Source organism: Pempheris klunzingeri, chromosome 23 (assembly GCF_042242105.1).
Source record: "Pempheris klunzingeri isolate RE-2024b chromosome 23, fPemKlu1.hap1, whole genome shotgun sequence".
Lineage (NCBI taxonomy): Eukaryota > Metazoa > Chordata > Actinopteri > Acropomatiformes > Pempheridae > Pempheris > Pempheris klunzingeri.
Genome location: NC_092034.1, coordinates 1,036,264 through 1,095,058, shown reverse-complemented (window position 1 = coordinate 1,095,058; position 58,795 = coordinate 1,036,264). Strand labels below are relative to the sequence as shown.

Below are 58,795 nucleotides of genomic sequence, written 5' to 3'. Positions count from 1 at the left end.
AGACTTAACAAAAAAAAATACAATTATTATATTTTTCTACAGTTTAATTAAGTTTTCATCCTTTAAATGTTTATCATTTAAATTGCATTATTATTATTATAAATCTATAATTATTTATTATAGATTTAATGTTTCTTGGAGCTAAAAATGAACGAGATGCTGCTAGAAAATGTTTATTTACTGTTTTATTATTGATTATCTATCAGTGGCATAGTTCATTTAAGGTTTAACTGTGTGAATCACTGATTTTTCAGATACTGTTGGTTTCTTAGTATTTTAGACTTACATAAACATATTGATGCATGTCAAGGGAAAAAATAGATGGCTGAATAAATGACAATTTAGTTTCTCAGTGAAAATATTTCTCTTTTTTCATACATCTATATCTATTTCTTATTCTCTTACTCTCCTCCATATAAAGTCAATCGTTTGATTTAACATTTGAGTAAAAACCAGATTTTCACTTTTCAACCCAAACGCTTGTAATCATTTCAAAATAAAGGTACAGTTTAACTGAATTAATTGCCAAAGAAAATGTGGAATTTTAACATGAGGTCCAAAATGTATTAAAACTGAATTAATGCTGATGCTTTTATTCACTGATGAAACCTTATTTAATTGATATATTGACCCCCAAATCACCGGAAACTTGTAAAAATCACAAAACTCAAAGAGTCCTCATTATTTCCACCTCCTTTATTTACATTAAAAAACACAGTATAAAGTGTTACAGCGTCATAAAAAATAGATTCTGTACAAAAGTTTGACTGTTAGAGAACAATCAGGTCGTGACGGATATTTACAGACATTTACAGAAGAGCTGCAGTGCGAGGGGGGGGGGGCTTGAACACCTTCCGGACGGAGACGTCCTGTGATTCAGCCAAGATGGCCGCCAAAGTCTGAAAACAGTTGTGTGTTCGCTCTCGACCTCCGAAACAGTAATATGACATAAAATCAAACAAACAAAGCTTTTTCCAGACCGTGAGATGCAGTTAAAAGCTCTGGAAGAGGCTCTGGAGCAGTTGGGGAAAAGGTTATGAGTGACTCGCCGCCATATTGGAAGACCAAAAAAACAAAAAACAACACATTATTTCCTAAAAACGTTCCTTCAAACCTGCAGCTTCAGTAAAACGCAGTGATTGTTAAATGATCTTTGGTCTCTTCAACACAAGCCTTTAATGGTTTTAAAGTTGTCTCTGTCTCACCTGTACGACAGTCATTATAAACACCTTTACGGACGACTGCCTCCTATTCCTACCACATACTTCAAAGCTCTGAAGCTTCCTTTGTGACGTTGAAGTTTTCTTTCCATAAGTGGGGACGTTTGCATGGGTACGGCAAGCAGAAAGGGACAAAATCCTTTTTTTTTTTTACAGCACATAACGTTAAACGCCACATTTTACAGCCATAAAAAGATTAAATGCTGCTTTATAGGACGTTTTATGTCGTAAAAAGCTGTAAAACCTCTAGTGCTCTAGTGATTAATATTATATACTTTATGTTTTGTTTGCTCTAAAACCCTGTGTTTCTTTCAATGATATCTAAAATATTGTTTTTAATAATCATGAGAGCGCCATTAAGTGCGGCAGGTTTTATGGCTTTTTACAACGTAAAAAGAAGCTTTTAACGTTATAAGTTTTAAGGAAAAAGGTATCCTGACAGTTTGAATGTGACTTTCTACAGTTTTGTGGGCTCTTTTAAGGCCAACAGGTTATGAAACCTGACGATCTTGGGCACCTCCCACTTGCCGTACCTGTGCGTTTGGGAAACACCGTCAATGCAACAGATTCCGTCGTGGGACATCTGAGGCAGACGAAGGGTCTCGGTGTCATTACAACAAAAAACAAAACAAAAAGTTCTTGGTGCTCCAAGACGAAGAAGAAAATCTTCAGTTTGGAAAAGTTTTAACTTGATTTAAATTGAAGATTTTGTTTTTTTTTCATGATAACTGACGGCAGACAAAACTCAATAGAAGTTTTAAATATGAACCAGCCCGACTCTCTGTGTTACATGTTTTGGACGTCTTTTGACCTCCGTACAGTGGATGATTTTCTGTGCTTCGTACCGTTAACCTTTGCACATTCTCTGCTCAACATTTTGCACATTTCTGCACAAACTGCACAAACTGCACAGCTTTTCACTTTAAAAACAGATATATTGCACATTTGTTTCACTATATTTTCTGATATTTTTCTTAGCTGTCTTGATTTGTTGTGTTTTTCCGTGTGTTTATTGGACCAACATACCAGGGCAAACCTCCATAAACCTCTTTCTGATTTCTGATTGTCTTCCAACATGGCGGCTCAGTGTGCACAGACGGGAGCTTCTAGCTGGCCATCCACAGGGTGAAGGGGATGAGGAGGGTGGGGAGGGCCGTGCTGGAGGATATCCCCAAACACACCATGGACAGGAGGCCCAGCAGCGCCGTCAGGACCACGTTACGCTGGTCCCGGATCAGCGACTTCAGCCACTCGCAGAACTGGAAGAAGAGAAATCACATTAACACGCCTGGCAAGAAGCTTTAAACATGATTTAAACGTGATTTAATGGAATAAAGGTTCGATTTTTGATGTTGAACAGCAGCAAATCACACATTTAGTTTAAGGAGCGACTTAAACATCTGAACGCTGCTGTTTCTTCTTATTGTGACGTCATTTCTTAGAGGATCTTCAGATGCTTCATGTCCCTAAAACTAGCAAACACACACTATAGACCTCCACTACACACTAACACACTGACTAACTAGCACACACACACTATAGACCTCCACTACACACTGACACACTGACTAACTAGCACACACACACACTATAGACCTCCACTACACACTGACACACTGACTAACTAGCACACACACACACACACTATAGACCTCCACTACACACTAACACACTGACTAACTAGCACACACACACACTATAGACCTCCACTACACACTAACACACTGACTAACTAGCACACACACACACTATAGACCTCCACTACACACTAACACACTGACTAACTAGCACACACACACACTATAGACCTCCACTACACACTGACACACTGACTAACTAGCACACACACACACACACTATAGACCTCCACTACACACTAACACACTGACTAACTAGCACACACACACACTATAGACCTCCACTACACACTAACACACTGACTAACTAGCACACACACACACACTATAGACCTCCACTACACACTAACACACTGACTAACTAGCACACACACACTATAGACCTCCACTACACACTGACTAACTAGCACACACACACACACACACTATAGACCTCCACTACACACTGACACACTGACTAACTAACACACACACACTATAGACCTCCACTACACACTAACACACTGACTAACTAGCACACACACACTATAGACCTCCACTACACACTGACACACTGACTAACTAGCACACACACACTATAGACCTCCACTACACACTGACTAACTAGCACACACACACTATAGACCTCCACTACACACTGACTAACTAGCACACACACACACACTATAGACCTCCACTACACACTGACACACTGACTAACTAACACACACACACTATAGACCTCCACTATACACTAACACACTGACTAACTAGCACACACACACTATAGACCTCCGCTACACACTGACACACTGACTAACTAACACACACACACACACACTATAGACCTCCACTACACACTGACACACTGACTAACTAACACACACACACACACACTATAGACCTCCACTACACACTGACACACTGACTAACTAACACACACACACACACACTATAGACCTCCACTACACACTGACACACTGACTAACTAACACACACACACTATAGACCTCCACTACACACTGACACACTGACTAACTAGCACACACACACTATAGACCTCCACTACACACTGACACACTGACTAACTAACACACACACACTATAGACCTCCACTACACACTGACACACTGACTAACTAACACACACACACTATAGACCTCCACTACACACTGACACACTGACTAACTAGCACACACACACACTATAGACCTCCACTACACACTGACACACTGACTAACTAGCACACACACACACTATAGACCTCCACTACACACTAACACACTGACTAACTAGCACACACACACACTATAGACCTCCACTAACTTTTTTGGAATAAACCCCGCCTCCTCCCTGATTTGATTGGCTGAGCTCAGCTCCTTTAAGTTGAGGACATTTAAAATCGATGACTTTGTCGTCTGCTGACCTCCACCTGCTGATGAAGACCATGAGATGAGGCTGAATGCTCCGGGAGAAGACAGTAAGTGGTCCTTACTGCTGACGGGGGAGGCACTCCTCTGAGCCAACAGAAGAGCTCCTGTTGCCCCCCCCTTAACAAAGGAGCTCCTGTTGCCCCCCCTTTAATGAGGCAGACTCGGCTCCCAGACTGCAGGTCAAATGTTTACCCTAGCAATTACAGGAAGTGAAACTCGACCTGCAGCAGGAGGGTGAACCAGTCAAACAGGCCACGCCCCCTCCTCCCCCCACACACACACCTTTAAACACTTAAAAAATGAAAGTCTGCACACTAAACCAGGCGGTGACTCTCTAGCATCCAGCCGCTGGACTTCTTCGTCGTGTTCTGCTCTTTATAAGATCCCAGTTAATAACAGAAACACATTGGGAGCTTTAAATCCGTCGACCTTTGACCCTGAGCTGTAACTAAACAACCAGTGGGATAAAAGATGGACGACAAATAAATATAATAGCTATAATACTGCAGCTGCTGCTAATGCTAACGCTAACACAACACTTCCTGCCGCTGCTAACGCTAAGACTACACTTCCTGCTGATGCTAATGCTAACACAACACTTCCTGCCGCTGCTAACGCTAACACAACACTTCCTGCTGATGCTAACGCTAACACAACACTTCCTGCTGATGCTAACGCTAACACAACACTTTCTGCCGCTGCTAACGCTAAGACTACACTTCCTGCTGATGCTAACGCTAACACAACACTTCCTGCCGCTGCCAATGCTAACACAACACTTCCTGCTGATGCTAACGCTAACACAACACTTCCTGCCGCTGCCAATGCTAACACAGCCCTTCCAGCTGCTGCTAATGCTAATGCTACCAGAACACTTCCTGCTGCTGCTCTACATTAAAGGTGCTGGACAGATTTGGGGTTGAAAACAGCAGCAGTGCTCCTGTCGGTGTCTCCAGGATCCCCAGAGCCTCCTCTAACCACCAGGAGGAACAAACATTCAGACGTCTGGAGGATTTAAAAAAAACTTTTCCAAAGTTCTGCCTCAGTTTCCAGACCAAAACAAAGATGGCCGCCTGAGAAAACGGGTTAAACTGTTCTGTGTGTCTCTGTTTTGTGTTTTTAAACCAGCGTCTGGCTCTGCCCTCTGTGACCTGAATGTATCGGGGGGGCTCAGAAGCCCTCCTTCACCACCACCTTCATCATCATCATCATCATCATCATCATCATCTTCATCATGGGTCTGGGCTGCTGGCTGCTCTCTGGCAGGCGGCTCCGCTCTGAATGCCGCTCTTGTTCTCTGGTCTTTTCCAGAGCAGCGACCCAGATTTTCCCCTCTGCTTTAAAAACAGAGTGAAACAGTCGCACCTTCAGGCCGAGGAAGAGGAGGGGAGGCGAGGAAGAGGAGGAGGGGGTCTGTCTGACATACTGACATCTGGGTCCTTCCTGTGCTTTCTTAACATGAGCGGCATCAGAAACTTTAAAGCATCTGTCAGATAAGTGAAGGAAAAGTAAGAGCTGGAGCACTTTTTCCTGCTTTGAGCTCATTTTCAGCTTCTTTTTAGGGAAACAGACACTTTTTAAACATGCAAAAGTCTCATTTCACCTGTTTTTAGTCTTTTTTCAGCCCTTTATCACCTATAAAGTCTCTGTTATCTCCTTCTTTGTTGAGCTTTCTTCCCAGTTTTTCATCCTACCTGCACAAACCCCCTCATAACGAAACGTTTTAACTCTGCAGCAGCAAATAAAGGCTTGATTACAGCACCATGAGAAGTTCTGCAGACTTTTAAGGCTAAAACAGCATGAAGCTCTAATCTCTAATCTCTAATCTCTCCATGTGCACGTCAAAGCCTCCGTGCGTAAAAGGCAGCTCACCCTGTCGGTCTGCAGGCTCTGCGCGGACCCGTAGCGGCAGTAGGTGACGAAGTGCTCGCAGTTGTTCCACAGCAGGCTGTAGGACACGCTGCCGACCAGCCGCTCCGCCCGCCGGGCCACCTCCTCCCCGGACAGCGGGCTCCGGCGCGCCGCCCGGTCCATGGCGTTCAGCAGGATCCCCGCTCCGTACGCGAAGTCCTCCACCGAGTCCACCCGGATGCTGGCGCGCTTGGAGAGCACCCCCAGCAGCAGCCGCGTGTTGGTCACCATCTCCTGGATCTGCCGGGCGTCGGTGGTCAGCGCCGGCAGGATGTCCGGGATGAGGTGCGCCACCCGGTTGTCGCCCAGGTAGATGCCGAAGTGGGTGAAGAGAGTCCGCGGCACCTCCAGCAGGTCCCCCCGCTGGAACCGGCGCGGAGCTCCGGCGGGCGGCGCGGGAGCCTCATCCCGCTCACAGCGCCTGCTGAGCGGCGGCTCTCCGCGCTCTGCGCCCGGGGGGGGCAGCAGGCTGGACAGCTTGATGTGGGCGAGGAGGAAGAGCCTCTCCAGGAGGAAGGTGAGCGTGTCCAGCATGGCTGAGCGGAGGAGAGAGAACCACAGAGGAAGAGGAGGAAGAGGAGGGAGAGGAAAGTGTGCCTGGCTGCTGGACTCCTGCTCCTCTCTGGCCTCCCTCTCTCCTCTCGGGAGGTTTCTCCTCCTTCAGGGGCATTTGTAGAGAGAGAGGGGGGGGGGAACACGTGACCTGAAGACTTTAATAAAGAGACTGAAAGTGAAAGGATTGATCACTGATCAGGTTCCTCAGACTGACTGTAATAAAACCTTCAGTCTACCTGTTGTGCAATGCATTGTGGGAGTAAAATGGCTGCTTTAATATCATTATGTAGAGTTTCTGCTGCTGTTTTCTAGTTTTGTCTGTTCTTCTCAGATAAACATGGTTATACTCTTAATATTCTGTCTCCCTGTTGCTGCTGTGCAGATTTCAGCCTTTTAATGCAACGACTCTGCTCCAATCTGCAGCAGAAAGACGCCACAGAAGCTCCTGGAGGTTTATTAAAAGTCAGCACACGTGGAGATCTGTGGTTCTGTGCAGGTCTGGTCCTCACAAAGACTGTAGAACTACACACACACACGGTTTCCACCACAGAGCAAACCAGACACACTCAAACTTTCCACCACAGCAAATGTCACACACACACACACACACACACACACACACACACACACACACACACACACACACACACACACACACACACACACACACACACACACACACACACACACACACACACACACACACACACACACACAGTGAGTGTGGAGCATCATGGGAACTCTGCACTAAGCGGTCGACACTCAAACGGAGCAATGCTGAGGTCACAGTGGTTCAGCTTCCCAAAACCACCAAATGGTTTCTCTCTCACACACACACACACACACACATACTCACACACACACTAACACACACACACACACACACACACAGCCGTGTGTGAACTGCAGGCTCAGCTCTTCTGGTTAAACGGTGGTGAGAGACTCCGTACGAACATGACGGCGTTCACGGAGACGTCAGACAGGGCACTCATGATGCATTGTGGGTAAGAGCCTCCACCGTGCGGCTGCTCGTTTAAAGGATCAGTCCGCTGATGATTCATGTTCTGTCACTGAGTTCATCCACTGACTTTTAAACGCTGCTCTGACCGACACACACACACACACACACACACTCCGTCCTGCTGTAGATTCATCCGCTGCTTAAAGTAGTCCCCAACAAAAGAACCATGTCCTCCTGTTTGAGTAAAAACTACAGCGAGCAGCCGCTCCAACATGAATCTTTATGTTTATATGAGTTTTTAAAGTTCTTAAAGGGCCCCTGAATCAGCTCCCAGAATGCAACACACACTACGTCACCACGTAAACTACAACATCCACAGAGCCTCTGATATATAGTTTATCTTAAACCTACTAAATTATCTATATATTGATCAGCATATTGGCATTAAACACACGTTTATCTGACTATATCTTATGTATTTGTATCGGTTTGTTTGGATTGGACTGGAATAAAGTTATTATTGTACAGGTACTTCACTAATTATCCACTTACTGACATCAATAATCTTTAAGTCATTAAAATGAGAAACTTTCTCTAAATAAATGACTTTGTCTTTAACCCTCTGATACGTCGTTTCCTGGAGGACCTTCTTCTTCTTCACGTCCCTAAAATGTGTCCAACCTCAGCTAGAAGGTTCCAGAAGTCAGTGAAGCAGAATGAGTGAGAAAAGACTTCAGACATGTTGTTCATCAGAGGAGACTAAAGAAAGACAGAGAACATGTTGATCCAGAACAACAGTGGATCTAAAGATCTGAACTGAAACTAAACATCATCTGAAGCTTTGACGCTCATTCAAGCGTCTCTGAATGCTGCCGGAGGGGCGCCACACCCCGAGCATGATGGGTAATTCAAGCGGGGACTGAAGCTGCCTCTCATATCTGTCACTCACTCATTCAGCCTCTTTGCTTCTGCTTCCTTTTCTCCTTGAAAGAGGAGAAGAGGATTTTGGGGGGGATTAAGGGTAGATTACAGAAACACACTCTCTCTGAGCCCCCCCCCCCCTGCTGACTGGAGTTGAATGACTGTCGAAGGATGAGATTTGGCTGCTGAATGTGTGTTGATGTGACCCCGACTGAGCCGCAGTAAAAAGGTGAATGGAGCTGAGTGACGGGATCAGTGTGTGTGTGTGTGTGTGTGTGTGTGTGTGTGTGTGTGTGTGTGTGTGTGTGTGTGTGTGTGTGTGTGTGTGTGTGTCTCTTTACAGCTTAAAACCTTAAAAAGCTCATTACAAACAAAACCTAAATTAGCATCTCTGTCACAGGTGATGCTGCAGCTTTTTGTCTCCTCTTTAAAAACCCAAATTGTGCCTCTAATCCGTCCTCATCTGGATTAAAAACACACATTTACAGCATTTCAAAGCCTTTTCAAAAGTTGTAAATGTGCTCCAGACACGATGCAGGAAGTTTTCAGGCAAAAAAAAAAAAGCTGTTTCCTGTTTTTATGGTGTAAAAACTAACTGGATCAGTTGGTTTTTAGGTGTTTTTGCTCCAAAGTTATCAGCAGAGTGTCTGACATGAGGGGAAATTAGAGTTTTGTATTTTATTGTTTTGCATTTTGAAAATAAAGAAATGTGGAGAATAAAGTCGAAATGTCGAGTAACGTTTCTCCTCTGCTGTTTGTTCCACTAATATAATCTAATATAATATAAATGGTGTTTACTCTCTGTTGGATTTAAACATCAGGATTTATTTTGGGATTAATTTACAACAAACTCTGCCAGGAGAACACCAATGGCAACTTTATTTTGAAAGTCTAATCGGACGCTGTTTGTCGGGAAGCTTTATTTTGAAAGTGCAATGGATGTTGTTTATCGGGAAGCTTTATTTTGAAAGTCTAATCGGATGTTTGTCGGGAAACGACTCGTTTCACCATCAGAGTTTTTCCCATTCAGTCTGAAAACATTTGGAAAGTCTGGAGGAGCCGCACGATTAAATCAAAGTTAGCGGAAAGCTAACAGGAAGTTAGCGGGGGGCTACCAGGAAGTTCTCAGACCTGCGTGGACTTGTGACAGCCACGTGTCCCAGAAAGTTTAAATTCTAAATGTAGCTTTAAGACTTTTATGTGAGTTTGAGTTTCTCCTGTCAAGAAGGAACATTTTAAATGTTAGTGTGGTTTTTACAACGGAAACAAATATAAATAATTATATTTAGTTTAACTGTAAATGTTTATTCTAATGTTGTAGTCTGGACGTAGAAAGGCCTCTGGGTGTGTGAGCTAATCTGGACAAATGTGAGGATGAGATGATGGAGGAGGTTTAAAGGTCCAAACTCCAGGAGGCGTCGACAAAGAGAGAGAGAGAGAGAGAGACAGACAGACAGACAGACAGACAGAGAGACAGGGAGGAGAGAGAGAGACACAAAGGGAAGAAGAAGGATGACGGATGAGAAGTCATTTATCTCCCTGACGGAGACGCAGAGCGGCACAAAGGCAACAAACGGCGAGACGAACGATTCAGAGGACGACCTGCAGCTCACACACACACACACACACACACACACACACACTGATTAATGAACACACACACACTAATGAACACACACACACTCTCTCGTTCCCATGCTGTCAGCGCTGTGATGAATGCTGATCGCAGTCTTTCATCGTCCTGAAACATCAAAACAACAACTAGATTTTTGTTATCTTTGCTGAGAAAAACGGACGGAAGACGAAGCAGAAACCCTCTCAGGTTCTGGTTTTGGTTTTTAACGTTAAAGCCACAACCTGGAAGACTTTCAGTGAAGTGAAAGTCGTTCTCGTCTCGTGTTTGCTGTGAGTTAACGGTCAAACAAATAAAAGTTTGACGACTGGAGACGATGAAACGTAAAAAAAAAAAAAAATCCAAGCCAAAATGAAATAAAATCAACGTGCAGTGTTGAAACGATACAAATTGAGAGTAATGTCTCTTTTTTCAGGAACTCGACTTGTAAAAGTTTGTAAATTATTAAGAGAAAATCTGAAATTCTGAGATTCAGGCGTTAAAATTTACAAGAATAAAATGAGTTGTAGACTTATGAGGAAAAAATAAAAAGCTCATCACACCACAGACATCATCCAATTTATAATCAGATTCAGCAGGAAGGAAACACTAATGATTTCAAAAACACTTTTTAAGAGATTTTTACTCATAAATTAGAGTTTTTTCTCTTAAATTTAACTCTCTAATGTCAGAAGCATTAACAGAAAACATTTTAATCATCTTCTAGTGTTTTATATATTCAGAGAGAAATAAATAATAATTTAATGTAAAGCTAAACATTTATATAAATGTAGGATTGCAAAAACAATGGAGAACAATGGAAAGTATATATAAAAAAGACGACTGTTTGGCTCACATGTTTTTTAAAAAAGCAGTATTTGCAGTAAAAACACAAAAAAACTTTCGTCTTCAACAGCAGATTTGTTCATCAAAATATCTTTAATCTCTTCAGTTTAGTATCTACAAAATCATACAGAAATCAGTTTAAATACATTCAGTGATTTTCTATGTGCAGAAGGCAGAAGAATCAAACTTTGAGAATATAAAAGTAGTAAAAGGAGTCGAATCACAACAGATTTTCTGATTTAAATTCTGAGTTTTAAGTTTAGGGAAATAATCCCTTTAATAAAACACAGAGATTAAAGAACAGGGAATTTAAAGAGTAAAATGCAGTTTTGACATTTTTGGTTCAGTCACAAACAGAAAAACGGCAATAAAAAGTGTTATTTGTTCCAAGTCTCCGTTGGTTGATTGGATTAAAAGAAATTATCCCTGGTGTTCCACATGGCACACTGCTGAGGCCTTTGTTTTTTTGTCCTACCAAAAGCGTTTGTGGTCTTTTGTGACTGAGAATAAAGGAAGAAAAGCTGAAATGTTGTTTTGTTGTTATTGGTTGTTTAGAAACTGTTGAAATAACAAAAATCTCTGGTGCTCCACAAGGCTCAATTCTTGGACATTTGCTTTTTATTCAAAGTGAAATGTTTCTGCAACTACTGGACGGATCACCAAGAAATTTGGGACGGACCACTTCTGGTCTTCAGTGTTTTAAAACATATTGATATTGATTGTTAGCCAAAGAAGAAGAACTGCTTAAACGTCAAATCAAGAGTTTAAGTTTCTGTTGTTTGTTTTAAATCTACTAAACTGAAGAAAAATGCTCTGGTGTTCCTCAAGGCTCAATTCTTGGGCCTTTGTTGTTGTTTTTTTGCCAGAAAATAAATACATCTCTTCTCTATTTGTATTTTTTCTAGCTTTTTAATTATAGAAATCTAATTTTATGATTTATTTTCCTTTTGTCTAATTGTATACTGCTTTTTCCAGGTTTAACTGCATTTATTTATATTCTCCCTCTGCTCGAGTGAACACTGTTTATATAAAGCTGTTGAGAATCAGGTCGACTTTATCTTTTCAAATGAAATACCTAAACAACTAGAGGATGGATTACCATGAAATTAGGCACAGGCATTCATGGTCCTCAGTGTTTACAACAAACGGATTAAGGCAGTAGGCGGATGAAGAATGCACGGATAAAATTAAACAAATTTTTCTGATTCTCAAAAGAGTTTTATTACTTTATTACTTTAATTTCCTCTTTGCGCAAAGACACGAAGAAAAGAATAGAAACCACATAGGAAAGTCAAGAAACTTTAAAGATTTTAGTTCTAATTTCAGAGTAAACTGTTAGTAAAGAACCTGCATTTTTCTCATAATTGGACGAAAAGTGATTCTGGCACTAGATGATGAATATAATTAGAAATATAAACCAACTTATTTGGACTAAAAACAGTTAGTAGCAAACTAAGTTGTCTGTTAGACAACATATAACATTACACAGCATAAACTCGATCATATGTGAGTTAAAGAGGCACACTGGTTTCTTCCACTAATCAAAAAGGAAAGAAATAATGCTCGATGATCAGGATGTCCCACAAGAGGTCAGGAGGTTGGGACGGACGTTAGATGAAGGGCTGCACAACAATCCCTGTTGATCCTTAATTACAAACACCTGTTTGGACTCAAATTTTGCCTGAAGGAGGATCTGATGTGTCTCAGAAGAAAGAGAGAGCACTGAAAACGCCTCAAACATGCTGAAAAACAACAACAATGAGAGTTGCTTTTGGTAAACATCAACCAGTTCATGTTATTTTTGGGGTTGCATGAAGAATTAGCTGGAAAATGTTGTTCCACAACGATGAAGTGATGAAATAACTAACGGCCTTGAAAATATTTCTCGGCAAGCACAGCATCGAGGCTGCAAATGCAGGACAGATGTGAATCCAGAGTTTCTTCATTAAGATGTAAAGGCATTTCCACATTTCCATGTAAGGTGGTGACTCCGCGGCTTGTGTCTGCTTTTCAATTTGGACTTTTATGAAAACGGGAAATTAGACGGAATTTATAGCCTCGGTTTTAACACCTCGCTCTGCAACTCTGACCACTTCAGTGTCGTCTTTTAAACCCCAAAGACAGGCTCATAGATGTTTATGTTTCCCATATGATCCCTGCTTTTATTGGTCTGATTTACATTCATGTCTGGAAGGATTTGTGTCATTTATTGTCGTTTTATTGCGTGTAAAGCTCTTGTAGAAGACCATTGTTTAGTTATTGTTCTGGACAGACTGTCTAATGTGGTGCTTCTCTGTGTTTGGGCTCACCCACTCGAGGAAATATTTTTTTGTTTCACATTTTAGGAATTTGGCAGACGATCACAAATCCAACAGCGAAAAAAGAAAAAAAATTAAATTAACTACAGACATCATCGGTTTCCTTGAGACCCAAAGAGGTCAAAGTCCAGGGTCGAGGCAACAGTGGCTGAGCAATTTTCCTGGAACCAAAGAAGCGCCAGGAGAGAGACGGAAATCCAAAGAGGAAAAGAGTCCGGTGGTATTTTTCCTCTTAACTGATGAGGACAAACTGCAGGAGCGTGAGGTGGAAGGTTTGGGAAAATGGGATATGATTCAGAGGAGGTGGGTGAGATGAGTTTTCAGCCACGACGGAAGCTGTGGAGTGACTCCGACTGCGGCTTCAGTCTGTTTGCAATTATGGATAAACAGACTGGAAGCCAGAGAGCTGGTTTGGTGGAAGGAGACACACATTCCTGCGGGGCGGCGAACATCGGAGCCGGGTCGCGCCGAGGTGAACGAGCCGAGGGAAACCAGGCGTCGCGCCCGTTCGACCTGAGGCCTGCGAGCGAGCGTCTCCTCTGATGTTCGACCGGGGAGGATTCTTTGTTTACCCTCCGAGGGAAAACCAAACCACTGCTCCCCTTTTCAAGGAAGTCACAGGTCAGAGTTCAACTCCATACTGTTCCCTTTAGCCACAACTGGTCTGGGCTCGAAGGGCAGAACACCCTCTCTAATCATGGAGGGAGTTTGGTTGGAAGAATCGAACTCGATTCTTTATGAGAGCCGAAAGAACTCAGCAGCCATGTTGGAGACCGTGGATCGTACGAAGAAGTGGACGTAGCTTCTGGGTTGGAGGAGCCGATGCTTCGCCGGCCTAAATTTGACTCAATACAACTCATCGTTTTTCAGACAGAGACGGAGCCACAAGTGCAAAAATGCTAATTCATTTCTGCAGCGCTCTATTTTAGGAATCAAACCCAGAGCGAAGCCCACTTTTGGGACCCAACCGTAATATTTTAACCAACCTCCTGGTGATTAAAATACTTTGTGGAGATTTATTGGACAGTTTCCTGGATGCTCTGTTTTGGTTTTCAGTGTGGATTAAATCCTGTGAGTTAAATCTCATCATAACTTGTGTTTCTGTGATCTGACGTTCTTCAGGACAAAAAAATACTGTTTCACATGATCCATAAGTGACGTGTCTGTGTTTCTGTGGAGGTGAAAGTCTCACTGGGAGCTTCTGCTGTGTTCTTATGTCCTCTTTACTCTTTCAGTCCACCAGCGACTTGAGGTCGGGCAGTCCTGTCAGCTTCAGGTCCAGCAGCATCTGACCGTAGGCTTTACCCTGGGAGGAGGAAGGGAAACCACAGTGTGTCTGAATTTACACGTCGTGGGTGTTCAGGAGTGGAGTGTGTGAGTGTGTGTGTGTCTCTTTGATGTGCTGCGAGGCGGTAAAACAACTTTACGGGAGCGTCTGAACGAGGGATGCAGAGGAGGAGGAGGAGGAGGAGGAGGAGGAAGGTGGAGAAAGGCGAGTGTTAAAGAGGACAAAGGCCGACATGCCAACGAGAGGCTTTGAAAGCGTTCTCTGTTGATTTGAATGTTTTGTTGGCGTGTTTGGTTTATTTTATTGGCTAAATACGGGCTGACATGCAGGGAATGTGGCTCTGGTTTTATGTTGCTCAGGAACAGACGGATAAAAACACGTGTGATGGACAAACACGGTGTAAAAACAGATCAATAAAGTCAGAGGGTTCTGTAGACTGTCAATAAAGAAATAAAAATAGTAGAGCAAAGGAATAAATACTGAGTAAAGCAATAGGTGGACTACATGTCTGTCTGTTTATATATAATAAAGTTTATGTCCACTAGACTTACAGACTCACTTTAGGTTGTAATTTTGGTTTTAACTGCTTTTTAGAGCTGCTTTCTGTTTCCATTTCTAGTCTTATTCTTTATGTCTTCTTAGGGCTGTAATGGGGTTTTGTTTATTTACTTATTTATTTCTATTTTATCCATTAGGGACGATGTGATTCAGCGTAGTTCCAATACAAAGCCTGTTTGAGTTTATAGCTAATGTTAATTGTCAACTCTAAACATACAGTTTAACCCTGGATGGGTAATGTTACCGTATTACTGCACAGTTAGCATCGAGGCTAGCTTGCTAATTTGATGCTACATGAAGATAATCCAACTAAACGGCTAAACGACATAAAAACAAACTTTTAATAATGTGATTTTATTCCACACTCCCTTTTAACTACATTTCCCATCTTTATTCTTACCTTTTTACTTGCTGGGGTTTTGTGACATGCTATTTCGTTTTTGCATTGCACATAAAAATCACAACAAACTGATTGATTGGCACAACAAGCAGCTCTGTACCATCGCTGCCAGGTTATGACTTTAAGGATACTCAAACAGAGAAGCTTTACCTGCGCTAGCGTAACCAGCTAGCAACAACAACGTTAAGCTTTAAACAGGAGGACAGAACAGGAGGAAAACTACAAACCCCACGGCTCCTCTGGTTATCTGGTAACTTTCACAGATACTCTGAGCTCAGGTCACTTTTGTTTTATCTCATTTTCTTGATCTTTATTGTGTCTGGAAGATAAAAACTCACAAAACAAGAAATCTACAGAAACTCTAAGAAATTTTAATCCAATTGAGGATTTTTATACGAAGACGTTGCAGGCAGACGATGAAACTCCTCCATCAGAAGCTTCCAGTGTACAAAGATGCCCTTTATTCATCTGTGTTTATCTTTGTCCCTGTGATGCTGCAATAACCAAATTTCCCTGCATGTCTGAGCTGGTAGCGCCGTCGTTCATCTGAACTGGACAAAAGTGCACGTCTGAGCAGATTTTCTGAGGTTGAACTCGTCAACTTCCCCACAGCGAGCAAACGTTTGGGTGACCGAGCACAAGGCCAGAAAGAGGAAGACCAGGAGTGGAAAGAAGCTCCAGAGTTAACAAAGAGAGTGTGTGTGTGTGTGTGTGTGTGTGTGTGTGTGTGTGTGTGTGTGTGTGTGTGTGTTACCTGGGGGTCGCTGCGTAGAGACGCCACCCCTCCCCCGCCCAGCGAACTCTGCAGGACGAAGTTGAGGCCGTTGATCCCCGGCAGAGTGTACCTACAAACCACAAAAACACACCCGTAACCCATGGCAACGCCAACCTTCACACTTTTACAGCACACACACACACACACACACACACACACACACACACACACACACCTACACAGCCAAATAAATGTGGTTAACACACACACACACACTCAGAGGCCTGCCAGCACAGCCTGGCACCATGTGTTAGGATGGTGGTTTATTGCACACGTTAATGTGTGTGTTTTTGATGTTTCAGAGTGTGTGTGTGTGTGTGTGTGTGTGTGAGATGGTTTACCACACTTGGTCAGCATGTGTGTGTGTGTGTGTATGTTTGCAGTTGCACGGGGAGGGTCAAATGTGATCACATGCAAAACTTGTGTGTGTCTGTAAGTAGTTAACTGAGTGTGTGTGTGTGTGTGTGTGTGTGCGGGCCTCCTGCAGCTTTAACGAGCGGTGGAGGTGCACTAATGAAGCGTCTGCGGCGGCGGGGAGGCGTTTCGGGGTGCGAGAGGAGACACAGGTCAGCGAGCTTTTACAGCCTCCACCTCTTCATTACGCTAATCGCTAACACGCCGCGTGCTGAGTCATCGCTCAAACATGTCCGCCGGTCGCACGCGTGTTCAACCGTTTCCCAAAAATCCTCCATCATACCTGCACATTAACACCTACGTTAATCTCCGCTGGTTCTGGTTCTGAAAGTTTGTGTAACTTTAGTCCGACAGCGGCCGCTGGTGGCCACATGTGGTATTACACTTCATCTACACTGATCTTTGGTGACCACTTGGGTTCAGACTGAAATATCTCATCAACTATTTAACGGATTGTCGTCAAACTTCATACAAACATTCATGGTGCCCAGATGGTGTTTCTTAATGACTTTGGTGACTTTGGTGACGTCTCTGCTGTGCAAAATGTCCCCACTTCCTGTTTGGTGCTAACGAATCACAAACTGTCTATAAGAAGTGGATGTAGCCACTGTGACGTCACCAGTTGGTTTGCGGCCTGACGTTTTGGCATTTTGAGCGTCGCCATCTTAGTTTGAGCAGGAGCCCTCCTCTGATTGGTCAGTGAGCAGGAACCCCCGCCCTAAAGCCCCCCCCCCCTTCCTGGTGTATCTTCCTCTAAATGGACCATCACTGACTAAATGAACTGAAGAAGACTTAAACTAGAGACTGAGAGCAGAAACTGTTCACTGAGCTGATAAATCATTTCCTCATTGACTTCCATCCAATCAGACTTCTGCTGGGATCTGAAGGGTTAACTAGAGCTGAACTAGATGATTTTAGTTTACTTGCAATAGAAACAGATGCAAACCTACTCATGCTGACACATTTCTCCCCCTTTAAAAAGGCCTAGAATTGATTTGAAGCGCCTTTAATAAAACCCATGTGTACTTTTAGGATATTTGTTCTTAGATCTGAGAGGCTTTGCTCCATATTTTAACAGTAATTAGCATCTGCAACTGTACTGGGCCACTCCAGCTCTTCTGCCAGCTGCCTCGAAGTGTTTGTGATCGTGCAGAGAGGTCGTCTTTGTCTGCGAGGGAGTTAAGAGAATCAATACTTTTGTTTGGAGACAAACTGAACATCCAGAGCCTGCGGATGTTCTATTGTGTCCTCACAGGGTGAAAACCTTGGAGGAGGGTTATGACCGTCGGTAATGTTTACGGTGTTGTGTCTTGGTTTCAGTGGAAGTTGTGTTCCTGGTTCCTCTCAGTCACTTGTGGTTTTCCTCCCGACATCAGTGTGACGGTCTGAACCACAGCCGCCCTTCAGTGTCTTCAGCACTCTGTTAAATCTTTGTCAGTGTGGTATTTGTGGGGTTGCAGAGCAGAGCCAGTAACATGGTTAAGATGTTTTAAATGGGATTTTAGATCTGGACACAATATAACAAACAGCTGCGAAACATCAGGCAATCAAAAGGGTAAGAGCCCTGCAACGAATAACACCTTTAGGACAAGAACTGACAATGATTTTCAGTATTTGTGAATGTTTTTCAATTAATTTAAGTCTGTAGAATGTCAAACATAATGACTTTTAGATTTAGGTGATGTTTTTTGGATCAACAGTCCAAAAACCCAAATGTCTGGTGTCTTGCGTATGGATTAGCCAAATGAGATCTGTAGCAAATGTTGGTTGGTGTGTTTTCGAAGCACTTAACCCAAGTTTCCATGGGCTTTATGCTAAGCTAGGCTAATCAGTCAATCACATAGACGTGAGACTGACATCAATCTTACTGTCTAACAAAAAAAAGTGGCTTTCCCACAATGTCCAAATATTCATTTTATAATTTTACAATATCAAATGAAGAAAATGGTAAATATCTGTGGGCCAGATTAGAGCAGCCGACACGAATCTATAACGAGACCTGGATACAGTGTTGGAGGCTTCGTTCAGAACCCTGATGACCCTGCTGAGCCAGCTAACTTCCTGTTAGCCCTCCGCTAACTTCCTGTTAGCCCTCCGCTAGCTTCCTATTAGCCCTCTGCTAACTTCCTATTAGCCCTCTGCTAGCTTCCTGTTAGCCCTCCGCTAGCTTGAATGGGAATAAAATGATTTAATCGTGCGGACTGAATGTGAAATATGAAAAATATGGAGGAATTTAAGTTGTTGTGACCTCTTGTGAGAAAGTTCAGACTTTTACCGTCTGCAGCATGAAGGGAGATAAATACTGAGAGGAGAAGAAGAAGGAGAAAACAAACATGGAGGTGGCTGGTCGTGGTTTTCCTACAGTTTGAATATCGTGCTAGCTGTGTGTGTGTGTGTGTGTGTGTGTGTGTGTGTGTGTCTCCAGCCCGATCGTGACTAATATCTGCTCATCAGATTGTGCGTCGTTGGCTCGTCATGTTCCTGCTGTGTTGTGTCTTGTTGTGAAGGCCTGACAGCGATTACATAAACCACAGCCGCTAATCACTGCTGCTGCATCGTGTGTGTGTGTGTGTGTGTGTGTGTGTGTGTGTGTGTGTGTGTGTGTGTGTGTGTGTGTGTGTGTGTGTGTGTGTGTGTGTGTGTGTGGAGGAGTTGATGTGCTGATCATTTTCCTGCTGTGAGACGTCAACGACATAAATTATTCGTCCCTGTAGGCATCTAAAAGAGCATCCTAGTTAAATGGTGTCTTTTATGTGTTTTTATGTTCCTTTTTTTTGTCAGTATGAAGAGAAATGAAACCACTAATTCAGCGTTCACACCAAACAGGAAGCAAATGTCCACCTAATGTCACGTCAGTAAACATGTAAACATGAATCCTATGAAAACGGACAGAGGTCATGTTAGCGTGTTAGCATGTTAGCTTGTTTCTGTGTAAATGGATCTGAAACAGACAGAAGATTCGTTCTCTCGGCAGCAGGAAGCTCAGACTTCATTCTTGACGTTGTTTGCCGTGCTGCAAGTTTATGATGTCATTGAATTACGGTACTAAACGCCATGACAACGCACGGTGCAGGTGTTAATAAATCAATTAATCGCCAACATTTATTTTTCATTTTTCATTATTTTTTCTCTCTCTCTCTCTCTCTCTCTTTATTTGCTCGCTCACCGTGTGACGGCGTCTTTCACCCCCGGCTGGATGAGGTGGGAGAAGTAGTCCTCCACCACAGAAGAAGTCAGGTGTTTCTTCAGGTAGGGGAAGAAGAGGGGATGACGAGCGACCACTCCTGAAGGAAAACAGAGAAAACTTTTTTTTATTCAAGTGTTTGTTCATGAATAAAACCTAGTCACTACGCTTTAAGTTATTACAAATAAAAGAAAGAGATTATTTATAATAACTTCAGACTGGAATAGTTCACATTTTTGGGGAATAAAATATTTAGTTTTCTTGCAGAGAGCCGGATGAGAGAATTGATACCGCTACTATGAAGCTAGTAGCGAGCTAGTTTAGCTTAGCTTAGCTTAGCACAAAGACTGAAAGTAGAGGGAAGCAGCTAGCAACATCCAACCAGCAGAGTCTGTGGTCCCTGCAAACAAAATCGAGGCACCGCGTGTTAATTAATGAGCTTTACAGGTGCTGTTTCCAGCCTTTATGCTAAGCTAATGAGTGGTAGCTTCATTTTACCTGAAGGACATGAGTGTATCGACTCAACTCTCTACAAGAAAGCGAATAAGCTTGAAGGATAACATCTGTATTTTTAAACCAGGGTCCTATTTTTACATAAATTGGTGTGACTATGACACTTTAGAGCAACTGTGCATGTAAAGCATGTCCACAGCATCATGGAAAGGATCCCTACAGAGAGAGACCTGGAAGATCCTTTTGGTTTAACCACAAACAGCACACACACCAGACTACATTCACTAAAACAGGGATTTTAGAGAACAGGACACAGGAGCTGCTGCCTCAGTTGGTGAGTTAGTTTGAGTTATTGTGTGAATTTGGTGTTTTAAAGTGTTAGCTCAGATCTGGACTAACATGTTAAAACACCAACGCCACAGCAATTAGACTAGACCCCCCAGGAGGTAAAAATCCCTGTTTTAGTGAATGTAGTCTGGTGTGTGTGCTGTTTGTGGTTAAACCAAAAGGATCTTCCAGGTCTCTCTCTGTAGGGATCCTTTCCATGATGCTGTCACACACTTAGAATAACACTCTGAGCCTGTCAGTGGATCAAACAAGCTCTTTTAGTGGACCTACTGTGATCAGGTGCAGTTGTCCCAAAGGATCACGTTGCAGCCATTGCAGCCCGTTTGGTGGCTGCTGGCTGAGGTGATCTACTGGACCAGTTCCAACACTTTTACTACCTACCAGTCACTCAGACACCAGGATGTGTATAAAAACAGGACCCAGATTTAAAAAATACCAAACTTTACCCTTTAAACTAATTCATGTGTTGTATCCAGTCAGCAGCTGCTCTTCCTTTCGGCTCGGTGGCGTTTTCTCACCGATGTTGGCTGAGTCTCCTTTGTCTCCGCTCCTGGTGTAGGCCAGCTCCTCCAGTCTGTAGCTGTGTGGTCCGCTGGGCAGCCCTGGACCGACACCAGAAAACCAAAACTGCCTTCAAACGTGTTTGTTTGGCTCAGCCGACGGCGATAAAACACAGAAGCAAACACTGAATCAGGCTTTTAAAGCCGTTTCTTTCCTCTTCCCAGCGGCCTCGTTCATTCTCATGCAACCCTGCTTCTAATTCTGGAAGCATTTCACTGTGGATCTGATTGATGTTTAATTTCTTATGGTTTTAATGTGTGAAAAAAGTGTTTCTGCGTCTGTGTAGAAGCGTGTTTATTTGTAGTCCAGGCAGGGAGATTTAGCACAAAAGGAAACTGTAGAAGACACCTGGACAAACTCAAGCTGTCCAGCCAAACTTCATTCAATCTTTTGGCTATTTAAAGTCACAACCTCACAGATTCATTTAAATAAAAATCTCTGTCAAAAATCTATCACTGAGTAAATTAACACAAAGTTCGTACAGCTTTCAGTCACATTTAAGCACTTTTAATGTACTAAACCAAGCATCTCTATACTCCTGAAGCCTCAACAGTACTGGCATCAAAATCTAGATGTTTAAGCAGAATATTAATATATATATGATTTATTAGATTTAAATTATTGACCATTAATGTGGTCATCACTTTAATGTTGCAGCTGATAAAGGTGAAGCTCATTTTAGAATATTTTATGGACTGGAGGGTGAATGTGCAGCTAAAGTCTGGAGTCTAAGTACATGGCAACAGAAAATGGAAACACAGTAAGTACAAATACCTCAAAGCGGAACTTAAGTGCAGTACTTATATGTAAATGCACCTGGTTACTCTTCACTTGTGCTACAATTCAACTTCTGTTCTTTTACTTCGTAATTTGCGTCAGAAAAACGTCATTAACGTGGTGAGAGTCTCTTGACCACATTCAAGGCTGTGTGTGTGTGTGTGTGTGTGTGTGTGTGTGTGTGTGTGTGTGTCTTGTGCGGGGCATGTGAATGCAGTGTTGCAGTGAAAGGGTAAGAGAATAAAAAGTGGGTCAGCTTGTACTTTTCAAAAGAGTCAACAGAGTCTGAATCAAATGTGTCCTAAAATCATGCAAAAAATGACTGAAGTTCAATATGAGGGCCGCGTTCCAAACTGATACGTTTATGCCAGAAGAACATCTTTAACGTTGTGTTGACAGTCTGTGAACCACATTCAAGGCTTGTGTGTGTGTGTGTGTGTGTGTGTGTGTGTGTGTGTGTGTGTGTCTCGTGCAGGCCATGTGAATGCAGTGTTGATGAAAGGATGAGAGAATAAAAGCTCGTACTTTTCAAAAGAGTCTAAAGCAAATGTGTCCTAAAATCAAGCAAAAAATGAATGAAGTTCAATAGGAGTGCTTAACGTTGTGTTGACAGTCCTGTTACTCACATTCAAGGCTTGTGTGTGTGTGTGTGTGTGTGTGTGTGTGTGTGTGTGTCATCTCCTTTTCCTGAAAGGCACAAACTGGGCCTTTCACTGTGTCAAACTGGAAGTGGAGTTCGTGTTAACTGTTATAATGGAGGTAAATGGGACGTGAGAAGCTGTCCCCCCCTGCAGGCAGACCTCAGTAACTGCACACAACACGTCCGCAGTCTGTCGTCTGTTGGTAAACATGAATATTTCATTCAGTTTTCTTTCCTGAACAATCAAAATATAACTCACTGAGTAAAAACCAACCTTCTTATGTAAAGACCTTCACTTACGGTTTGCTGAAAGCTCTTCAAAGACCCCTGGAACACACTCAAGGACTCTTTCAGCCCCCTGTGAAGAGTACATCCCCTTAAAGACCAAAAGTCTCCTCAAGGATCTCCTAAAAGATCATTCAAGCCCCCTCAAGGACCCTGCGACTTCCTCATGGACCATCTGAGCTGGCTTGAGAACACCTGGAACCTCTTCAAGGACAACTTGAACCCACTCAAGGACTCCTGGACCTCCCCAAAGGACAGTTTAAGCTCCGCTTGAGGACCCCTGAACCCTCCTGAGCACCCCCTTATGGATTCCAAGGGCATCCTCAAGGACACCTGGAACCTCTACAAGGACCCAGGAACTACTCAAGGACCATCTAGGGCCCCTTGAAGACTCCTGCAACCCCTTACACAATTTGAGCATCATTTGCACCCCATAAAGAACCTCTGTCACCCCTAGAAAAATATTTTTAGTCTCATCAAGGACCCGGGGAACCCTCTCGAGAACAAAAAGAATCTCTTCAAGGACCTCTAGAACCCCTCAGAGGCTATTTAAGACCTCCAAGGACCCCTGGAATCTCCTCAAGGACTCCAATAACCTCTTCATGGAGCCATGGAAGTTCCACAAAGATCTTTTGAAGCACCCTCAATGACCTCTTTAACCCCTTAAAGATCAATTTAGGCTCGTCAACGACAACTGGAAAATCCTCAAGGACCCCTGGAACCCACTCAAGTACAATTAAAGCACAGGTAACCATAGCAACAGCGGCTTAATCACCAGGTAAGCGACCATTTGGTTAAACTGTCCCTCTGCTTGGACACTAACTCAAGATAAACTCAGGTATAACGTCCAGAGCGTAACGCCGATGTGTGTTTGTTTTGTTCACCTGCGTCAGGTGCGTCCTCTGGGGAACCGGGAGGGGCTTCCTGCTCAGGTGTGTCAGGCCCCGCCTCTGTGAGAGACTCCACCGGCTCTCCGCCGACGTGGATGTCCACCTGCAGGAGTGTCCAGGATGAGTGATGGTAGCAGGAATTTACATATTCAGTTTAAAATAGTTTAAAATTCCTAAAAATTCTAAAAAAAAATCTCAAAGTTCACAAAACAGTTAATACTTTTGGATACTGCTGGTAACCCTGAGGTCACTGCAGCTAACTGTGTTAGCTCTGTTAGCAATGTTAGCTCTGTAGACACTGTTAACTCTGTTGACCCTGTTAGCACTGTTAGCTCTGTTAACACTATTAGCTCTATTAGCTCTGTTAGCACTATTAGCTCTATTAGCTCTGTTAGCACTATTAGCTCTATTAGCTCTGTTAGCACTATTAGCTATATAAACTCTGTTAGCTCTGTTAGCACTATTAGCTATATAAACTCTGTTAGCTCTGTTAGCACTATTAGCTCTATAAACACTGTTAGCTCTGTTAGCACTATTAGCTCTATAAACGCTGTTAGCTCTGTTAGCACTATTAGCTCTATAAACACTGTTAGCTCTGTTAGCTCTGTTGACCCTGTTAGCACTGGTAGGACTCTTGTCTGTGTTAGCTCTGTCGTACAGAATCAATAAACCTGAGAACGAGGAAGGAGGTAAAACAGCTGCTTCCTGACCTTCAAACATTCATACTTTTGCTGATTTAAATACAGAACGCTGTGCAGAACTGCATTGAGAATTTAACAACTTTTAATTCACAACAGGCCTACTGAGCCCACTGACACAGCTACTGGCTTCCTGTTTACAGAGTTGATTGCTTTTGATTGGACAACGCTAAAGATGTTTTCTAGCAGCCGATTTACACACCACAACAGTCTTTACCATCCAAGATGCTCCTTTTATTGAGAGCTGCAACCTGATTTAGTATCAGCAACACAAGTATGAAATTAGCCAGAAGTTAGTTTGAGTTTGGCAGGACTTTGCACACAAAATGAACTAAAGTATGTCAGAAAGTTTGATGCTTTCTGACTCATTAAGGTCCTTCTTGGTTCTAACTGAGGACCTTAAAAGTGCAGAGACAACTCAGATGTCCTGATAAATATTTGGCAGACTCAAATCAAACCCACCTTCAGCTCAGATTTGGGGTGTAAGAAGAAAAACGGCTTCAGGACCGGAGACCTGGAGACGATATGAAAGACATGAGGCCACACTTCTATCTCGATGAAATGGATGTTTAAGGGAATAAATGTACGTTATTTTTTTAACTCACACTCGGGGTCGTCCGCCCACGATGCCGGTCAGTCCGGGAGCTGTGAGCGAGGGAAGAGGAGACCTTTAAAAACACGTAAAACTGATAATATGGGTGGTTTTAGCAGGTGGAGCAGCTGGTCTGGAGTTCAGTTCACTGACAGCATGAATCAGCAAAGTCACACAGAGTTCATGTGAGTGTGTGAGAGTGTGTGTGAGAGAGAGAGAGTGTGTGTGTGGGCTGGATTTGAACTTTTCACCATAAACAAAAACCCAAAATCTAGTTCAAAAGGTCACAAACCCTCTTATCTGCAGTAACACACAGGATCACTCCCTCTGTACTGTGTGTGTGTGTGTGTGTGTGTGTGTGTGTGTGTGTGACAGATATTAATAAACCACTTGAGGTTGACATTGCAGCTCTGTTTGTCAGTGCACGTTGTTCCCGGCAGACTTTTTCAGCCCTAAAAGCACCGTACAGATCCTCCAGATGATAATTAAACCAACTGTCTGGTGTTTTAGCCACGTTAGCTTCCATTACTGGCTCTGTGGTTGCCGTGGATACACAAAGAAAAGGACGGTGGCTCGTAATGACCACCAAACAGGGCGCTTTGCTTTGTTTAACCCACAGGGTTTAAAAGGTCTGCCCGTGCCTATGTTGGTGTTTTTGCTCATTGTGGCGCCATTTCCTCAATCACCAGACTCCATTGACAAAAACACCAAGTTTACCTCACAGGACACAGGGGCTGCTGGTGTACGGCTAGCTGCATCAGTTGGTAGGTTTGTGTTATTGTGCGTTAGACAAATAGTGTTGGATCCAAACTAACTCTTTAAAACACCAAAGTCCCACAAACAATACAGACGATCGAGGCAGCAGTGGACCGGCAGCTCTTGTGTTCTGTGAGGTAGAATTCCTGTTTTTGTGAATGGAGTCTGGTGTGTGTGCAGAGAGCGATATAACGGCTGTTTGTGGTTAAACCAAAAGGATCTTCAAGGTCTCTCTCTGTAGGGATCCTTTCCATAATGCTGTCACACACTTAGAATATCAACCTGACGCAGACCCTAACCTGCTGAGGTGATCTACTGGACCAGTTCCAACTCTTTTAGTACCTACCAGTCATTTAGACACCAGACTCCATTCACAAAAACAGGAATTTTACCTCACAGAACACACGAGTCAGCGGTCTACTTCAGAGTTTATATGGAGATCCAGTTTATCATCTTTTCAGTCAGTGTGTTGGGGAATGAGAGGAATGAGAGCATGTGTGTTAGTCGTACCCATGCCCGTCCCTGCAGGAGCGATTTCTCTGGCAAACAGCTCCAGAGCTTTCTTCTGTTTGTGGTGGGCGGCCATCCAGATCACTGCCTCCCTGGACTCCTGCACACACCCAGAGGTGAAACAGACAATAAATAAGATGCAGCGCTAATGACGACACTGTTCCCAGTCGTGTCTGCATGTCACGCATATATATCTCTATTAAATACTTGTTTTTATAGCGTTTTTTATTCTTTATAGTGTTCTTGTTTACTGTCTAATGCTCGTTTACAGTCTATTTATTCTCTTTGGCTTATAACCGGGACCTGAGTCCTCAAAGTTGGTGCCACCTCATGTGAAAATGTGTGCTGGCATGACGATAAAGACGGCTGAACCTTGAATCTAGAAAACAGGGAAGAAGCGAGGTGAAACAACAGCAGAGCGAGGGGAGAGTGTGGGAGGTTAGAGGCGTGAAACAGGCTTAACGCCGACCCTGACCCGCTTCTGGTGGCAGGAACGTGACGGGCGGATGGAGGAGGGAAGGAAAGAGTGATGGAGGCGTGAAACAGGCTTCTGGTGTTAAAGACCGAAGACAGAGACGGTCCAGCACAGAGAAACGTGTTCCTTTAATAACTTTAGCCTCTGTGAGGAAGGAAAAGTTATAAAAACTGTTTTCATAGAAGTCACTGAAAATAGGTGTGTGTGTGTGTGTGTGTGTGTGTGTGTGTGTGTGTGTGTGTGTGTGTGTGTGTGTGTGTGTGTGTGACCTTGTTGCGAGCGTTGGGACCGTAGGTGTCTTCAGCTCCGAGGACCTGGACGTTGACGGAGCTGAAATCTTCCAGCCCCAACTGCTTAAATATGCGCTTCGTCCTGCACACACACACACACACACACACACACACACACACACACACACACACACACACACACACACACACACACACACACACACACACACACACACACACACACACACACACACACACACACACACACAGTTAGACAGGCCTCGTTTCTTCTTCTGCTGCTTTAAATGTGTTTCTTGGATGTACTTCCTGCTTTGTTGTGCTGCAGCTACAGACAGCAGCTAAAGTCACAGTCAGAGTGTTTCTCCATCCCAGATGAACCTCTGGTCGTCATGGTGTTAAAAACCCTCTGAGCGGCTGATGTCTGGCCTGGTGCCCCCCCCCATTAGAGAATAATACTGATGTGCTGCTGGAATATACCACTGACAGTCTGCAGGGGGGCTTTTATTTTGAAAACTGACCGGATTCTCTTTGCCGTTTGTCTGTCTGACTTCCTGCCGCCTCCTCTGCTCTGAGCTGTTTGATCTTTAGCGGAGCGCTGAGACACTTCTGGGGGGTTTAAAGGGTTAAAAGGGTTTAAAGGGTTAGTGCCGTCCCTCCTGTCCCCACCGTTTGATGATGGCGTCTGCGGTCCGTCGGCCCTTTTCTGCGGCTCTCGGCCCCCCGACCGGACACACCGCCGTCGCCCTGAAACCCTCCATGTAGGTGGCGCACACCTGCAGAGACCGGGGGGGGGGGGTGAAACAGATGAATTAACACAACTGTGAAAACACATGATAAAAAACAATAAAAGGTCACACTGAGACAGAACAGCAGCCATGTTGGACTTTACCTTGTAGTCATGTGACGGAGCGAAGCCTTTAGCCCCCGTCACCCTGACAGCGCCTCCGTCCACACCTGGAAACACACATTTTAGTAGCTCACAGATCTTTAGTTCCACTGTTGTTCTGGATCAACATGTTCTCTGTCTTTCTTTAGTCTCCTCTGATGAACAACATGTCTGAAGTCTTTTCTCACTCATTCTGCTTCACTGACTTCTGGAACCTTCTAGCTGAGGTTGGACATGAAGAAGAAGAAGAAGATTTTCCCCGTCCTCTCGTCTCTTCTCAGCACCATCACTCCTTCGTGTTACTAAATAAGCTGCAGGGTTCATGAAGTGGTCAAATGTGCCTGAAGGGTTCAGCCGAGCCAGAAATATTTACATTTTTGGCAACAACAGCAGCTAAAAGTTCACGTCCCCTTCGTTCTGGTCCAGAGTCCATCCAGAACTCCCACATCCCAACGTCCCGCTGTGGAGTCTGACTGAGGGCTAACACAGAGCTCCAGCTCAGAGTGACTTCCTGTACCTGTGTCAGGTAGTGACACATCTGTAGTTATAGAGGATCTTTGGCTGCTTGTCATACCACATTCCCATAAGCAAACAAAAACTCCTTAATCCATCATTTTAGTGCTTGGTTTTCTTTTTATCTATCAGAAATACCTGAATACTACATAATGAAATATGTTTACGTCTTAACCAGACCTGTCATATGTAGGATTTCCCAGATATAAACTTCCATGATTGATAAATGTAACGTGACGAAGCAGATCGTTTTAAACCCACTTCTGTCCTCCAGCTTCCACATAACTGATCTCAACACCTGAAGAAGAAAACCACTGAGCTGAATGAACAAACAGACACCAGACGCACAAAATGAACTGATCTTTGACTTTCCACAACTTTTTTTTAATCAAATTCTTCTTAATTCCAGGACTATGCTGCTTGTTTGTTGTTGCTCTTTCCTTCAAACGTTGGTGTATTTTTAGGGCTTTCATTTCCTCTCTTTGATTTCTGTTGTGTGCACTCGGGGAGCTGCCCCTTAGGACTGAATCAAGTTGTCTGAATCTGAATCTAAAGCACCAGATATGTTGCCTCCGTTGGATGATAGTGGATTTGGGTGACATTAGATGTGTTTGTCGCAGCAGAGATGCTTCAGACTCTCGGCTCCTGCAGACCACGTTTGACCTACTTTCAACGAGCCACTCGGATGAACTCAGCCCGACATTTTAAACAAGATCCAGCGCACCGTGGTGCAGGACGGGGTCACGGCGGGGTCATGTGACAGCGCTGCCGCTCGGACTGAAGTGAAATATTCAGGAATGTCCTCCACATCACATAAGTCATTTAGAGTGGGGCTCATTCAGACCTCCCTCCTCTAGCTGAGCCGCAGAGGGAATTAAAAACAAACTGTGAATTAATGAGTTGGTTATCGGTGAGGAAGAGTTCAGCCGAGGACCAGGAGGAGGTTCGGGGAGGCCGAGACGCCGCAGCAGAGCTCCAGACGGGTTCAGCGTGTCCTCACGGCTTCGTGTTTAGGTTCACAAAAGGGAAAAGAAACGAGTAACGGCCGATAGGGAGGTTACCAGGGGTTCAGAGGAGGGTGGAGGGTTCAGTCGGGGGTCGACACTGAAGCTCCAGACGCGTTTGTTTAAGGTCGCCGGACGAATGTTTAAAGCTTATAAAAACAGTCGGCGGTTCAGTTTGTGGTCACGTCCTCAGCGCCGACTCTGTGTGTGTGTGTGTGTGTACCTGGTACTTCCTTGATGACCACCTGGCTGAAGTCACAGGTGACGTCAGGCAGCAGGTAGCGCCGCGGGTCGCCGATCTCGTACACCAGCTGCTCGGCCACGGTGCCGAAGGAGACCAGGCCGCCGGTTTTGGGCGGTTTGGAGAGGACGAAGGAGCCGTCGCCGCAGCACTCGACCACCGGGAAGCCCACGTTGTCCCTGAGACGCACAGCGAGCTTTAGCCGCCTGGTTTCTACCAAACTCACCTCGTTTTAGTGACATTCAGACACGATTTAGTGTCGACGTGACAAATAAAACACTGAATAAAAAACCAGAGCGTCACGTCAAACAGTTTTAATGGTGGAAAATGATGTAAAGTAATCAAATAATAATAAATAATTACTAGTAGTTAAAATCAGAAGGCAGCTTTAATTTAGTTTAAGTTTAAAGTTTCTGTAAACAGTCAGTGGTGTTTTTTTATATTGATAAAGCAGTGTTTTAATGTTTTTCACTAAAAAGCAGGTTTTTACAATGAAAAATACCGTTTTTAACGTTCTACAAGGTAAAAAGAAGAAGAGGAGGAAGAAGAGGAGGAGGAGGGAGCATCCCAGCATCATGGAAAGGATCCCTACAGAAAGGATCCCTACAGAGAGAGACCTGGAAGATCCTTTTGGTTTAACCACAAACAGCACACACACCAGACTACATTCACTAAAACAGGGATTTTAGAGAACAGGACACAGGAGCTGCTGCTCTGCTGCTGCCTCCATCAGTCAGTGTGTTTGTGTTACTGTGTGATTTTGGTGTTTTAACTGATCACTTCAGATCAAACACAATATTTGTGTAACAGACGAGTAAAAAGTGGAACATTAACTCTTAAAAGAAAAAAGTCGTCTGATATGAATTCAGTTCTGCATCATGTCAGTGTTTCGGCTCCGTCTCACCAGTCAGGAACTTTGTGCCAGTCGGTGAAGATTCCTCCTGTACTCTGAGCGCCACACTCGATCAGGTGACCTGCCAGACTGACACACACACACACACACACACACAATCAATGCTAATGATTAATATAAGCTATGGGACAGAAACACAGCAGCAACAGAATCAACATGGAACGTGTGTGTGTGTGTGTGTGTGTGTGTGTGTGTGTGTGTGTGTGTGTGTGTGTGTGTACCTGCCAGCTGCCAGTAGATCATAGTCGGTCTTTTTCCATCCAAACTGCAACAAATAAAAAACCACAGATAGAAGTTACATCCCTGAACACACACACACACACACACACACACACACACACACACACACACACACACACACAAAGACACGTACGGCGTGCATGAGCGGCCCCAGAGCCACGGCGCTGTCCACGCAGCGTCCTGTTACCACGATGTCGGCCCCGAGATCCAGACAGCGGCGGATAGGGAGAGCCCTGAACACACACACACACACACACACACACACACACACAGAAACACACACACACACACACACACACACACACACACACACACACACACACACAGAAACACACACACACTGAGTCTGAATGTTGTGTTAACTTTGTCTGTTAACTGCTGATGATACCAATAAAGATTATTTGAACTTGAATTTGAGATGAAGAAGACAAGCTTGACTCCACACAGTCCTCATGGTGTGTGTGTGTGTGTGTGTGTGTGTGTGTGTGTGTGTGTGTGTGTGTGTGTGTGTGTGTGTGTGTGTGTGTGTGTGTGTACCCGAGGTAAGCGTTCATACTGTGGAGTGTTTTAGGCAACGACTGTCTGCTGCCTCCGTCGGCCATCTTTACTTCAGACAGACCGGATCTCTGAGGGGGGAGAGAACAAGGGGGGAGGAAATAAGGGGGGAGGAGAGGAAACGAGGGGGCAAGAGAGGAAACGGGGGGGCAAGGGGGAGGAAACAAATCAATCAAGTAACGTCTACCAAAAGATGAGGTAATGATGAGAAAATGATGATGTAATGATGATGTAATGGTGACGTAATGATGGCGCCTTACGTGCGGCATGAGGTCATCGCCGGTCACCACGGCGACCTTGAGGTCCAGGCCGGCCTTCCTGGTCACTTCCTGTATGGCCGCGGCACACGCCAGAGGGTTCACGCCTCCTGCGTTACTGACCACACGCACACCTGCAGGGAGGACACGCCCACTCACACCTGTCACTCTGTGGTTACCACGGAAACCAGCAAACCGGCAGCTGATTGGCCGAAAGCAAATATGACATTACAAAGTTTGTTTCTTTACATGACTGAATGACCTTCATCATCGTCTTCATGTGAGACTGTGAGAATGAGGAAGAGGAGGAAGATGAAGAGGAGGAGGAGGAAAAAGAGGAGGAAGATGAAGAGGAGGAGGAAGAGGGGGTTTGTTCTCACCTTTCCTGTGGATGTCGTTAATAAACGGAGCGAGAGCGACGTGGACGAAGTCTGGAGCGTAACCCAGATCCTAGGAGAGGGACAGAGACACCTTCATCATCACCATCATCATCATCATCCTCCAATAGGAGTACTGAAGGCGGCGTTGCTCCGCCCCCTGCTGGCAGACAGCAGGAAGTACAGGCAGACACAGTGTGTGTGTGTGTGTGTGTGTGTGTGTGTGTGTGTGAGTGTGTGTGATCTCACAGGCATCTTGTTCTTGGCGGCGGTGAGCAGAGACATGGTGATCTCACTGAGGTAGTCAAACACCAGGAAGTCCAAGTTCCCACTGTAGAGCAGCTGAGGCACTGGACACACACACACACACACACACACACACACACACACACACACACACACACACACACAGAGACACACACACACACACACACACACACACACACACACACACACACACACACACACACACACACACACTTTTATACTTAAACTGTAGATTTGAATGCAGGATGTTTAGCAGAGTACTTCTACACTGTGGTATTAGTACTTCTACTGCAGTAACAGTACTTCTACACTGTGGTATTAGTACTTCTACTGCAGTAACAGTACTTCTACTGCAGTAACAGTACTTCTACACTGTGGTATTAGTACTTCTACTGCAGTAACAGTACTTCTACACTGTGGTATTAGTACTTCTACTGCAGTAACAGTACTTCTACTGCAGTAACAGTACTTCTACTGCAGTAACAGTACTTCTACTGTGTGGTATTTGTACTTCTACACTGTGGTATTAGTACTTCTACCCTGTGGTATTTGTACTTCTACACTGTGGTATTAGTACTTCTACACTGTGGTATTTGTACTTCTACACTGTGGTATTAGTACTTCTACTGCAGTAAAAGTACTTCTACTGCAGTAACAGTACTTCTACTGCAGTAACAGTACTTCTACACTGTGGTATTTGTACTTCTACTGCAGTAAAAGTACTTCTACTGTGGTATTAGTACTTCTACTGCAGTAAAAGTACTTCTACTGCAGTAACAGTACTTCTACTGCAGTAACAGAACTTCTACACTGTGGTATTAGTACTTCTACTGTGGTATTAGTACTTCTACTGCAGTAAAAGTACTTCATCCAGCTGTGCTGACACACCTGCCCACAGGTGTGCTGCTAGCATACCGAGGCTAAAGCTACTCGGCTAGCTGCAGCAGCTGTGTCTCCGTACCTGAGGTGGCCGTGTCCCCCCAGAACCCGGAGGCACAGCCGACCCGGACCGGCCTCGGCCCGGCGGAGGCTCCCCTGGAGCCGGTCCGGTGTGAGGAGCTAGCGGACGAGCTAACGGACAAAAGCCTGAAGTTTGGGCCCAAAATGCAGCGCGACGACCGGCGGAGGGCCGCAGGGGAGTGGCGGAGGAAATGTGGGAATGTGGACATCGTTAACACATTAATTTAAAAAGAGAAAACTGTAGTTTTAGGAAAGAGACGGAGGAGTCCGCTACCACAGGTACAAGGGGCACGGACCGGTCCGTCTGTAAAAACAGTCCGACAGGAAACACGTCCGACAGTCCGACCGGAAACACATCACAGGAAGGTTCCGTCCACCTGGAGGTTTCTGACAGAAAAAAAAACTCAATAGAGAAATAAAACAAAAATCAATACATTAATAAATATGATATGTATTTGACTTTATTTTACTGTTGAATAAATAAAAAAATAATAAATACAAGTATGATTTGATTTTTTCTATTCCATATTTATATTTCCAATGTTATTGTATTCATTTATTTATTTTTATTTCATTTGTTACTATTTTATGTTATCATTTAATATAAAAATATAAAGACTGCATAAATAAAACAAATGTTAATAAATAAAATAAATACAAATATATTTTCTCACAGGAGAGAAAGTGGAGATAAACTCTGCTGGTTGTGGTGGATGTGATGCAGGTGGCCCATTAGTCCTATTATGCAAAACATGAGCGCAGTAGCCTAATGAATGGTTTTGAATACAACCTAATAGATATCAGATTAGTGTGTGTGTGTGTGTCCTGTATTTGACTGGTTTGTATTGAGGGAATCTGCCCACTGAACCACCTGAACACACAGGTGAGTGATCAGCTTTTAAATATTTAAATCTTCATCGGATTCTGGTCAAATCTGACTGAGTTTTCAGACACTTCTGATAAAAGCGAGTTTACTCAAAAATATCCAACACGTCCGGAGTATTTTTCTGGCGACGGTGAGCGTTTGGCGTCCGGCTCAGGACGGATCGACTTCATGGAGAGAGAGACGGCGTAAATATAACAGCAGGGATTTGGTTTGCTTTGGTTAACAATAAGTCACAATCAGTCAATGAGGCAGGAAGGTTAATTTCCTCTGACTGGACCTGTGTTTGACTCTGGGTCTGAAACATGGATCAGTGACGGGTCTCTGCGTCAGTTTGAGAAGCTTTTCTATCTATTCAAGATGATCAATAATCACATTACTGTCCAGTAAGTGTCCGAGCATCATTTTGTGCTGCCTGGCAGGGCTGAGTTAGAATAACTGTGTGTCAACTAGTTTATTGAAACTAAGATCGGGAATATCGACCATTAAAGTATCGTCCACATGTACCACAGTCTGTGTAAAGAAGCGTCCTCTGATTGGTCGGTATCAGTCTGTAAAGAAGCGTCCTCTGATTGGTCGGTATCAGTCTGTGTAAAGAAGCGTCCTCTGATTGGTCGGTATCAGTCTGTATAAAGAAGCGTCCTCTGATTGGTCGGTATCAGTCTGTATAAAGAAGCGTCCTCTGATTGGTCGGTATCAGTCTGTATAAAGAAGCGTCCTCTGATTGGTCGGTATCAGTCTGTAAAGAAGCGTCCTCTGATTGGTCGGTATCAGTCTATAAAGAAGCGTCCTCTGATTGGTCGGTATCAGTCTGTAAAGAAGTGTCCTCTGATTGGTCGGTATCAGTCTATAAAGAAGCGTCCTCTGATTGGTCGGTATCAGTCTATAAAGAAGCGTCCTCTGATTGGTCGGTATCAGTCTGTAAAGAAGCGTCCTCTGATTGGTCGGTATCAGTCTATAAAGAAGCGTCCTCTGATTGGTCGGTATCAGTCTGTGTAAAGAAGCGTCCTCTGATTGGTCGGTATCAGTCTGTATAAAGAAGCGTCCTCTGATTGGTCGGTATCAGTCTGTATAAAGAAGCGTCCTCTGATTGGTCGGTATCAGTCTATAAAGAAGCGTCCTCTGATTGGTCGGTATCAGTCTGTGTAAAGAAGCGTCCTCTGATTGGTCGGTATCAGTCTATAAAGAAGCGTCCTCTGATTGGTCGGTATCAGTCTGTAAAGAAGCGTCCTCTGATTGGTCGGTATCAGTCTGTATAAAGAAGCGTCCTCTGATTGGTCGGTATCAGTCTGTAAAGAAGCGTCCTCTGATTGGTCGGTATCAGTCTGTATAAAGAAGCGTCCTCTGATTGGTCGGTATCAGTCTGTAAAGAAGCGTCCTCTGATTGGTCGGTATCAGTCTGTATAAAGAAGCGTCCTCTGATTGGTCGGTATCAGTCTGTAAAGAAGCGTCCTCTGATTGGTCGGTATCAGTCTATAAAGAAGCGTCCTCTGATTGGTCGGTATCAGTCTATAAAGAAGCGTCCTCTGATTGGTCGGTATCAGTCTGTATAAAGAAGCGTCCTCTGATTGGTCGGTATCAGTCTATAAAGAAGCGTCCTCTGATTGGTCGGTATCAGTCTGTGTAAAGAAGCGTCCTCTGATTGGTCGGTATCAGTCTGCAAAGAAGCGTCCTCTGATTGGTCGGTATCAGTCTGTAAAGAAGCGTCCTCTGATTGGTCGGTATCAGTCTGTGTAAAGAAGCGTCCTCTGATTGGTCGGTATCAGTCTGCATAAAGAAGGGGAGGGGTTTAGGGCGGGGCTACCTGCTCACTACCCAATCAGAGAAGGAGGTCTTTGTGGAATGAACGTCACTTCTGGCTCCAAAAAACCAAGATGGCGATGGCCTAGATTGACGAAGCCAAACAAGGGGATGAAGACCAAGTCTATGACAGGTAGCGGATGTGCATTCATATGTACTGACACCAGGAAATAGCCACAGCCTCGTACTCGGGTCCAACAGTGACAGAAGCTTTCGTCTTCTCCTCCTGAGTCGACTTTTAAAGGTACAGTTTGTAGGATTTAGCGGCGTCTAGCGGTCCTTTCCAAGCGTGTAGGAGCACCTGTATGAGACATTTTCCTTCTACAAATAAGAACGATGAATCCTGAAGCTGGACGTTCTCGTGTCGTCTTCTGTCCTCAGTCTCCCAGTGAGGATGAACTCCAGCAGCACCTCCTCCCATCAGAACTCCTCCTTCTCCTCCTCCGAGACCCCGTGGAACCCCTGCCCGTCCTCTCCATACGGAGTCATGACCTTCTTCACGGTGGAGGCCGTCAACATCATGGTGCGCTGGCTGAGAGACAGATAAGATGCTTTTAACCGTCCTCCCGTCGAGCTTCTTAAGAGCTCGCTCTTCTTCACACCAACAGATTACAGCAACAAACCAGATGAATAAACTAAACTTCTCTGAATCCATCATGTTCCTACAGATAATTACCATCAGTTAACTTCACACACAGAAGAATGCTTACTAACTATTAAAACTTGTTCTTAACTAATGATCTTTTAGTGTTTTTAAGTCCATATGTGTTTGTTACTGTATGTGAACTAATGTGGTTTTGGTTTTAATCTCATGTCTTGTTTTTATAGTGTTTTATGTCCCTGTAAAGCACTTTGAATCGCCTTGTGTCTGAAAGGTGCTTTATAAATACATGTGCCTTGACTTGACTTGGTCGTAGTGATGATGGTGATGAAGGTGGATGACCAAAGTTATTACAGTTCATCCTGAGGCGAACACCAGGCTAAGTACTGCATTAAAAGTAGCTGAAAGTTGTGTGCTAGCAGTCGCGTGCTAACTTTTGAACTTTGACCTCCAGTTCGGCCTGCCTGTGAACGCCTGGACCATCTGGACGATCAGCCACAGCTCCCGCTCCATCCAAGCCTCCGAGGTAAACACTGGTGGAAACAGTCCGATAAATCATTCCTTCAGATTAATAATTCATACGACGGCCATTTTAGGTAAAAAATAAAAAAGTACTTGGAGCCCAGAGGAGGGGTTAAACATTCAGAGAGAGAAATTTAAGGGAAAAAAATCACAAATGTCCGAGAAAAAAGGGAAATAATTTGAGTGAGAAGTGCTGAGTTAGTACTAATGGAGCGACTAAGTGCTTGAATTCATGACGGTGTCTTAAAAGAAATCCTTGAAAAAAGTTTAAAGTCATACATTTGCAAGCAAAAACTGAGATTAACCAGAGATGGACCTCATGACAGCTCAGACACCAACAGTAATCAGGGAATACAGTTTCTTATCACTTAATCCAACTGCACAGTATCATTTGATGAAGTCGTCAGTTGGGGTTAAATAGCAGCTGTCTAAATTAGCCCTTACACTTAATGATTTCTGTTAACGAGCATCTTAACAGCAGCTGAGCGTCTAAAAAGAGTCTAAAAGCTTCCCCGACTCTTCCATGACACCTACAGAGTACAGAGTATATATCATCATCAGTTAAGTTATCAGAAATACCCTTTTCCTTTGTGACGCCACGAACACCTGACGTCCAGTACGATACAGTGATCCTGTCTGTTCTGTTGCAGGTGTTTCCTCTGAACTCGGCGTTGCTGGAGTTCGTGTACATTTCGTTCTCCTTCCTGCGACCGCTCAACTATTTCTTCATCAAAAGTGCCTTTCTGTACACGTTCAACCTCTTCTTCTACGGTCTGCTCAGCGCAGGTAAACGCTAATGCACAGTGCGAGTATGTCCTCATTAAAAGACTGATCTTCATCTCATCAGGCTCACTGTGCCCCCCCCCCCCCTCCACACACCTGCAGGACGGCCTCTGTTTCAGTCGTGTGTGTGTGTGGAGAGATACCTGGGAGTGGTTCACCCCATCACCTACCTGAGGTCGGTGATACAACACACACACATTCAATCCTGTCAAAATGAAGTTAGACAGGTGAGACTGTAAGAAGCCCCCCCCCCCTCCCCGTGTGCCTCAGGTATAACTCTGTAAGGACTCGGCTCTGCGCTCTGCCTCTGGTTTGGGCTTTGACTCTGTTCTTCTGCGTCTGTCACGTCGTGAAGTTGCACTTGCCCTTCCTGGTCCTCTTCCTGCTGCTGCTGGTCCTGCAGGGTTTGTGCTGCGTCAGCGTCCTGCAGGTCAGTCTGCTGGAGACACCGCACCACCGTCACTGCTGTACAGACTGGAGCTGGGAGCTGCTTTTTTACATGTTCAACCTCATGATTAGATTGAGGTTTCAGTGTGAGTTGGCCAGTTTTGGAGATACTGGCAGTACTGGCAGCTTGTGGTGCGAAAAAAACTTCCTCCTCTGAGAAGAACACTCAGATCCATGAGCCTCCTGTCCGTGAGTACAGAGAGACGTTTGGTGGGTGTAGTTTGTTAGAAAATACATGAAACTGCTCACATTGAGGTCTGTGGATAAAGAGACATATTTTTCAAATGTACTGGAGAGAAGGCAGACACCTCTCCAAAACTGACCAACTCACACCAAAACCTAAATCCAGTTTGACAAATAACACTGCAGGTAAGAGGAAAATCAGTGATTTTTGGGGTGAACTGTCCCTTTAAGCTGTTTAAGTCACTGTGTTAAAATCCACCTGCTTATCACATGTGATAAATTCAAGTTTAAGATCTGTATAAATATCACTGTTGTTGCTTTTAACTGACACGTCCTCTCGTTCAGGTTCTGCATCAGCCCAGTCCGGGCGAAGGGAACGAAGACCAAGTCGATCCAGCCAAGAAAAAGGCTTTCGTTACAGTCCTGCTCATACAGGTAGATCATACAGGTAGATCTGCTGTCGGGTTTTACCTCACAATCGTTGTCAGGACTTGAGATTCACGCACTGTTGAACACTTCAGTGCTATCAGGTATTTCTCAGTATATCTTTGAAGTGGCAGATTGAAGTGACAGGTGTGTTTGTGCAGGTGATGATGGTGCTGAACTACCTGCCCACGGTGCTGATCGTGCCGCTGCGAGGTCGGCTGTCCCGCCACACTTACCTGTGTCAGCTGATCCCTGCCTCCCTGTCTTTCTCCGTGTTCGGCAGCTTCATCCAACCCCTCATGTACCTGATGAGGCGCAGAAAGTGACCAATACTTCAGTGTCCTCTTTTTTGCTGATGATGTCATTTTATATGCCCAGGTCCTGACTCGTCTTCAGTCTGTGTCTGATTCTTTCCCATCACAACACCTCCTCCTCCAGCGACTACAACTGTCCAACCACTAAAACTTTTCTTGTGTAGAATTAAAGGCTTCATGTCTGTTCTTGACTATGGAGATGTTCTGTATGATCATAGTTAAACCCTGTGAATCACTTTGAACTCATCATGGCTCTCTGTACCACAGGGTTGGATGGACTCATGTTATTCATTATAAAGCTTTCAGACTAACTCACTAACTTCAGCACACAATCCAGTGCCTACCTAACTGTGGATATAATGTTGGCAGAACTGGGTTCAGGTGATATGCACCTGTTAAATGGAACGAAGTGCAATCAGCCCTCAAACTTGAGTCATTCTTGAGACTTTAAAGCCTGATTACTTGATGTCTTTGGTGATTCTTATAATTATTTCATGTCGCTGCATCTTTAATTCTTGTTGCTGTGTATTGTGTTAATTTCTTGCCCTCTTTGTGTTTGTGTGAATGTTGTGAATGCAGAGACTGTCTGAATAAACTAATATTAAATACAACAATCTATATTCAAGGGTTAGATAATATAAGAGACAGAAACTCAACAAGCAGATGATTTGTTTGGTCTTGATTCCTCCACATTTGAGACTGTCAGTGTCTGTATGTGTTTGCCAGGAAACACACTGGCTGCAAAATAAGATGACAAATAGATCAAACTATCTGTGGTTTGGCATCATGCAAACTACCTGCTTATTTCCCTTTCAGGCACACAAAAACAACACAACGCCGACAGTCAGTCACCATCAGCAGCACACCTGCTCGCTGCAGACAAGTTATTGATATCATAAAAAATATATAAATAAATGCTGCTCGCAAGGTTGGTATTCAACATTTGTTTTAAATGGATTTAAGATTTAAGATTGAGATGAAGTGAATTAACAGAATTTACAGTATACACAAAAATGATTACCTAGAACTAAATGACTATGATTATTATAGTATGTATACAAGATCAGTTTCAAAGACTTTCTAGTAAATGTATATTTTGCTTTTGAAGTTAAGCACAGAATTTGCTGAATATGTATTTCAGGATATGTTTTTACCGGTATCACTCCTGTCTCCCTCTCCACCAGCCAGCTCCTCCAGGTCTCCGCTCCTGTCTCCCTCTCCACCAGAGCTCCTCCTGGTCCCACTCCTGTCTCCCTCTCCACCAGAGCTCCTCCTGGTCCCACTCCTGTCTCCCTCTCCACCAGAGCTCCTCCTGGTCTCCATTCCTGTCTCCCTCTCCACCAGAGCTCCTCTTGGTCCCACTCCTGTCTCCCTCTCCACCAGAGCTCCTCCTGGTCCCACTCCTGTCTCCCTCTCCACCAGAGCTCCTCCTGGTCTCCATTCCTGTCTCCCTCTCCACCAGAGCTCCTCCTGGTCCCACTCCTGTCTCCCTCTCCACCAGAGCTCCTCCTGGTCCCACTCCTGTCTCCCTCTCCACCAGAGCTCCTCCTGGTCCCACTCCTGTCTCCCTCTCCACCAGAGCTCCTCCTGGTCTCCATTCCTGTCTCCCTCTCCACCAGAGCTCCTCCTGGTCCCACTCCTGTCTCCCTCTCCACCAGAGCTCCTCCTGGTCCCACTCCTGTCTCCCTCTCCACCAGAGCTCCTCCTGGTCCCACTCCTGTCTCCCTCTCCACCAGAGCTCCTCCTGGTCCCACTCCTGTCTCCCTCTCCACCAGAGCTCCTCCTGGTCTCCATTCCTGTCTCCCTCTCCCCCAGCCAGCTCCTCTGGTCTCCGGTCCTGCCTCCCCCTGGCTCGCTGGTCCTCGACCTTGGCCTTGACTTCAGTTGGCCTCCAGCCTCTCCTGCTCTGGAGTCTCCTAACCAACTCCGCCGGTGTCATTGTCTGCATTTTGGGTGCAGCCAGTTCTGCTAGGCTTCACAACCTGGACCAGAACTCTCCTTCCAAAAAATGGCAGCAACCGTCACCACAGGGTTCTGAGGGCATTAAACACCTTTAATGGACAGGTCTGGATGGATAGAACAACATAATACAAGTGCACAGTCTTATTCCAAAAACTCTAATGGCTTTAAATCTATGATTGGTGTTTTTGCATTTTCTTTATATTTGATAACCCAAATTTAACCTTTGTTGCAACCAACAGCAGCTTTGAAGTTTCCTACATACAATCCACCCCCCCCCCCCCCGGACACAAATCGGTTTCAACAAAACAAAACAACACCCAGTTCTGTTCATTTTCCTCATATATCACACACACCGCTGACAGGCCACCAGAGTAGGGAAGTCTGTGGAGGAGCAGGAACGCTTCATTGGTTTGGAAATCAAATGCAGGGAAACACTGGTAACAAGGTTTGTCTCATTTATACTTATTTGTAGTATTCAGAATAATCTTAAAGTTTAATGTTTATCCTTCTTAAGTAATATCTATTTATAAATAGGATTTCTATTTGTTCATGAAGAACACTGGATTCAGACTGCCTGCAGTTTGAATGATATTTTCAAATAACCTCTGATAAATGCTTTCAAAATTAATCTTCATATTTGAAAATTCTGGTTTCAGTCTCTCTGTTTGTTGGTGTAGCAACATTTATACCACAATTGTTTAGTGAGTTAGGAGATTTTTACCACTTTTTCAGTCCCAGTAACAAGTTTGATTCGTCAGCTAAATATCTGTCAGAGTAACTTGAGGCTATGGATTACTGTGGCACTATGAACTTTGGTCTGACATGATGGAATAGATGTAACAGATGGAAGAAACAGTGAATTTTATATATATTTAATGTGGTTCAGTCACATCATGGTGATACAAACTGGGTTTTGTCAGATCAGCACATTTGGTCGGTGCATCCCCAGCTGAATTTACATTTACAGATTTAACTCAACACCTGTATTTCAACCACATTGTGCCCGTTTTGGACGTAGACATTCAGAAGTCCTTTCACCTGCAGACTTCCGTTGTTTTGAGCATCATCTGAAAAATGAGCAGTAATAAGTCGACAAAATATTCCAATGAGATGATAAAATTAAACAGGAAAAAATGTTGTTGCAGCCAATCATGATGATATGATGGGATCTTAATTTTATATTGAGTTTAATTTAGTTATGTATGTTTATTTTAGTTGATTTCTGCTACAAAGGCAAATTAATTCTGAATTCATTCACATGAAATCATTCAAAGTTAAACAAGTGTTTTCCCCCTGTGGAAGGTCGGACAATTTTATGCATAACTTGCGCCCGACAACAGGTCTGGACCTTCATTTGAACCAAAAAGCAAATTAGTGAATGACACAAATCCCCTCAAATTGCTTGTACATCCACCTGAGAACTAATCTGTTCATACGAGAGGTACTTGATTTAGGCCCATCAACCTTTGGGCAGCACTGGTGGAAACATGACCATCATCAGCAAACGATGTAACTTGATAATGTTGCAACATCGGATCACATTACTTCCATAATTTGCCTCCCACACTTCCATACTTTCTCTTCCACAGGACATGTCCATCAACTCCTCATCCTCCCTCAACATCACCCTCCCCTCCTACAACCATTCAGTCTGCTCTTTATACGAGCAATGCCGGGACTCCGTGGCCAGCATGGTCTTGTACAACATGTTCGAATGCATCAACATCCTCTTCCTCCCTCTCTACATCTTCATCCTCTACATGGGCTTCCAACAGAGGAGGCATCAGCGCTCTAAGTCAGCGAGCCACTCGGACGTCTTCACCTACCACATCATCATTGTAGAGATTTTTGGTCTTTTGGGGTCATTGTTCTATGTTTTGGGCGCCTACGGCAAAAGTGCGGCACTGGACGTGCTGGGGGTGCTTGTATTTAGCATTATTTTCCCTGGACAGACTCTGCTTCACCTCCTGACTTGTGTCGAACGATACCTGGCGGTTGTTCACCCAGTTACCTACATGCGCCTGCGAGACACAACTGGGGTCAAGATCAGAAACATCAGCATTGCGAGTGTTTGGCTGGTGTCCTTTGGATGGGTGGGAGTGACCTTCTGGTACCTGCCTCGCTTTCCTCTCGAGCCGCTTCTCTGCTTGTTGGGCGTCTCAGTGTTCGTAATATTGTTCTGCTGCCTTTCTGTTCTCTGTGTTCTGACTCGTCCGGGGCCCGGGGAGGTGGGTGGCGTCACAGAGCATGTCGACCAATCAAAGCGGAGAGCTTTCAACATCATCATGGTGATAGTCGTAGCGCTGCTGTTGAGGTTTATGGGTCTCCTGGGTAGTTTTGGCTTATCCTGTGTAGAGTCACTGCCTGTGGAGCACAGATGTGCCATGATGGATGCTGGTTTGTTGCTGACGTTGCCCAGCAGTCTGGTTCTTCCTCTGCTGTTTCTACACCGAGCAGGAAAACTGGCCTGTTGTCGGCACAACAGAGAATCAGGATAAAGACTCAAGTCAGGTGGTTCACGTGATGTGTTTAGACTTGACAAAACAGGCAAGTCTGTGGGGGAGTGGAATGGTCAATGGAAAATTGTTTTTAAATCAATGATTTCGTGATCGATTGATTTCTTTAGGATGAAGCCGTGTAATAAGCAGAAAGTATCCCGACAGGGTGACGCAGGTCTCGAATCGGAGGGATCTTGCGTCCTGAATCATTCTGACGGACGTTCTGTACATCGTCCTTCACATAACTTCCTCTCTTTCGTGGTGGCAGGTTTGGCGATTGCAAATTGTACTAATTACTTGTAGGTTGCTTTACCCGACACCAAAATATTAGGCCCACTGGAGAGCATGAACATGGGGCATCCTGTTACTGCAGGAAAATGCAAAAGGGTGATTACAATGGAGCAAATGAATATGCAAATCTAAACAAATTAAACAAAGTGTGTGTTGATTTATTAGCAAAAACGCATTTTAATAATTGTATGTTTACTGTATATTCATGGTCCTGTATATTCATAGTGAGGTTTATATATATTACATTGGGTTGCTGTTTATTGTATTTTCATCGTTGTCTTTGATCCGTGTGGTTTTTCTCCTTAGAGCACTAAACTCTATGTCTAGAACTAAATGTGCAGAACTAAATATGTCTTTTATTTTACTCTTATTTATATATTTGTGAACTTTTGTGGGTGTTTTTGCTCCCTGCTTCCTGTAAAATGATGATGCAAATTGTTCAGTTAGACTTAAAAAATAGCAATACGGCAGAATCTCGTGGCCTTTTTTCTTTGTCTTTGTGTTCTTGTTGTGAGGCGTCACTCACTGATTACAGATGTGCTGGTGAAGGGAGGCTGCTCTGCCGCTGACCCTGCACTCTGATGGAAACAGAATTTCCCTACAAAATGAGCAAACTGACCAAAACTAAAAGGGGTGAGCAGAACATGCAAACAACCCACAGTCTTGTTCATTTTCCTCCCACACAAACACAAAACTCAGAAACTCCTCTGGTGACAGGACACCTGTGGAGCAGCAGGAGGAAACGCCTGAAGGTCGTCTAAAGGTTTATATTTATGTTTTAACTACAAATGAACTCATACTTAGTGATTAACTCTATTTTCTTATTGTTTCTCTGTGTCTTACTTACTAGTGTGTTGCAGATTTTACCTCCTTAAATACAGTTTTTGTACATTTAAACTCTCAAGCATTTGATTTTTGCCATTTACGACATAAATATATATAAACTATTTATTTCAGGAAATCTCATGCATTATTATGCATTTAATTACATAATTATATATAAATTGGCTCCATCTACAATTGTAAAATAATACATTATCTTAACAGATCTGATATTATGATGATTTATCAAATGTAAAATACATTTTCACATGTTTCACATATTCTTCATTACGTCACTTGGATGTAAAATGTGACGTTGTGAAGCTAAAACATCCAGTTTAAATAAAACACTTTCTAAAGAACTGGGGGCTTTTATGTGTTAGATTTAAAATAGTTTTGAAAGTTTCCATATGAAGTATCAGTTTAACATATTTTCTTTATCTATGCAATTAATAAAAAAATTAATCATATTCAGAAATTAAATATCATCTATTACAAAATGTGTCTTGAAAAGTCTCAACATCTCATTTGCCTAAACATTAGGTGTGTTTATCACATATGAAATGTGTTAAACCACATTTGCATCATCGTACTTTTCGCTTGTAACATTTCTGACAAGTCTCATTAGTGTGTCTGCAAAGAAACATCACAAAACCACATGTGCTTATATGTGAAGTGCAGAACTCAAATACCAGGCTGTTGGATCCAGCAGTAAAGTAAGTATTTACTTACTTAAAAAAGGTACACAGGTGATCAGTCTGGAGAAAACAGACAGATCAGGAGAACAATGAGCGATCAACACTAAACACGAGTCGAGATACGTTGGAACATTTGGCACATGGGTACAAAGATGAATACGCTGGGAAGACGAGGAACAGGTGAAACGAATCAGGCAATCACACAGACGGGAAACAAACAAGGGCAGGAAGAGAAATGATCAAAGTATGAAAGTACTGACAAACAACCTATGAAGCAGGCGAGACGTCGCCACAGGTCAGTCCATCAAGTATTCGTCTGTGCATCGACATACGTTAAAGTCCAGGACGCTTATAAACGTTCCTGCTTTATTCAAGTTAAGAATTTGAATACTTGTTCCACCTCTCAATGGGACTAGGCAGCGTAGGAGAGTAACAAACTCAAGCTACGTCCAATGGTTCATACATTTTATACTCGAGCTTGATTTATTTTTACTGTACAATCTTGCTAAAGGTCAGTGTCAACATATCATCCTGTCATAGATCCTTTTATGGTGCAGAAGTCAGAATTAAAAGCAATTTAATGCAAAAACAAACATCTCAAGTGAACCCAATTTGTCGTTTTTTGGTTGATTGATTCTAAAACTCAAAGATTCTTGTTTTTCTATTTCTTCAAAAGTTAGCAGGTGAGTCAAATTTAGTGAACTTCAACTTTTTTCAAATGTTTTCCACAGACATGTCTGCCAACTCCTCCTCCTCCCACATCTTCGCTCATCTCTACTCCAACTGCTTCAACTCCTCAACTGTCATCCTCACCTTCGTCGCTTTCTTCATCACCAACATCATCCTCCTCGTCCCCATCTCCGTCCTCATCTTCTACCTGGGTGTCCAGCGATGGAGGCGTCAGCGCTCGATGAGCCACTCGGACCTCTTCACCTACCACATGGTCGGCATGGAGCTCATCGGTATCTTGGGATGCAGCTGCTCCTGTTATGGCGTCTACACGGGCAGCCACGAGGTGTTGATGTGGGGCATTTTTGTTTGCTCCGTCATCTTAGCTGGACACGCACACTTCCACATCCTCACCTGTGCGGAGCGCCACCTGGCTGTCGTCCACCCGGTCACCTACCTGAGCCTGAGGACCGACGGTGGGATCAGGCTCAGAAACATCACCGTCGGGTGCGTCTGGCTGCTGTGCTTTGGATGGGCCAGCTTGGTCATCCTGTTCGACCCAGACTTCCCCATCATCCCGTTCTTTTGCCTCTTTGCTTTCACCTTAATTGTCGTCTGTTTCTGCAGCGTTTCTGTTCTCTGCGTTCTGATTCGCCCAGGACCGCGGGACGTGAGTAGAGACAGGGAACGGGTAGACCAATCAAAGCACAGGGCTTTTTACACCATCATTGCCATAATGGGAGTGCTGATGTTTAAGTTTGGGGGGCTAATTGTTTGCACTGGCATCAGTCTGGGGATGGGTAGCAACCGTAATTGGTGTGTGCTGCTGACGTCAGCTTTCTGGCTGTGCCTGCCCAGCAGTCTGGTTCTGCCTTTGCTGTTTCTGCACAGAGCTGGAAAACTGGCCTGTTGTCAGAGCAACACTGCACGAGGATGAAGAGTCAGTTGCCTTACCTGCCCACCAGGTGCCCTCTGACCTTTCTCCTTTCATTCCAGATCCTGCTACTCCCACCTGCCCACATGCACCTCATCCCACATCAGCTAGCCAGTTCAGCTAGCCACTTCAGTTAGCTAGTTCAGTTAGCCACTTCAGTTAGCCACTTCAGTTAGCTAATTCAGTTAGCCACTTCAGTTAGCTAGTTCAGTTAGCTAGTTCAGTTAGCCACTTCAGCTAGCCGTTTGGGTCCTTTTCCTTTCACCCATTGTTTTGTGTTTGTACACAACATTTTGTTTTTATTTTTGCTGCATGTTTTATGTTATTTATTTGTTTTAATGTTTTTATCTTATCTCATTGCATTTGGGGTATTTTATATAAATTTCCGTACTTTTATTAAATACACACGATTTGCAATATTAATTTTGATGTAAGTAAGTGCTGTTTAAATGTTACTATCATCTTAAGCTCATAATAGCATGGACAGTAGGTTAGAGGAGTCCATTAGAGCAGGTAGAATTACATTATTGGATAAACCTGAATCTGTTATCTCTTATATATATCTTATCTGTTATCATCTATCATTTTCTTTTTCAAAACTTGTTTTTATAGGTTTTTCCTGTAGAAGTGTTTTGCTTATTGGTGTCACTTTGGATTTTTACTGCTACTGAATGTTCCTTTTGCAAATAGATGGTTTTCATTCTGTTTAGTAATGAATCTGTTGTGTTGTTCAAAGTCAAATTTTCCACGTGGGACAATATCTGCCGAACTGAAGCCCCTTGTAGCCTACCGTGACCTTCCCAACCTCAGTTTGACGTTTATTGCTGCCTGCTGATTCCCATGTTTGCTCATTTGAACTGCTTGTAGTGAAGGTTAGTGAACCAAAAGAAGGTGAACAAAGCAAAACAGATCTAGATCAGTCTAAACTATTTGTTCTGGTATCTGAACAATTGCTCTGTTGGACTGTGTTTAAGTCCAGCAGCAGAATAGTGAGAATCAGGTGACTTTCCTGGATTTATGGGCTACTCACACTCTAAACCACATTATGTATTCTGTCATTTGCATGGCCACTAGGTGCTACAACCTTTGTGCCTTGTAGAGACAACATTACTTCTGCTTTGCATATTTTCCCATCTCTTGACAAGCATGACTCAGATTTAGGATTCTGTAGAGCTGTGAAATTAAATGTCAGCCATTTCTGAGTGTGTTGATCTGTTGGACCTCCAAAAATCAGTTTGTTAGTGAAATCATACTTCACATTAATCAAACAGAAAGTTGATGGCAAATAACTTAAAGAGCTTTATTTTGATTGATGCAGATGATCAATAAAACTATTTAATACAATTTGTACAGTTGAATCATGATTATTTATTGAAGAGGATGTAACATAACATGATGATCTGACAGAGGTCTGATGCTGAGGATGGAAGTTAATGAACTGTAATTAGGTCAATAATTCATATTTACTGACCTTAAATTGAAATTAAAGTCTAGCTCATGCCACAACACATGCAAAATATGGAATGAAAACCAACAATGAAAACATCTAAAACACTCTAGTAACCATGTGGGAACATTATAGAACCCACAATGCAACACGCTAACAACTACTGTTGACTCCCCAGCAACCACCTCAAACATTTCAGTGAGCAGAAAGTACTATGAAACACACTGGCCACCCATTAAAATCAACTAGAACATGCAAATATAGATTATTACTCCAGTAACTGTCTCCGATGTAGGAACCTCTTGGTACTTTCTAGAATCTCCACCAAGGAAGTAGATAGTACCACCAAAGCTACTACCTTCAATGTCCTAGCAACCACCTAGCAATGACTAGAAACCACATAGTAAAACTGTAAAAGCCTAAAACCTTAGTCACCACCTAGAACTTTCCAACTCCCGAGATACCACCTAGTAACAACTCCAACTCCTCCTATCATCAGTATTTAACATATTCAGTAAATAACACATTAAATCAAAGGGGTGTCAAATGTCAAAAAGGTGAAGGTGTCAAACGTGACCAAAACACAGTAAAAAAGTACTAATTGGTTAGATTAACTGGTTAGACTAGATATCGTGTTGTCATTTTAACTCAAATCCTGTCAGTCTTTGACAAGTTATCATTTTTCTGCATAATTTTCAAATTTGTAGCCGGACAGCCTGGCAGTTTTCCAGCCCGGTGCAGAAACAGTTAGTCTAAAGTATCTTGTAAAGCCTAATGTAAATATAGTCTGACTTAATTAATAAGAAGCTGTTTCCAGACAAAAAGCTGAAGTCGGTCTCTTCTACATTACTAATCACACCTGTCTTAAATGTGTTAAACACCCACCTCAGCAGCTTCCGATCGTCCTCCTGCGTCTCCAAACTCCCCCAAATTTGTAGCCGGACCTGCTGACAATAGTACACAAAACTGTAGCTGATACCAGAATCTTACCTTCTCATCTAAATAAGTACAACAATACACGGCAAATTGAAGGACTCTCCTTTTATTTCCCCCTATACAACGTCTCCTAAAAGGGAAAAATAGGTATCATGGGGGGACCCAATAAAAAGGCTCTAAAATTAGTGAAAAATTAGGGAACTGTTAACGAAAAACTCGTAAAAAAAAAAAAAAAAAAAAGACACGATGGAAATCACGTGACCGCAATCGTGTTTGTGAACCTCAAACAAGGTCCAAGCCTCAACCTGATTCAGTGTTTTGTTTACAGCCTGGCAGTTTTCCAGCCCGGTGCAGAAACAGCAGAGGTAACACCAGACTGCTGGGCAGAGAGAACCAGGCTGCAGAGGTCATCGCTACACACCCGTCACGTTCATTCAGCAGTGGTGAGGCCTGGAGAGCATCACACACCAGCATCCCTCCCAGGCACAGCAACAGCACCGCCGTTATGGTCACGATGGTGTGGAAAGCCCTCAGCTTCATTTGGTCGACCTGCTTCCTGTCCCCGCCCGGTCCCCGCGGCCCCGCCGGGCGCCGGAGAGCGGAGAGCACGGAGAGGCTGCAGAAACAGACCACAATTAAAGCGAACACCACACTACAGAAATACAGAGTGATGTTTGCCGTGAAGCTGGCTCGATACTTCAGACACGCGAACACAAAGCACAGCAGCCAAACGCAGCCGATGCCGATGTTTCTGATCCTGACTCCGCCGTGGTTCTTCAGCCCCAGGTAGGTGACCGGGTGAACCACGGCCAGGTAGCGCTCCACACAGGTCAGGGTGTGAAAGTGTATTTTTGCACACCAGGTGGAGGAGAACATCTCTAGGCCGCACTTCATTAACTCTTCGAGATCAGTGTGTGCGCCGACGAAGAAGAGGAGACACCCCAGGATGGTGATCATCTCCATGGCGACCAGGTGGTAGGTGAAGAGGTCAGAATGAGTGGCTGCTGCTGCAGAAGTGAAGCGATGCCGCCTCCATCGCTGGTACCACAGGTAGACGATGAGGGCGGAGAGAGGGAGGAGGATGAGGACGTTGCTGATGGAGAAGGTGGTGAAGACGCCCGATGTGGTCACGTAACACGTCAGATAATAGGAGGAAAGGGAGTGGACGTAAGAAGAAGCATTATGGGAAAGATTAGCCAAGGGAGAGTTGGTTGACATATTTGTGTGTACAGATGTCTGAAAGGGAGGAAGAGGAGAGGAGGATATTTGGAGAGGGGGATGGAAGGGTGTAAAAAAACAAAACAAAACACAATATCAGAAAATATCCTGAAATAATCCAACAAAAAGTCCCTGACAGATTATCATGAGTCCAGGTGGACTCTCAAAAATCACTTTGTGACGTCTTTACAAACTTTGTTTTTTTATTAAAACATGCAAAACTTCATAATACTATAACTACTACTAATTATTAATAAATTATAATACATGAACACGTTTTGTTATACCTACTGTTATATCTGTTAAATATTGTTTATATTTGTCATCCTTCTGTGTTAATTTACATTACTACCTTAATAAGGCTGTCAGAGTTACCAGACTTATTGTTTCTGTAAATGTTTCTTCACAGTGCAAAAATCATTGTAATATCTCTATTGATCAAACTGACAGACTGTACATTTGACCTGATCTCAGTTAGTCTAAAGTATCTTGTAAAGCCTAATGTAAATATAGTCTGACTTAATTAAGAAGAAGCTGTTTCCAGACAAAAAGCTGAAGTCGGTCTCTTCTACATTACTAATCACACCTGTCTTAAATGTGTTAAACACCCACCTCAGCAGCTTCCGATCGTCCTCCTGCGTCTCCAAACTCCCCCAGTGCTGCTCACCGCTATCTGGTCCAAATATAATCAATACGTGTGTGTGTTTTTCAGGTGTTTGTGTGTAAGAGGTGAGACTGTCGGGTTGTTTGCATGTTGCAAAGTAAATTGCAGCAGGCAAATGTGATGTTCTCATTAGTGCTCTGCAGAGAGAAACACAGCCAGAACACACAGAATAATCAGGGTCACATTTATTACTTCATTTGAATATAGCAACACATTACACCTTTGGTGGTTATCACATGGATAGCTTTACAATTTCTGGATATTTTGAACACGAAAACACGTTTCCAAATAAAAAGACACAAAACTCCTTTACTGAGTTCATTAACCCCTTGAAGGTCCTCAGAAATAATCACGTTAAAGATCCTTACACACATAAATGTGTATGCATAAAAACCTTTCTCTTTTTTTAAAATAGTTTTTTAGACCAGCATCAGCCCTAATCATACATATCAAATTTTAATTAGTTTTTTAAAAAATTAACCCTTAAATTGCCATGTTTTTGTCATGATGCGCATCATTTTATGGTCTAAAACACACAAAAAAAATACATGAAAAAAAATTGAGAACTCTGAAAAATTCACCATCTTGCAAAATTATAAGCAATATGCATGAAAAACTGATAAAATATGCTAAAAATAAAAATCATAACACACTAGAAAGTGCTGAAGACCCTCAAAGGGTTAAAATGGACATTTGAAGGGATTCTTCCTCACAAAGACTGGTGTGTATTCAAATCTTATTGTTGAGAGCACTTCTGTGCTGTATGTACGTGACCAGAGCTGCAAATTAACTGGTCCTCTCAAACAATGCATGCTGGGAGCTGTAGTCCTCCTCTTGTATCTGCGCAGTGATGATGAATGAAGTCTGTGAATACTGTCACACGTTTGTCACGGTGGTTCTTCAGGTCGAGGCGCTTCACGGCAACGCTGCTGAGCCCCTGTATGGTTCTTTAGAGGTTCTCAGCTGGTTCCTCAGCTTAATACAACACAAGGAAGTGCTGTGTAGCAAGTGGTTCAGAGCCAAATAACCATTTTTAATGCTATTTACCACCATTTTTGTTTAGTGTGTAGTACTAACGCCCCTGTTATTCCCTCTGTGGCTGCTACAAACATAACATGTGAAAGAAAAAGAATCAGCAATTACTTTGATGATGGCAAAACATTTTGGGGCCTTTTTTAAGAGAGACTCGTCTTAAATGTGATGAAGCTGTTCTTTGTTGTACACAACAGTAAAGTGAATAGCTTTGGGTGTGAAGGCTGTTGATTGGACAAAACAAGACATCTGAACCACCAACAACCAAAGCAACCCCCAAAGTGACACAAACACAACCACGTCATAACCAGCTCTTACGACTCGGGCAACAATCTGAGTACACATCATTGCAGCATCTTAACAAAAGCCCAGCAAACACTCCATAAACACCAATCAAGACCTCGGCCGTGTCCATGAAGACCATCGTTTTTACTGCGAGGCAGTAAATCAATAACATTTCTCAGCATAGCATTACACAAATGATTGAATGGCAGCCTTTGACTAATGCTGTTGCAGATACATCAGTGTTTGTGTTCTGCCCAGAGGCGAACACAACCAAATCCCACACGCACGACTCAAATAAAGTATCAAAATAAGCTTTAATAACCAAAAGCCAAAATAAACAAGCACGGTGGCAATAAGCTCAGACTAAGGTAACGAAAGACAACTCTGTAAAAGCAGGAGCGAAAAACATAAAACAAAATACAAACAAAAATCTGTACAAGAATGAGAAACAAAGTGAACAAAGGAAAAATATCAGACTAATCTACGAACAAAGGAACAACGAAAAGAGCAAAGCTTCAGAAAAAGTTTCAACACAAAGACAAAACTCACAGACGAGGATTCGAGACGAGGACCAAGGGAACAAGAGAGCTGGTTGTCAAGACGAAGGTACATGACAAACTGGCACAGGACAACAAGGGGAGACAGCGACTTTAAATACACGAGGTGATGGGGAACAGGTGGAAACAATCAGGGCGGGGCCAGACAATCACAGAGGACGAGACACAGGAGGACAGGAAGTAAACTAGAGGAAGACAGGGTATTTCAAAATAAAACCGGGAGTGACAAGACGACATGAGACGAGAGAACAATAACTAAACTCAAGATCATAACAGTTTGGACACAATAATTACAACTATGAATAAATTACAAATAAGCACTCAATTTACATATAATCAGATAATATAATCTGCTCTGATTATGTCAAAACAACCTACTCTAATCAAACTGCCCATGTGTCCGGCGCAGTCATGCTCATGTAATCGGGTTCTTATGTTTGCCAGCGGCATGATAGCTTCCCCGTCCTGTGGAGGTACAGCAGAGGTAGCACCAAACTGCTGGGCAGACTAAACCACATGGGGGAGGCCATCAGCATACAGTTGACACTGGGGCTCAGCACGTTTGAAATACTCAGAGCAAAGGAAACAAGGAACCCTGCAAACCACAACCACAACGCTGCCAGAATGGTCAGAATGGTGAGGAAGGCCCGCTGCTTTGATTGGTCAACTCGCTCCTTGTCCCGCCCCCCTTCGCCCGGCCCTGGACGAATCAGAACACAGAGAACAGAAAGGCTGAAGAAAGAGACGGCAACTAAAGAGAAAACCAAAAGGCAGGAAAACAAGATGGTGGGTAAAATCAGAGTGGACGAGCTTGTTACACCGCTAAATATGAAGCACAGCAGCCAAACAGCCCCAATGCAGATGTTTCTGATCTGGACCCCATGGGACTTTCTCAGACCCAGGTAGGTGATGGGGTGAACAACAGCCAGGTAACGCTCCACACAGGTGAGGACGTGAAAGAGGGTCTCTCCATTGAAGGTCATGGAGGAGAGAAAGTATCCTGCTGTCTCCAACTCTTGGCGACAAGTGGAGGTGCCCAAAGTGAATAAGACCTTCCCGAAGAACCAGATCAGGTCCATGACGGCCATTTGGTAGGTGAAGATGTCGGAGAGGCTCGTCTTTGTGAAGGAGCGCTGCTGACGCCATTGTTGGAAACCAAGATGGAGGACAAAGACGGAGAGGGGGAGGAAGAGGCAGGCTCTGATGACAGTGAAGGCAACGTCAATATGAAAACAAGCTATGGAAGTGGACCAGTAGAGGAGTACTGAATCAAGGCAGGAGTTGGAGGGGGAGGAGGTGTTGACAGACATATCTGCTGTATGTCGATAGAGGCCTGAGGAGAAGAAAAAAAGGAACAGCTGTAAAACAACATCTGGAAACAAAACCAGTAACATAACGTCTCATTACACTGGAGACCACGAGCACCAAGAACTGATTGAATGTTGAACACTATAGAATTAACCCCCTCCCCCAACCCCCACGGATGTGGTCTGCTTAACCCCTTGAAGGTCCTCAGAAATAATCACGTTAAAGATCCTTACACACATAAATGTGTATGCATAAAAACAAGCCATAAAAATGTTAAAAATCTTTCTTTTTTTTAAATTTTTTTTAAATAGTTTTTTAGACCAGCATCAGCCCTAATCATACATATCAAATTTTAATTAGTTTTTTAAAAAATTAACCCTTAAATTGCCATGTTTTTGTCATGATGCGCATCATTTTATGAAAAAATTGAGAACTCTGAAAAATTCACCATCTTGCAAAATTATAAGCAATATGCATGAAAAACTGATAAAATATGCTAAAAATAAAAATCATAACACACTAGAAAGTGCTGAAGACCCTCAAAGGGTTAAATACAAATCGCCCTGAGATCGTCCACAGTGGTTGGTGACAATCCATCCTGTGGACGTTGAGACATTTCATTATAAAACCCTCATGGTGGCGTTACAGGGAAAGTCATAGCATCACCAACAGGGGCGGCTGTGGCTCAGTGGTAGAGTGGGTCGTCCCTCAATCAGAAGGTCGGGGGTTCGATCCCCAGCTCCTATGGGTCAACATGTCGAAGTGTCCTTGAGCAAGACACTGAACCCCAACTTGCTCCTGAAGCATGGCTTCAGAGTGTGAATGAGTATGAAAGAATAGTCTCCTCCAAATTACATTCCTCCTGTATGAATGATGTGTGAATGGGTGAATGAGGATGTCATGTAAAGCGCTTTGAGTAGTTGAAATAACTAGAAAGGCGCTATACAAATACAGACCATTACCATTTACCATTTACCAACGTCAGAGGGATTCAAGCTCTGAAGATCATGAATGTCAAAACAAAATTCCATAGCAGTTCATCCAGTAGATAAGATATTTAAATCTAACCAACATTGCCCTCCCTAACGCCGTATTTTAACATGATTAGAAACATGAAGTGATCACCCACCTTGTCAGCAGTGTCCTCGTCCAAACACACAGCTCTTATGTGTGGTTGGGTGCTCTACCATGTTCATGTGACAGAGTCACTTATTGAGGCAGGAGGTGTTTTGCATGATGTCAAACATGTTTGATGATTCTCGACTACAATTCACATTGTTTTTCCAGCAGAAATGTCACAGAACAGCCCCACTGGTGGCGACACTGCAGCAGGCTGCACACTGGACGCCCTAAAGTCAAAAAGCAAAAAATATACTTTAATTCAGCATCATTAAAAACTGAGGATTGTTTTTTGAGCTATTTCTATACCTCTAGTCTATGTCCATATGCATTAGTTGAAATAAGATGGTCTTAAATTTAAACTTCTGGACTGTTGAATCTGAACTGATGGATCAAGTGCTTTCACTGATGCAGTCTTGAGACAATCGCTTAATCAGAAGGCCTGCTCGTGAAATACACCGACTTCACACGTACCAATTCTCACTCCGCACGAATGTTCGCAGTGAGAGAAAAGTAAATGTGTCATGACGAACAGCGCTGGTGCTGAAATAGAAAAGTTATGGAACAAACATGTAAATGAATAAAACGTGTGAACATTGAAAGGCAGAACTAGAACTGGACAGTTTAAGAAACCACAATACAACCATCCTAATCAACCTAAAGTCGTATTAATACAACCTGTCACGTCATTATTCAACAAGGTCACACTGTTATTATGCAACCTCCATTTCTACACTTTGCTCCGTTTCCTCCTAAACATGAAACAGAGTGAATTATTATTATTATTAACCGATGAATCTAAACTGTTTTTGAATCACAGAGTGTGTGTGCAGTGTGTAACGTGTCTGAAAGACGGACAGCTGCAGGGCCGTGGAGTTTTTTTGCATATTGCAAATCAAACGACTGAACTTGTGTGACTCTGGACCATAAATCACAGCAGGCAAATTATTGCTCCAGCGGTCAGATAAAAACTAGCACCACTGATAATGATTCAGTGTTTCCAGGACACTGGGAGGCTCCTCGGGACATCTTGAATCACAAGACCAGTGTTCAGCTAAAAGCCTTCAGCTAAACGACACAATAAATGAAACCAGTTTTCATTTTCTCAGTTTATTTTATATATTTAAGTGAGGAATGTGCTCTACTGGTAATAAACACTGTAAACAGAAGAAATAATCCCAATCAAGTATCTTTTCAGTCAGTGTTGAAGCTGGTGTTCACATTCACTGCTTCATTTCATCTCTCATGTGTCCATTAGATGCTTGACAGGATTCAAATGAGCTATAATCTAAAACTGCTGCTTATTCAAATCAGACATGATGTGAGCCTGCGCTCTCTCAGCCCTGATGTGTCGACATGTTTATGTTGTCTAAAATCAATCATTTTCAACTTTAGAACAAGAGTTTTGTTGATTTGTTCGTTCTTTGAAAGATGAAATAGAATAAAAAATGTTGAGCATGAAGCTATGTTTAGAAAACCTTTCAAATTAAAAGAGTTCCAAAGTGGGAAAACACATCTGTCAATATTTTTTCAACAATGTTTTTGCGATAAATGTTTTTTTTTCTGTCAGTTCGGTCAAGTTTCCACCTGAATGTGATGAAAACTGTCACCAAGTTTTCATTCAATCGTTTGGAGTCGGGTGCATCGAGATAAACTTATATTTTCACGTCTGTCTAGAAATGTTTCAACAGTGGATTCTGCATGACGATGTTGTTACGTGTGAGCCTGCTGTGAATGCCTGAGCCAAACCTATCGATCGATCACATTTAGCCAGTCAGACATTGTGCCACTGAGCTTCCCTTCCTTGTGTTTCCATTTGAAAAACCCAGAAAGGACCACAGGTGGGAATCTTGGGATAGTTATTCTAGGTGCTAATGTGAGGACAGTTACAGCCACTCGATTCTCCACCTCAGCCGAGCAATGAATCGTTTTTAGTGCTACTTTGACTTTTTCGTTGAATTTTCTGTAATTCTACTCAGTTTTTTACTGCACCATTGAAAATATGCATAAAAACAGATGACTGGAAAGGCATTTCAAGAGAAAATTAGATGCCAAAAACACACTTTTAATGTCTAAGCTACAATTGGAGACAAACATCTACTTCATAAAAAGACGAATCTGATCTTCGTTCATGTTATTCTTTTGTATGAGTTAGTTTGACTTACTTTAATCAGATCTCTTGCATGCTGCTCCAACCTAATTCTCAAACTGACACAGTGTTTTGTTTGCAGCCTGGTAGTTTTCCTGCCCGGTGCAGAAACAGCAGCGGTAGCACCAGACTGCTAGGCAGAGAGAACCAGGCAGTGGAGAGCATCACTGCACACTTAGTGCTCTCGTTAAAATCTGGTGAAATGGCTATCGCACTGGAAACCAGACCGCTCAAGAGCTTCAACAGTAGAGCCCCCATTATGGCCACGATGGTGAGGAAAGCTCTCTGCTTTGATTGGTCAACCCGCTCCCCCTTCCCGCCCACTTCCCCCGGCCCTGGACGAATCAGAACGCAGAGAACAGAAAAAGTGCAGAAAGATTCAACAACTAACGCAAAGCCCAAAAGAAAGCAAAATAAGATCGTGGTTGCAGCAGGATAGGGCAAAGCTGTTACACTGCTCCATATCAAACAAACAAACCAGATGCAGATGTTTCTGAACAGCAGAACAGGTGGACAGCAGCCAGGTAACGCTCCACACAGGTCAGGAGGTGGAAGAAGGTTGTTCCATAGTAAATTATGGAAGAGAGACAGAGTCCCGCCATCGCCATCGCTAGGAGATCAGCAATGGAGCCCGAAAAATACAAGACCAGCCCCAAAAACGAGATCAGGTCCATGGCGGTCATTTGGTGGGTGAAGATGTCAGAGAGGCTCGTCTTTGTGAAGGAGCGCTGCTGATGCCATTGTTGGAAACCAAGACAGAGGACAAAGACGGAGAGGGGGAAGAGG

At 43.5% G+C, this 58,795-nt stretch overlaps 3 protein-coding genes across 3 annotated transcripts; 1 reads left to right on the top strand and 2 right to left on the bottom strand.

Moving 5' to 3' along the window:
- Positions 1 to 2,324: 2,324 nt before the first annotated feature.
- On the bottom strand, positions 2,325 to 6,720 carry LOC139222910 (lecithin retinol acyltransferase-like). The gene is made up of 2 exons (XM_070854815.1): positions 6,142 to 6,720; positions 2,325 to 2,479 (listed from the first exon to the last, which is right to left on the bottom strand). Exons 1-2 carry the CDS (start codon positions 6,712 to 6,714, stop codon positions 2,327 to 2,329), a joined length of 726 nt encoding a protein of 241 aa, XP_070710916.1. The 5' UTR covers positions 6,715 to 6,720; the 3' UTR covers positions 2,325 to 2,326.
- A 7,717-nt stretch (positions 6,721 to 14,437) lies between these two features.
- lratb.1 (lecithin retinol acyltransferase b, tandem duplicate 1) lies at positions 14,438 to 33,561 on the bottom strand. Its single transcript, XM_070854282.1, has 20 exons — positions 33,463 to 33,561; positions 32,484 to 32,584; positions 32,238 to 32,307; positions 31,861 to 31,991; positions 31,583 to 31,671; positions 31,179 to 31,278; positions 31,027 to 31,070; positions 30,797 to 30,874; positions 29,875 to 30,071; positions 28,138 to 28,202; positions 27,915 to 28,021; positions 27,267 to 27,369; positions 26,523 to 26,622; positions 25,270 to 25,309; positions 25,127 to 25,178; positions 23,961 to 24,069; positions 21,332 to 21,415; positions 19,995 to 20,112; positions 16,394 to 16,484; positions 14,438 to 14,699 (listed from the first exon to the last, which is right to left on the bottom strand). The coding sequence occupies exons 2-20, from the start codon at positions 32,517 to 32,519 to the stop codon at positions 14,625 to 14,627; spliced, it is 1,689 nt and encodes a 562-aa protein (XP_070710383.1). The 5' UTR covers positions 32,520 to 32,584; positions 33,463 to 33,561; the 3' UTR covers positions 14,438 to 14,624.
- A 2,977-nt stretch (positions 33,562 to 36,538) lies between these two features.
- Positions 36,539 to 39,432, top strand: LOC139223183 (hydroxycarboxylic acid receptor 2-like). Its single transcript, XM_070855155.1, has 7 exons — positions 36,539 to 36,667; positions 37,200 to 37,271; positions 37,918 to 38,053; positions 38,153 to 38,225; positions 38,321 to 38,480; positions 39,026 to 39,115; positions 39,268 to 39,432. The coding sequence occupies exons 1-7, from the start codon at positions 36,539 to 36,541 to the stop codon at positions 39,430 to 39,432; spliced, it is 825 nt and encodes a 274-aa protein (XP_070711256.1).
- Positions 39,433 to 58,795: the final 19,363 nt, after the last annotated feature.

Coding starts and splice junctions, on each gene's coding strand:
- LOC139223183 (XM_070855155.1), top strand. CDS start 36,539: ATGAACTCCAGCAGCACCTCCTCCCATCAGAACTCCTCCTTCTCCTCC. Junction 36,668..37,199: donor TGGAGGCCGTCAACATCATG/GTGCGCTGGCTG, acceptor TTTGACCTCCAG/TTCGGCCTGCCTGTGAACGC. Junction 39,116..39,267: donor TTACAGTCCTGCTCATACAG/GTAGATCATACA, acceptor GTGTTTGTGCAG/GTGATGATGGTGCTGAACTA.
- LOC139222910 (XM_070854815.1), bottom strand. CDS start 6,714: ATGCTGGACACGCTCACCTTCCTCCTGGAGAGGCTCTTCCTCCTCGCC. Junction 2,480..6,141: donor AGAGCCTGCAGACCGACAGG/GTGAGCTGCCTT, acceptor CTCTTCTTCCAG/TTCTGCGAGTGGCTGAAGTC.
- lratb.1 (XM_070854282.1), bottom strand. CDS start 32,519: ATGTCTCTGCTCACCGCCGCCAAGAACAAGATGCCT. Junction 32,308..32,483: donor CCGCCAAGAACAAGATGCCT/GTGAGATCACAC, acceptor TCCCTCTCCTAG/GATCTGGGTTACGCTCCAGA. Junction 20,113..21,331: donor AGGAGACTCAGCCAACATCG/GTGAGAAAACGC, acceptor GTTTTCCTTCAG/GAGTGGTCGCTCGTCATCCC.